Source organism: Pristiophorus japonicus, chromosome 10 (genome assembly GCF_044704955.1).
Source record: "Pristiophorus japonicus isolate sPriJap1 chromosome 10, sPriJap1.hap1, whole genome shotgun sequence".
NCBI lineage: Eukaryota > Metazoa > Chordata > Chondrichthyes > Pristiophoridae > Pristiophorus > Pristiophorus japonicus.
In genome coordinates, this window is record NC_091986.1 from 207,514,931 (window position 1) to 207,587,019 (window position 72,089).

Here is a 72,089-nt window from a genome sequence, read left to right on the forward strand (position 1 = left end):
CCTTTCTTCAGCCGCAATTGATCAGCCCTGCACTCTGTTAGAGCTTGGGGCTGGTCTTGGCAGATCGCAGTATATTTAATGCTTATGGTCTACAGGGCTGTAGTGATACCCACCCTCCTGTATGGCTCAGAGATGTGGACCATATAAGGTAGACACCTCAAATCGCTGGAGAAATACCACCAACGATGTAGCCACAAGATCCTGCAAATACCCTGGGAGGACAGAAGCAACAATGTCAGCGTTCTCGATCAGGCCAACATCCTCAGCATCGAAGCCCTGACCACACACGACCCACTCCGTTGGGCGGGCCACATTCTCCGCATGCCCGACACGAGACTCCTAAAGCAAGCGCTCTACTCGGAACTCCCACACGGCAAGCGAGCCCCAGGTGGGCAGAGGAAATGTTTCACGGACACCCTCAAAGCTTCCTTGATAAAATGCAGCATTCCCACCGGCACCTGGGAATCCCTGGCCCAAGACTGGCCGAAGTGGAGGAAGAGCATCCGGGAGGGCGCTGAGCAACTCGAGTCTCGTCGCCGAAAGCATGCAGCAAACAAGCTCAGGCAGCGGAAGGAGCGTGCGGCAAACCAGACTCCCCACCCACCCTTTCCTCCAACCACTGCCTGTCCCACCTGTGACAGAGACTGTAATTCCTGTATTGGACTGTACAGTCACCTGAGAACTCACTGTTAGAGTGGAAGCAAGTCTTCCTCGATTTCGAGGGACTGATGATATTTAATGCAGAGCCTGTAGCATTGGCCCTTCCCTTTAAGGGAAGGAAGGAGCCTCCAATCCTGGCTGCACCGCTACCGCCTCTCCTGCCTGGATTAGCGCTCCAAGGGAAGCAACAGTGCTTGATTTAGCACTCCACATCCCTCCTCGAGCATTAAACCGAACGTTTGCATCCGCTGGAATTGGGTAGCGCCCAGCGATAATTTTGCGGCAAACGGGACGCCACGCAATTTCTCCCTCTAATTACAGAGTCAGAACTTAAAAAAGTTATATATTCCAGGATTTGAAAAAAAAAGGTAATTTGGGGATTTCTTGGCGTTCTGTTCAGGAATTACTTTTTTTTTTGCAGGCGAGTTCTTCCCGGTGTCCTTAACCAATATCAGCCAAAACTCAGACTGGCCTCGCAATTCCACTCGGGCGCTGGCATAAAACGGGCGGGATCGGATTGGCCGCCTGCTTTACGCAGCGCCTGATATTCAGTTATATTCCAGTCACCTGAGATAAATTTCCAGGTCATTATCTGGTCATTATCACATTGCTGCTTGTAGGAGCTTGCTGTGCACACATTGGCTGCAGCGTTTCCTACATTGCAACAGTGACGACACTTCAAAAAGCGCTTTGCAAAAAATCTTATTGGGATGTGGTGCGAGGTAGCGTATGCTTTATTTGCATTCCTGCAAAGATGATCAATATATATATAGAGTGCAGCAGGTCACATTACAGTTAAATTTATTGTAAAGCGCTTTGAGACATCCTGAGGTCATGAAAGATAATCTAGAAATGCAAATCTTCCTTTCACAGGGTCACCTAATTGCTAATTCTGGTAGTACATGAATTATAATTCTCCATAGTCTCTTTCAAGTTTGCTTTTCAGTTAATTGGCTAGGCATGTACAACATTATTTGAAAATAGACCAATAGGCTGACTCTGGTTCCGGTGCAATCTGATCAATAACATTCTCACAGATGATCTATTTCAATGAAAATAAGCTCAGAAAGTTTAGCTAGATTATTGGATGTCTACTTGAATAGGAAAAAAACAATTGTAGGGCTCTGGGTAAAGAGTGGGACCACTAGGATAGCTCTTTTAGAGAGACAGCACAAGCACGTTTGGCCAATCTTTTTTCATTACTAGTGTGGTATATGTAGCACACAAATCACTGACTCCACACGGTCTGGTGTAAATCCTTTATTGTTCAGCTCCAGAGTGCCTCCCAGGTGTGGTGGTCAGCCTTTTATAGTCCTTGTTACAGGTGCTACCAGGGTTTCCCACCGCAGCGCCCTCTGTGGTGTGGCATAGTACTTACATTACATTTAAGGTACTGGGACGATACACACATCATTACATAACATCACCTTCCCCCCCCGGCACCTGGACGCAGGACAACGATACACACATCATTACACAACATCACACTTGTCCAACGGAAGGCAGGTAGGCATAGACAGTGCGTTAGTATGGTACATATTATCTGGTACAGTAACTGGTTATTGACTGGTAGCGGAACCTTGATTTCCTTGTTAGCCGTTATCATTAATTGTACTTCATCCATTATTTTACACAAATACAGTGGCCATTCAGCATAAAAAAGGTAATTCTTATTATAAATTCACTATCTCACATTAACATAGCTCATTTTAGACTCGCTCTGCCAAACAGAAGTCCTTTGTGGGGACCACCTCTTTGTAAGGCCCTTTTAAGACTCCCAGGTGCATCTCCTCTTTAAGGCGCCATCTTTGATGCAGGAGGATTCCACGAGGCTTCTCCTTGGGCGTCGCCATCTTTGATGCTCTGCAGCTCCGACACGATGCCGCCGCCATCTTCTTCTCCGCCGCTCCGAATGACCTCCGCCGTCGCAGCCTCCGCTGCCACCTGACTTGCCGCCTATCCAGCAGCCGTCGTGGCCTCTCCAGCGGCCGCACTTGCCGCGTCCCCCGCGGCCTCCCCTGCGGCTGTCATGGCCGCCCGACGCTAACAGCTCCTCGGCGGGGCCCGCCCAACGGCCTCTTCCTCTGCGGGGCTCTTCCGAACCGCCGGCCCCTGGATCCCTCAGCACCCCGCCCGCAGCGCCCCGCCGGCTCAACCCCCCCCCCCCAACTAGGCCCCTCTGTGCAGGGCTGCTTGCCTGTGGGGGTTGAGGCTGCAGGGTCTCTGTGTGAGGTCCGGGGCTGGGACTTGCCTGTGGGGGCTGAGGCTGCAGGATCTCTGTGACTTGAGGTCCGGGGCTGGGGCTTGCCTGTGGGGGCTGAGGCTGCAGGATCTCTGTGTGAGATCTGGGCCTGGGACTTGCCTGTGGGTGGATTGAGGCTGCAGCTCCAGCTCGGTCGGCGCTGCTCTCTGGGGACCCGGTGCACGGCAGCACCCCGGGGAGCAGCAGCCTGTGGGGGAATGAAGTCTTCCCAGCTCCCACGGACATTCCCCATCCACCTCCGGCCGAGGAGCGTTGGCCCATCGCCTGCAATGACCCACAGAGGTAAAGCGTGCGTCTCGTCCCGGTGGGATACCTGCACCATTGCTCTGCCAGGAACAGGTATCAGTTCCCTGGTGTAGGTATGCAGCTTCACCGTGACCGGGACCAGCTTGGGTCGTGCAGCTGGGTTAATCCAGAGTTTATCAAAAGTTCTCCGACTCATCAACGACGGACTCGAGCCCGTGTCCACTTCCATACTCACAGGGACTCCTTTGATTTTTACTTCCCTTATCACTGGGGGCGAATCGTCGGTGCACGTGTACAGTCCAAGCACCTCATCATCTTCTGCCTGCTCCTTGAACAGTGGATCATCCCCCATCTCCTCAACCACACGGTGAGTCCGATTTCTTTTACACATACGCTGAAGGTGGCCTTTAACGTGGCAGGTATTGCACGTATACTCCGGAAACCTGCACCGGTGAGCCCCATGGCTTCATCCACAGCGTCAGCATGGTGCTGCTTGATTGGCCCCCCTCAGCGGACTCTGAGCTCCAGGATCCCGAGGTCCGAGCTCTCTGCCCCGGGCAGAGCCACGTTCTGCAGTTTTGTCCATGGTGGGCGCTATCCTGTGGACAGTGCCTGCCGGGTTCGAGACTGTGTGGATTATTTGCTTGGTGCTGCAAGTCGAGGTCATATATGCCCGGCTGATGGCGATGGCCTTTGTCAGGGTGACTGTGGGTTCCGTGGCTAGCAGTTTGTGAAGGAGGCCCTCATGGCCAATCCCCATAACGAAAACGTCCCGCAAAGCCTCGTCAAGGTGTGCCCCAAAATCACACGGCGCCGCGAGTCTCCTGAGGTCCGCAGCATATTTGGTGATATCCTGGCCCTCAGGTCTGCAGTGATGGTAACATTTATATCTGGCCGTGAGGATGCTCTCCTTCGGTTTCAACTGGTCATGAATGAGTTCAGTCAGCTCCTCGTATGACTTGTCCCTGGCGCTCCCGGGTGCCAGCAAATCCCTGACGAGACAGTAAACCTCATCTCCACAACTGGAGAGCAATAGCACCTTACGCTTCTCTCTCAGTGTGTTCATGTCCTCCGTCAGGTTGTTTGCTGTGAAGTAGTACTCGAGCCTTTCCGTAAAGGCCTCCCAATCATTGCCCATGGTAAAATCCTTTAGCGAGCCCAGAGTAGCCATGGTTGCGTGGAGTTCATCCGCTTCCTAGTCGCCAATGTGGTGTATGTAGCACACAAATCACTGACTGCACGCGGTCTGGTGTAAATCTAACTGCTGTGACCTTCATCCTTTATTGTTCAGCTCCAGAGTGCCTCCCAGGTGTGGTGGTCAGCCTTTTATAGTGCCTGTTGCAGGTACTACCAGGTTTCCCACCGCAGCGCCCTCTGTGGTGTGGCATAGTACTTACATTACATTTAAGGTACTGGGACGATACACACATCATTACATAACAACTAGGATGTGGGCGCCGCTGGCAAGGCCAGCATTTATTGCCCGTCCCAAATTGCCCGTAATAAGGCGGCAGTGAGCCGCATTCTTGAACCACTGTTCTTTGTAGCGGTTTGGTAAAACTGAGTGGCTCGCTGTGCCATTTCCGAGGGCAGTTAGGAGTCAACCACATACATGGTTTGTGTTCTGGAGCCACATATAGGCCAGACCGGGTAAGGACAGCAGGTTTCCTTCCAGAAAGGACATTAGTGAACCGGATGGGTTTTTACAATGACCCGCTAGTTTCATAGGGGGCTGATTTTCATCAAGGCCTCCAACCGCCCGAGTGCCGCCCAAAGTGCCGCCGATGGCCGCCGAGATACCGGACGGTACTTTGGGCGGAATATTCATCGCCGAGGTCCCTCGCAGGTCGGCGGGCGGCAAATGGACGACTTAGGCTGCCAATCTGGTCGGCGGCGGAGGTGCTTGTCGCCCAAGTGCCATCAAGGATGGTCGAAGAGCTGAAAAAAAAAAATCACCAATACAAAATTTAAAAAACTATCGGAAGACCTTCAGGGGACCCCATGCAAGTAAGTCGCGGTTGAAAATTTAAAAAAAAATATTCACTTATCTTTTTTTCAGGTTGTTCACACTTACCGTCGGGGACAGACCAGCCTGCAGCCAATGGTCCATCCACGTTCTGCTGCTGACTCCCACCAACTCCAACCCACAGGAATCTGGGAGCTCGGCGGGCGGGAGCTCAGCTGCACCACTCGGCCGTCCGCTGACGTCAGCGGGTGGTTCCTGGCGACTCTCCCCTCCCGCCCGCTTCAGACCACCCCCAAAGTGGCACTGGGGGGATTAAGAAGAGCATTGTCAGCGGCAGTGTGATGAATTCCGGCCCCATAGTCACCAATACTGACACTAGCGTTTTAGTTTAGATTTATTTAATTAACTGAATTTAAATTCCCCAGCTGCCGTGGTGGGCCTTAAACTCACGTCTCTGGATCATTAGGCCAGGGCTCTGGATTACTAGTCCAGTAACATAACCACTTTGCTACCATTCCCTCTCTGGCTTCCTTTTGTGCTGTAAGATTCTATGGTTCTTGCGTTCCCCTCACCCATGGTGCAACTTGTATCCTGCGGAGCTCACCAGTCGCGGAAGGCGTCAAGCTTGCTGGTGGACCCGTCGTGGTTCTCCTCCCAGGGCAGCTGGATGCATTACAAGGCAGGCAGTTGGAGTAACCTCCCCGGCCCTGGGGTTCCCTCACATCCTAGGCCTGTAGATAGGAACACACAGGTGCGGCTCGAAGCTGTTTCCCCGTCCTTCAGCTTCTTTGCTTCTTTGCTTCAGTTGGAGCTGTGCTTGACATCTTGGGGGCCGAAATTTCCCCTTTCCAATAAGGCCTCTGGCCGCCTGGAAGCGACACCCAGGACATCGAGTCTCCGCGGAGGAGGGGGGCCGCCATTTTGTAAATTGCCCTTCCTCAGGTTTGGAGCTGTGTCCGGGATCGCTCCGCCCGTTTTCCCGTGCGGGGCGGCCAGTACACATCGAAACCGACGGGCAGACTGGGAGTTACATCTACTGCCTATATAAAAATGGAAAAATGCTGGAAATCTCAGCAACATCTGTGGAGAGAGAAGCACAGTTAACTTTTCCGGTCTGTGACCCTGCGTCAGAACTGGGAAAGTTCGAGCTGTGACAGATGCTTAAGGAAATGTAGGGGCGAGGAAAGGGGGAGGAGGGAAGGAAAGAACACGAGGGAAGGTCTGTGATAGGATGGAAGGAAGGAGAGGTTAAGATGGGAACATTTAAGATGGCAATGGCACAAGTTAAGAAACAAAAGATGAGTCTAGACGGGGTGTGAATGTCAGAATCATCACCAGCTGCCGTGGGAAAGAGAGAAAAAGGCGGGTGGGGCTGGTAAACTGCTTCCCTGACAGTTCAGTGGTGAGATGCACTACTAAGCAAACAGAGCAGCAAGTGTGGCAACAGGGGGGGAAGGGATTAACATAGAAACATAGAAAATAGGTGCATGAGTAGGCCATTCGGCCCTTCGAGCCTGCACCGCCATTCAATACGATCATGGCTGATCATGCAACTTCAGCACCCCGTTCCTGTTTTCTCTCCATACCCCTTGAACCCTTTAGCTGTAAGGGCCACATCGAACTCCCTTTTGAATATCTCTAACGAACTGGCCTCAACAACTTCCTGTGGTAGAAAAATCCACAGGTTCACAATTCTCTGAGTGAAGAAGTTTCTCCTCATCTCGGTCCTAAATGGCATACCCCTTATCCTTAGACTGTGACCCCTGGTTCTGGACTTCCCCAACATTGGGAGCAGTACAAACTGGACGGTCTGCACCTGGGCAGGGCTGGAACCAATGTCCTAGGGGGAGTGTTTGCTAGTGCTGTTGGGGAGGAGTTAAACTAATTTGGCAGGGGGATGGGAATCTATGCAGGGAGACAGAGGGAAACAAAAAGGAGGCAGAAGCAAAATATAGGAAGGAGAAGAGTAAATGTGGAAGGCAGAGAAACCCAAGGCAAAAAACAAAAAGGGCCACATTACAGCAAAATTCTAAAGGGGCAAAGTGTGTTAAAAAAACAAGCCTGAAGGCTCTGTGCCTCAATGCGAGGAATATTCGGAATAAGGTAGATGAATTAACTGCGCAGATAGCAGTTAATGGATACGATGTGATTGACATCACGGAGACATGGCTCCAGAGAGACCAAGGTTGGGAACTCAACATCCAAGGGTATTCAGCATTTAGGAAGGATAGACAGAAAGGAAAATGAGGCGGGTGGCATTGCTGGTTAAAGAGGAAATCAATGCAATTGTAAGGAAGGACATTAGCCTAAATGAGGTGGAATCGATATGGGTGGAGCTGCGGAATTCGAAAGGGCAGAAAACGCTAGTGGGTGTTGTGTATAGACCACCAAATAGTAGTAGTGAGATTGGGGACAGCATCAAACAAGAAATAAGGGATGTGTGCAATAAAGGTACAGCAGTAATCATGGGCGACTCTAATCTACTCATTGATTGGGCTAACCTAACTGGTAGCAATGCGGTGGAGGAGGATTTCCTGGAGTGTATTAGGGATGGTTTTCTGGGCCATTATGTCGAGGAACCAACCAGGGAGCTGGCCATCCTAGACTGTGTGATGTGGAATGAGAAGGGACTAATTAGCAATCTTGTTGTGCGAGGCCCCTTGGGAAAGAGTGACCATAATATGGTAGAATTCCTTATTAAGATGGAGAGTGACAAAGTTAATTCGGAAACTAGGGTCCTGAACTTAAGGAAAGGTAACTTCGACGGTATGAGGCGTGAATGGTAGAATAGACTGGCAAATGATACTCAAAGGGTTGATGGTGGATAAGCAATGGCAAACATTTAAAGATCACATGGATGAACTTCAGCAAATGTACATCCCTGTCTGGAGTAAAAATAAAACTGGGAAGGTGGCTCAACCATGGCTAACAAAGGAAATTAAGGATAGTATTAAAGCCAAGGAAGAGGCATATAAATTGGCTAAAAAAAGCAGCAAATCTGAGGACTGCGAGAAATTTAGAATTCAACAGAGGAGGACTAAGGGTTTAATTAAGAGGGGGAAAATAGAGTACGAGAGGAAGCTTGCAGGGAACATAAAAACTGACTGCAAAAGCTTCTACAAATATGTGAAGAGAAAAAGATTAGTGAAGACAAACGTAGGTCCCTTGCAGTCAGATTCAGGTGAAATTATAATGGGGAACAAAGAAATGACAGACCAATTGAACCAATACTTCGGTTCTGTCTTCACTAAGGAAGATACAAATAACCTTCCGAAGGTACGAGGGGACAGTGGGTCTAGTGAGAAGGAGGAACTGAAGGATATCCATATTAGGCTGGAAATTTTGTTAGGGAAATTAATGAGATTGAAGGCCGATAAATCCTGATGGTCTGCATCCCAGAGTGCTCAAGGAAGTCGCCCTAGAAATAGTGGATGCATCGGTGATCATTTTCCAACAGTCTATCGACTCTGGATCAGTTCCCATGGACTGGAGGGTAGCTAATGTAACACCACTTTTAAAAAAAGGAGGAAGAGAGAAGACAGGTAATTATAGACCGGTTAGCTTGACGTCAGTAGTGGGGAAAATGTTGGAATCGATCATGAAGGACGAAATAGCAGTGCATTTGGAAAGCGGTGACAGGATCGGACCAAGTCAGCATGGATTTATGAAAGGGAAATCATGCTTGACGAATCTTCTGGAATTTTTTGAGGATGTAACGAGCAGAGTGGACAAGCGAGAACCAGTGGATGTAGTGTATTTGGACTTTCAGAAGGCTTTTGACAAGGTCCCGCACAAAAGATTGGTGTGCAAAATCAAAGCACATGGTATTGGGGGTAATATACTGACGTAGGGAACTGGTTGGCAGACAGGAAGCAGAGAGTCGGGACAAACGGGTCCCTTTCAGAATGGCAGGCAGTGGCTAGTGGAGTGCCGCAGGGCTCAGTGCTGGGACCCCAGCTCTTTACAATATACATTAACGATTTGGATGAAGGAATAGAGTGTAATATCTCCAAGTTTGCAGATGACACTAAACTGGGTGGCGGTGTGAGCTGTGAGGAGGACGCTAAGAGGCTTCAGGGTGACTTGGACAGGTTAGGTGAGTGGGCAAATGCATGGCAGATGCAGTATAATGTGGATAAATGTGAGGTTATCCATTTTGGGGGCAAAAACACGAAGGCAGAATATTATCTGAATGGCGGCAGACTAGGGAAATGGGAGGTGCAACGAGACCTGGGTGTCATGGTTCATCAGTCACTGAAAGTGGGCATGCGGGTACAGCAGGCGGTAAAGAAGGCAAATGGTATGTTGGCCTTCATAGCTAGGGGATTTGAATATAGAAGCAGGGAGGTCTTACTGAAGTTGTACAGCGCCTTAGTGAGGCCTCACCTGGAATAATGTGTACAGTTTTGGTCTCCTAGTCTGAGGAAGTGCGTTCTTGCTATTGAGGGAGTGCAGCGAAGGTTCACCAGACTGATTCCAGGGATGGCTGGGCTGTCATATGAGGAGAGACTGGATCAACTGGGCCTTTTTTCACTGGAGTTTAGAAGGATGAGAGGGGATCTCATAGAAACATATAAGATTCTGACGGGACTGGACAGGTTAGATGCGGGAAGAATGTTCCCGATGTTGGGGAAGTCCAGAGCCAGGGGACATAGTCTTAGGATAAGGGGGAGGCCGTTTAGGACTGAGATGAGGAAAAACTTCTTCACTCAGAGAGTTGTTAACCTGTGAATTCCCTGCCACAGAGAGTTGTTGATGCCCGTTCACTGGATATATTCAAGAGGGAGTTAGATATGGCTTTTATAGTTTAGGGGATAAAGGGGTATGGTGAGAAAGTAGGAAAGGGGTACTGAAGGAATGATCAGCCATGATCTTATTGAATGGCGGTGCAGGCTCGAAGGGCCGAATGGCCTACTCCGGCACCTATTTTTCTATGTTTCTATGTTTCTTCCTGCATTTAACCTGTCCAATCCCATCAAAATATTCTATGTTTCTATGAGATCCCCTCTCATTCTTCTAAATTCCAGTGAATATAAGCCTAGTCGATCCCGTCTTTCTTCATATGTCAGTCCTTCCATCCCGGGAATCAGTCTGATTCTAAACAGTGCAGAACTGCTTCACACTGGCTCAACTCATTCAAATTCAAACATGTGCACTTAAGGATGCTGTAACTCAATTAGAATCTGTCCCCTTGACGCTTTTGGAGCTTTGCTATTTAAAAAGGTGTCGTATATCTTCTCAATGAATATGTGTAATTGGATATGCCCAGTAAAATTCTTTGCACTATTGACGTTTTTCTGTATATGGGAACCGAGTCAAAGTAATACGATTCAGTTGGGTTGAACAAAGACTGAAGCGAATCTCAATGAAATAATGAAATGCAGCAAGTATGTGCACGTGACGTGACTGTCTCCACAAGTGTGCTGGCTGAAGTAAGTATCATCGAAACATAGAAAGTAGGAGCAGTACATAAAAAACACAAGAAATAGGAGACGAAATAGGCCATATGGCCGTTCCAGCCTGCTCCGCCATTCAATATGATCATGGCTGATCCTCTATTCTCTATCTCAACACCATATTCCCGCTTTTTCCCCCATACCCCTTGATGCCTTTTGTGTCTAGAAATCTATCTATCTCCCTCTTAAATATATGGCCTCCACAGCCTTCTGTGGTAGAGAATTCTACAGGTTCACCACCCTCAGAGTGAAAACATTTCTCCTCATCTTGGTCCTAAATTTCCTACCCCGTTATCTTGAGACTGTGACCCCTTGTTCCAGACTTCCCAGCCATGGGAAAATCCTCCCAGCATCCAGTCTGTCCAGCCCCATCAGAATTTTATATGTTTCAATGAGATCCCCTCTTATTCTTCTAAACCATATCACAACCATGTGTCGCCTCTACTGTCATGTATTCAACTGTCATTGTAATCCATGTATAAACTGACCTAAGTTGTACACCATGAGAACACTGACCACTAGGTGGTGAATTTGTGGGAGACACTCCTAACCTGGACTTTCAGGTATAAAAGGGGAAGCTCCACCTATCTTCTCCACTTCAGTGCTGGAATAAAGGCTACTGGTCACAGAGTGACCTTCTCTCTAGTATGGGCCTCATGTGCATTTGTACTGTATAGTAAGGACATATTATTGACGACGAGAAACTGGGATTTAAACCACGCGAGCATGACCACTAGCAGCACAGAAGAGAGGTACTGTGTTGGTGATGATTGGGACGATTTTATTGAGAGACTACAGCAAAGTGTTGTCACTAAGGAATGGCTGGGACAGGATTCGGCCGACAAACGCAGGGCTCATCTCCTGACAGTTTGTGGATCCAGGACGTACTCCCTGATGAAGGACCTTTTAGCGCCAGAGAAGCCGGCGGACAAGACTTTTGAAGAGCTCAGTAAATTGATCGGGGAACACTTTAAACTGGCGAGCAGCATGCACATGGCGAGACATCGGTTTTACATGCACCGACGGCGAGAAGGGCAAAGCGTTCCAGATATCGTGGCAGACCTCTGGCGATTGGCGAGCCTATGTAAGTTCCCAGATGCATGCAGAGCGGAGATGCTGAGAGACTTTTTTATTGAGGGTATCGGGCACGCTGGGGTTTTCAGGAAACTGATTGGGACCAAAGACTTGACCCTGGAAACTGCGGCTTTGATGGCCCAGACATTTATATCAGGGAAGGAAGAGACCAGAATGATGTTGGACAAAAATCTTGGTTTAAATGCAGCAAATGGACAGGGAGTCAACATTGTTAACACAGCACACAGTTCCCCAGGAAGACAGTGGCAATCGGACATGCCCGAGCATGTAGTCGAACCCAAAGGAGGAATTCAACAGAGACAATGGCTAGCTGAATGGCGACTCATGCCATTGGAAGGGACAATGCGGCCAGTAATGGGGCCATCAACACCTGTTAATCGTGCGTTTAAGGACAGTTACAGAGACAGTCAGAGATGATCGACTGGTATTGGACCTTTTGTTTTCAACAACGGCTCATGTTGGAGGTGTGGAGGCAAACACACAGCCAGAGCTTGCAGGTATCAGCAATATACCTGCAGAAATTGCAACCTCAGCGGTCACTTGGTGTGTATGTGCAGGAAGACTGCAGCCAGGTTGATGTACAAGGAGGACGGGCCTGATGTAAGCCCTATAAGGCCAAATGGACACTGGGGGAAGTCGCTGGAAGCTGAAGTTCAGCGAGTTCATGTGGGGCACATATACAGTTCATACACCAGGACATCACTGATAATGATGAAAGTGCTCCTCAATGGCATCCCAGTATTAATGGAGCTAGACACGGGGGCCAGCCAGTCCCTGATGAGTATCAAACAGTTCGACAAGTTGTGGGCGTCCAAGTCCAGGAGGCCAAAATTATTGCCGATTGACGCACAGCTACGGACATATACAAAGGAGATCATTCCGGTACTAGGCAGCACCACGGTAGTCATGACCCACAAAGATTCGGAGAACCGGTTGCCACTCTGGATTGTCCCGGGGGACGGTCCCGCACTGCTGGGGAGGAGTTGGCTGGCTGTCATGAACTGGAAATGGGGCGATGTCAATGCAATTTCTTCTGTGGAGCGAGTATCATGCTCACAGGTCCTGGACAAATTTGACTCACTATTTCAACCCAGCATTGGCACTTTCATGGGGACCAAGGTAGTGATTCACATAAACCCGGACACCAGGCCAGTAGACCACAAGGCCAGAGCGGTGCTGTACGTGATGCGGGAAAAGATAGAAGGCGAATTGGGCCTTCTGCTTTGGGAAGGCATCATCTCGCCAGTCGAATTCAGTGACTGGGCGAGCCCGATTGTGCCGGTGCTCAAGGCGGATGGGTTGGTCAGGAATATGTGGTGATTACAAGGCCACCATCAATCGGGTGTCACTCCAAGATCAGTACGCGCTACCGAGAGCGGAGGAGCTCTTTGCGACGCTATCCGGTGGCAAACTTTTTTCAAAATTGGACCTGACCTCAGCTTACATGAATCAGGAGCTGGCGAGTGAGTCGAAGAAGCTGACCACCATCACGACACACAAGGGGTTGTTTGAGTACAACAGATGTCCTTTCGGGATTCGCTCGGCCGCCGCGATCTTTCAACGAAACATGGAAAGCCTCCTCCAGTCGATTCCAGGGACGGTGGTTTTTCAAGACGACATCCTCATCACGGGTTGTGATACTGAAGAATACCTCCGCAACCTGGAGGAGGTGCGACGCAGACTGGACTGAGTAGGTCTGTGACTCAAAAAGGCAAAGTGCGTCTTCCTAGCTCCAGAGATAGAATTCCTGGGGATGAGGGTAGCAGCAGACGGGATCAGACCTACTGCGTCCAAAACAGAAGCGATCCAGAGAGCACCCAGACCCTGTAACACGACAGAGCTGTGTTTGTTCCTGGGGCTCCTGAACTATTTTGGTAACTTTCTTCCCAAATTGAGCACGCTGCTAGAGCCGCTAAACATGCTCCTATGCAAAGGTCGCGAATGGGTCTGGGGGGACAGCCAGGAAAGGGCTTTTGATAGAGCACGAAATTTGTTATGCTCCAACAATCTGTTAACGCTATATGACCCATGTAAGAAACTCGTTTTAACGTGCGACGTGTCGTCCTATGGGGTCGGTTGTGTTTTGCAGCATGTTAATGCCAAGGGTCAGTTACAGCTGATAGCTTATGCCTCCAGAAGTCTGTCCCAGGCAGAAAGGGGCTATGGGATGGTATAAAAGGAAGCGCTAGCATGTGTATATGCTGTCAAAAAAATGCACCTGTTTGGCAGGAAATTTGAGCTGGAGACAGATCATAAAACCTTAACGTCCCTTTTGGCCAACAACAAAGCCATAAATGCAAATGCATTGGCCCGCATACAGAGGTGGGTACTCATGTTAGCTGCCTATGACTATACAATTCGGCACAGACCGGGCACTGAAAACTGCGCCGATGCACTCAGCAGGCTCCCACTCGCCACCACCGAGGGGGCACCGAGCATGCTGTTGAAATGGTCATCGCTGTTGAAGCTTTCAAAAGCGAAGGCTCACCCCGTGACAGCCCGTCAGATTAAAGTCTGGACAAATATAGACCCGCTACTGTCTTTAGTTAAGAAATGTGTCCTGAATGTGGACTGGGCAGCCACGACGGGGCATGCCCTGAGGAATTCAAACCATTTCACAGGCGCAAGGATGAACTCTCGATTCAGGCCAATTGCCTACTATGGGGAAACCGAGTAGTCATGCCCCAGATGGGCAGAGAGATGTTCATCAGAGAACTCCACAATGAGCACCCGGGCATTGTCATGATGAAGGCAATTGCCAGGTCACACGTTTGGTGGCCAGGGACAGATGCAGACCTGGAACTTTGTGTTCGCAGGTGCAACACGTGTGCCCAGCTGGGCAATGCGCCCAGGGAAGCCCCCCTTAGCCCCTGGTCCTGGCCCGCCAAGCCATGGTCACGCATTATGTGGACTGTGCAGGTCCTTTCATGGGAAAAATGTTTTTGGTTGTAGTAGATGCCTAATCCAAATGGATCGAGTGTGACATTCTCAATTCAAGCACATCCTCTGCCACGGTAGAAAGTCTATGGGCAATGTTCTCTGCCCATGGTCTACCGGACGTCTTGGTCAGCGACAATGACCCATGCTTTACAAGCATTGAATTCCAGGACCTCATGGCAGGAAATTGTATCAACCATGTCAGAACTGCACCGTTCAAGCCGGCCTCAAATGGCCAGGCGGAATGAGCAGTGCAGATAATCAAACAGGGGATGTTCAGAATCCAAGAGGGTTCCCTACAAAGCCGCTTATCATGCCTCCTATTGGCCAATAGATCTCGACCACACTCACTCACAGGGGTTCCATCCGTAGAGCTGCTAATGAAAAGGATGCTCAAAACCAGGTTATCCCTTATACACCCCACCATGAAAGAAATTGTTGAGAGCAAGTGTCAGTCACAATGTGACTACCATGACAGGAATGCGAGGGTGTGATGTATTGATGTCAATTACCCTGTTTTTGTCCTTAATTACGCTGCAGGGCCCAAATGGTTTGCAGGCACTGTGATTGCCAAAGAGGGGAATAGGGTTTTGGTAGTTAAACTAACCAATGGACAAATCTGCCGCAAATACGTGGATCAAACAAAAAGGAGGTTCAGCAACCCCATAGAAGAAGCAGAGGAAGAACACGACGTAGAGTTCACTCCACCACAGGTGACTGAACACCGGAACCAAGTGGAGGAGAGCCCAGTCACTGTGGGCAGTCCGGACAGGCCTGAGGCACCACAAACAGCAGACACTCAGGCCAGCGCCCAACAATCGGAGCCCTAACTCAGGCTCTCTACAAGGGAGCGTAAACCACCAGAGAGACTTAACCTGTGATCCCAATAAGACTTTGGGGGGAGGTAATGTCATGTATTTAACTGTCATTGTAATCCATGTATAAACTGACCTAAGTTGTACACTGTGAGAACATTGACACCTAGGTGGTGAACTTGTGGGAGACACTCCTAACCTGGACTTTCAGGTATAAAAGGGGAAGCTCCACCCACCTTCATCACTTCAGTGCTGGAATAAAGGTTACTGGTCACAGAGTGACCTTCTCTCAAGTATGGGCCTCATATACATTTATACTGTAGAGTAAGGACACATCAAATCCTAATTAATCAGCTTCCAGGTCACAACTTTTTAAAATAATACAATTCAACCTTGTGTCTCAGAACCCGCAGATTAACAAATAAACATTAAAGAGAACCTTAACAAATGAAATTAAAATGTTGTTCCCTGTTGTAATGATGCACTCCAGTCGCTCTGGTGCCCACCAGTCGTAGATAGCCACGAGCGTACTGGTAGATACCACATGTGTAAGGTTCACAAAGATATTTGGCTCATCATCATCATCATCATCATAGGCATTCTCTCAAATCGAGGATGACTTGCTTCCACGTCAAAAAGTTAACAGGTGTTTCAATGAAGGACCTGATATTCCAGGTCCCGAACTACATCCTGAAGGGTGGAAGATGCCTGTGCGTGGATTTTTTTTAACGTGTGGTGACCGTTGCACACCAGCCACCACACGGGCTTGACAGAGCTAGGTCTTGGTCCAGTGGCAAGGATTACCCAAGACGACTGGAGACCAGCTCTACTGCACGGACCTAGTATGCACACACATATCGCAGTGTGGGCTGGCCCGTGCTGCCACTGGGCCCTCGCCTCTTCTGGGCCCCAAACTCACGCCTCTCCTGGGCCCCGATCACATCCCTTTACAACCTCTCGCCGCTCCTTCACCCTGACCTCGCCGCTCCTGCAGTACCTGCCCACGCTCCAATCACCGATCTTCACGACCACTGCATGTCTCAAAGCGCTTTACAGCCAATGAAGTACTTTTGGAGTGTAGTCACTTGTTTTAATTTATAATGAAAGAAACAAAGGACATAATGAGACAAAGATTGTGTGAATAGAGAAAGGGATGGTGGATAGTCTGGTGGAAAGGGAAGCAGGCAAATTTCATGGAAATTTGGCTCAGGGCACAGGAAGATTCCAGGGTCTGGAGACTAAAACTTGAAGCACAGGAAAAGGCGACAGGCAACTATGGTTTTTGAATCGATGAATGACATTGATACTGGATATGGGAATGTTTTAAAGCTTTTCTGATTGAATATGAAAAGGAGCATTCATGGAAACATGTGGCCTGGAATCTTGAGCAAGCCTCGATTGATTTCAATGGGTGAAATTAGCATCTGGACAATGCTCTAGGTTTCACTCAAACAATGGGGTCACTTCATGGCCTGAATCAGAAAAACGTTTATCTGCGAGCCGACGACCAGGCACGCCCATCGATAGACAGTCAGAGGGAAACCACATTAAATGTGTATTTCAGGGAGCGGGAAACAAAAATGAGAAGTCATCTTCAATCTCACAGACTCTGCATATCTCCAGTGGTTGAATTACCGGTTGATGCTGTGTGAATGTCGGCCATTCAGAAGCCCAGCATCTGAAACTACAGTTGGGGGAGGGCTGTGTGACTCAAAGACTTTAAGACGGAAGGACATCGACAGGGAAACAGCCTCTCTCGCTCTGGAGGACTGCGGCATTCAGGTGAAGTTGGACGGGGACTGGTCATTCCCAGCTCCAGGGCCGACAATCGACATCGGTGATGACCAGCCAGATTGGTTGATTGTACTTTGCAACCCAAATCTCTAAGGGCTTTTGTCTGTGTTTTGTTGGTTTTAATAAACGCAAAGCTTTGGGTTGAGCCTTAACCTTTATGTCGTGTATATTTTGTCCCTGTAAATCCCAGAGTCAAAGATCTGTAGTAAGGACAAGGAAAGCAAAATCCTTACACATGCTCCATCTCCAAGACCACCCGGATGTGAACGTAGCCGCGGAAGAGAGGCAGGCAGTCGGGCTGAATGAACCCCTTGACCACCTGCTGCCTGGACTGGCTGATGGCCACCTTGGCCAGGCCCAGGAGCAGTCCTACGAGGAGGCCTTCGATCTGCCCGCTCCCCTCCGCACCGGGTGCCCAAAGATCAGGAGTGTGGGATTGAAGTGCAACCAAAAATCGAGGAGTAGCCCCTTCAAATAATGGAAGAGGGAGTCATGGTGCTATGAGCTGCCTGTCCCTGATGAGAGACTGGTCATCTGAGCAACATCTATGACAACAGGGGAAGGCGGGGAAATCCACAGCCACAACTGCGAATGGTAATATTGGTGTGAGAGGGAGACCTCAAGATTGGTACAAACTCGTTTAAAATCCTATGGGTTGGATTTTCGATTCTGTTAATTTCGGGGCAGTAATGGCGGCGGGGCGGTAAAGCTTGTGCCCGGGAACAGTTTGCACCTCAGTCAGCAAAATTCGGCAGCTGGGCCCTGAGTGTGGGGTGGAGTGCTAAGGGAGGCGTTCCATAAGTCTCTTAGGGCGCTCGGCCGGCTGAGCAACTGAAAATCCCGAGCTAAACAGCCGGCCTTGGAGCGCTGTAAGAGAGGCCCGGGGGTCGGGGAAAACAAACCTGAAAAAACCCACCAAAAACATTCCCAATAAATAACTCACGCCACCGCAACATGATTCTCACAAAAAATAATATAAAACACAATCGCACTTAGCTGAGGTGGACATTACTTAACGCACTGCAGCCGCTATAGGTCAGATTGCCCGCTTTCACAGGCGCTCCCACCAGAGGGCACTCTACGGAGCGCTATGGATTGGGCGGCAGCCAAAAATCGAGTCGGTGTTGCAACCAGGGGCGTTGCACACCGGCTCGCCTCTTCCGGGCGGTTATGCTCCGCACCCCGCCGAAACCAGCACCAAAGTCCCTCCGGGACACTAACAGGGGTCAAAAATCCAGCCCTCAGAAAGTCAGGAGAAATCACGAAGAGTATAATGCTTTGAAAAGAATGTTGCAGAGGTCAACCGGATCAATATTTTGCTCTGTGTCTTAAAGCTTTCTTGAGCACGTGTGCGAGCATTGTGTATTGCCCAAGGATAGTACAATATTATCAAATGGCTCTTGCTTGCATTTGCTGGTTTACGAGTGCGCAACATAATGATGTAAATCACAACGCACTGCGTCAGTGTCCTGTGGCACCATCGGCGTTGACAATAATTCAGGCCTCTTTCCTTTCCTCAGATTATCTGGTCACGATTGCATAATGTCAGCCGTGGCTCAGTGAGTAGCACTCTTGCCTCTGAGTCATAAGGTTGTGGGTTCAAAGTCCCACTCCAGTGACTTGAGCACCAAATAAAATCTAGGCTGACACTCTGCTGCAGTGCTGAGGGAGGGGTACTGTCTTTCAGATGAGACATTAGGCCGAGGCCCCGCCTGCTCCCTGAGGTGGAGGTAAAATATTCCATGGTACTATTTCGAAGTAGAGTAGGGGAGTTATCCCCGGTGTTCTGGCCAATATATCCCTCAACCAAACATTACTAAAAAAAAACCCAGATTATCTGGGTCATGATCATATTGCTGTTTGTGGGAGCTTGCTGTGCGCAAGTTGGCTGCCGTGTTTCCTACCTTACAACTGTGACTGCACTCCAAACGTACTTCATTGGCTGTAAAGCGCTTTGAAACATCCGGTGGTCGTGAAAGGCGCTATAGAAATCCAAGTCGTTTTTTTCTTCTGCGGTTGGTGGGACCTTGCAATGCGCAAATTAGCTAACGTGTTTGCTGAATTTCCACAGTGACTACATGTCCAAAAAAAGTGCTTAATTGGCTGTGCAGCATTTTGGGATGTACTGTGGTCATGAAAGGCGCTATATGAATGTGAGTCTTCCTTTTTTCTTTCATTTCGTTTCATTGTGAAAATGATTTTACACATAAAGAGGAGGCATGTCAGTAATGGGTTATGGAGCACTTTCCAATTCCCACATGACAACAGTGACGACGCTTCAAAAGGACTTCATTGGCTGTAAAGCGCTTTGAGACCTCTGGTGGTGGTGAAAGGCGCTGTTTAAATGCAAGTCTTTCTTTTCAATTTGGGCACCAAATGTCAACTTCAAGCACTTGCGGGCTAAATATAGTTAAAGCTCCTTTAATGTAAAAAAAAATATGCCCCAAGGCATTTTGCAAGTGGAAATAGGGAAGCAGCTGCCTGTGGATCAATCTGTCACCGTCAGATTTCTATCCGTAGATAAAAATGAAACTGGCCTTTGCCTGCCACGGAATGACGTGCGGACAATATCTGGAAGAAGAAGCTTTTGGCTTCATAGAATCATAGAATCAAAGACATTTCCAGCATAGAGGGAGACCATTCGGCCCATTGTGTCTGTGTCAGCCGACAAAGAGCTATCCAGCCTAATCCCACTTTCCAGCTCTTGGTCTATACGGCACTTCAAGTGCACATCCAAGTACTTTTCAAATGTCTCTACCGCCCTTTCAGGCAGTGAGTTCCAGACCCTCACCCTAGGTGAAAAAAGTTCTCCTCAACTCCCCTCTAAACCTCCTACCAATTAGTTTAAATCTATGCTCCCTGGTTATTGACCCCTCTGCGAAGGGAAATAGATCCTTCCTATCCACTCAATCTAGGGCCCTCATAATTTTACACACCTGACTAAGGTCCCTCCTCAGCCTCTTCTGTTCCAAAGAAAACAACGCCAGCCTATCCAATCTTTCCTCAAGTCTTGTAAAGTGGGGAGGGAATTTTTTTTTTTGAAATGTATGTGGAGACAGCTGGCTGCCCTGTCTCATTCCAAGACACGACCTTTCACCCCCCCGGACGTTAATTTAAACGGACGAAATGAAGAAAAAGGGCTGCCTTTGACTAAAAGGCCAGGAAATGGTGTGGATGTCAATGATGGCACTTCCACGCGATTTGAAGATTAATATGAAACTCTTGACTATTTCCACCTGGGAATTCCACCATCCTGACTGGACGTTTATACCAGACTCGGCATGGGCAGAGAACTGCCAGTCTGATCTCCTCCCATTTTTAACAATCTATTGAGCCTTGGCTTCCCAATTACGGGCTGTAGACTAGACTTCAATCCCTATGAGTACAGAAGGTTAAGGGGCAATTTGAGCGAGGTGTTTAAGACGATTAATGGATTTGATAGGGTAGAGAGACAGAAATGATTTCCTCTGATGGGGGTAATCCAGAACAAGAGGGAGTAAACATAAAATTAGAGCTAGTTTATGGGTGATGTGAGGAAGGACTTTACACAAAGGGCAGTAGAAATATGGAACTCTCTCCCCACAAAAGCTATTGAGGCTGGGGGGTCAATTGGAAATTTCAAAACTGAGATTGGTACATTTTTCGGTAAGGGTGCATGGAACCAAGGCGGATAAATAGAAACATAGAAACATAGAAATCAGAAGGAGGCCATTTCGGCTCATCGTGTCTGTGACGGCCGACAAAGAGCCACACGGCCCTTGGTCAGCAGCCCTGAAGATTACATATAAACCTATGAACAATGGCGGAAAGGTAAAAAGTACCCAGCCCAACCAGTCCGCCCCACACAACTGCGACACCCCTTACACCGAAACATTCTACACTCCATCCCAACCGGAGTCATGTGATCTCCTGGGAAAGGCAAAAACCAGATAAAAACCCAGGCCAATTGGGGGAAAAAAATGGAGTTAAGATGAAGATCACCCAGGAACTAATTGAATAGTGGAACAGGCTTGAGGGGCCAAATGGCATACTTCCGTTCCTATGTAATTGAGACTGAAATCAGGCCCATTGTACCCCTGTCACCTTTTTGAACATTTGAACATCAAATGTATTCCAGGCTGTTAAGAGAAGCAAAGGAGGAAATAGCAGAGGCTCTGACCATCATTTTCCAGTCCTCTCTGGCTACAGGTGTGGTGCCAGAGGACTGGAGGGCTGCTAATGTTGTACCTTTGTTTAAAAAGGGAGAAAGGGATAGACCGAGTAATTACAGGCCAGTCAGCCTAACCTCAGTGGTGGGAAAATTATTGGAAAAAGTCCTGAAAGAAAGGATAAATCTTCATTTGGAAAGACATGGATTAACCAAGGACAGTCAGCATAGATTTGTTAAGGGAAGATCGTGTCTGACTAACTTGATTGAATTCTTCGAGGAGGTAACCAGGAGGGTCGATGAGGGCAGTGCGTATGATGTAATGTTTATGGATTTTAGCAAAGCTTTCGATAAGGTCCCACATGGCAGACTGGTCATGAAAGTAAAAGCCCATGGGATCCAGGGCAAAGTGGCGAGTTGGATCTAAAATTGGCTCAGAGGCAGGAAGCAAAGGGTAATGGTTGATAGATGTTTTTGTGACTGGAAGGTTGTATTCTGTGGGGTTCAACAGGGCTCAGTACTGGGTCCATTGCTTTTTGTGGGAGATATCAATGACATGGGCTTGTATGTTGGGGGTATGGTTAAGAAATTTGCAGATGACACCAAAATAGCCGTGTGGTTGATAATGAAGAAGAAAGCTACAGACTGCAGGAATATATCAATAAACTGGTCAGGTGGGCAGAGCAGTGGCAAATGGAATTCAATCCGGATAAGTGTGAGCAAATGCATTTGGGGAGGTCTAACAAGGCAAGGGAATACACATTAAATGATACATCACTGAAAAATGTAGTTGAACAAAGAGACCTTGGAGTGCAGGTCCACAGATCCCTGATGGTAGCAGGCCAGGCAGATAAGATGGTTAAGAAGGTAGATGGAATACTTGCCTTTATTAGTCGAGGCATTGGATACAATAGCAAGGAGGTTATACTTGAACTGTATAAAACACTGGTTAGGCCGCAGCTGGAGTACTGTGTGCAGTTCTGGTCACCACATTACAGGAAAGATGTGATTGCACTGAAAAGGGTGCAAAGGAGATTTACAAGAATGTTGCCTTGCCTGGAGAATTTCGGCAATGAGGAAAGATTGGAGATGCTGGGTCTGTTTACTTTGGAACAGAGGTGGCTGAGGGGAGACCTTATTGAGGTGCAAAAATTATGAGTGGCCTGGATAGAGTGGATAGGAAGGACCTGTTTCTCTTGGCAGAGGGGTCAACAACCAGGGGACATAGATTGAAAGTGATTGGGGGGAGTTGTGGAGGGGATATGAGGGGATATTTCTTCATACAGAGGGTGGTGGGGGTCTGGAACTCACTGCCTGAAAGGGCGGTAGAGGCAGAAAGCCTCACCACATTTAAAAAATACTTGGATGTGCACTTGAAGTACCATAACCTACAGGGCTACGGACCAAGAGCTGGAAAGTGGGATTGGCTGGATAGTTGTTGGTCGGCCGGCGCGGACACGATGGGCCAAAATGTCCTCCTGCTGTGCTGTAAATTTCTGTGATTTCTATGATCTGCAGTTCACAGACAATTATATTGCTTTCAAAATCCAGATACATACAGGGGTTATTTACTTTCAGGTACAATTTGACAAACAGTGGTGTACATCTTGACATTCAATTTTACATTTACAATAACTTAGCCACTAATAAGCTGCTCTTCAAGTTATCTGCAACGACTAATTAAGTCCGGAAGTCATTGCACACACTTCCTTTTCCCTTTAAGTGCAACCCGCTGAGAGCCTGTTAATAACCTCTGATGTTGTTGAGTTAACTTGTCAGCCCTGCTTTGCATATTTCTACCATTGACCTTTATGAGAAATTCTGTTTTCAACACATTATACTAATTCTGCTCAGTCTCAGCCAGGGTTGCTGCTTTGTGCCAACCATTTGATCGTGTTTGAGTAGAGCTGTCCTGTGGAATGATACATGCCTCTTGATACTTGTAATGTATTTACTTCTTGGCTTCTTTGCTTAAGAATTCATAGCAACACATTGCTATTAAGAATTAGTTGGTTTATTAACAAAGGTTTGACAATCACACTACACATTACCAGTTCATCCACTAGGCTCACAACTGCATACCTCATCGTGGTTGACCTAGACCCAACTGACTGGGGTTTTATTGAGTCTTGTGAACATTATTATGGTCATAGGCAGTACCTCGGAATCGCGGAAGACTTGCTTCCACTCTTAAAGTGAGTTCTTTGGTAGCTGAACAGTCCAATACAAGAGTCACAGACTCCGTCACAGGTGGGACAGACAGTGGTTGAAGGAAAGGGTGGGTGGGACTGGTTTGCCGCACGCCCTTTCCACTGCCTGTGCTTGATTTCTGCATGCTCTTGGCGATGAAACTCGATGTGTTCAGCGCCCTCCACTTAGGGCGATCTTTGGCCAGGGACTCCCAGGTGTCAGTGGGAATGTTGCACTTTATCAGGGAGGCTTTGAGGGTGTCCTTGTAATGTTTCTGCTGCCCACCTTTGGCTCGTTTGCCGTGAAGGAGGTGAACATCATGTGACTGGCTTAGCCACTCACAATACAACAGCCCTACAAGCCTGTGAGCATCCTCACCAGTGCATACATTACAATGCTTAACAGGAAGAGATGGGGCTTAAGAGACATTGGGGAGTAGATTTTCAACTTACCGCTTTTGCGCAAAACTGGCGTTGCAGATTGGCCACCTGTTATCGAAACTGCCCGATTTCCATTGATTTCAAGCAGGTTTCTCACTTAGGCTGGTCTTCCAGCCTGTACCTCCAGTCGCCGGGGACTGTCCCGAGCCCAGATCAAACTGAATTTCACCTCAGCCGCAATGACCAAGTCCTCACCGCAACCATCTACATTGAAAATGGCTTTCAGGAAAGCTTGGTGCGCTTCCTCCATCTAATGATGCTGCCTGACATATTGGTTGCCTGGCAACAATATCGAGAATCCTGCCCCCTTAGTCGAACTACTTCTACCGGGCAGACCTTTCAGGGCACACCAGCTCGTGGAGATACCAATTCCGTGGCCTCTAACAGGGATCACCGCTCCTTCTTAATCTGTACATAAGTGGACTCCCTGTGATCAGATTGTGGAAATGTAGCTATTTTGATGACTGCACCTTGGTGCAATGTATGTAACTGTGAGTACGTTCACAGGTTTGTAGGGTTGTTGCATGAAGAGTGGCTTAGCCAGTCATGTGATGTTCACAAACCTCAGTAAAACCTCAGTCAGTTGGGTCTAGGTCATCCACCATGATGTAGGCAATTGTGAGCCTAGTAGATGAACTGGTAATGTGTAGCGTGATTGTTAAACGTTTGTTAATAAACCAACTAGTTCTTAATGTGTTGCTATGAATTCTTAAGCAAAGAACGCATGAAGCAAATACATTATACGTGGGAACCAAACCACATCATTACGCTGCCAATTATGGGTAGTTCAATTTTGTTGAATGGCATCATCCATTCAATGGGTTAACACAGTGCAAACTTAATCCAGTTAAGGGGGCCGATTTTCATCAAGACCTCAGCCCGCCCAAGTGCCGCCCAAAGTGCCGCCGAGGTACCAGATGGAACTTTGGTCGGGATATTCATTGCCGAGGTCCCTCAAAGGTCGCCGGGCAGCAAATGGACGTTGTATATCGCCAATCTTGGCAGTAGTGGGCGGGAGGCCTCATTCTCGGCGGCAGAGATGCTAGCCGCCCAAGTGCCGCCGAGGATGGAATCAGGCCCACGGAGTTTCGAAGAACTGAAAAATAAAAATCACCAATAAAAACAAAAGCAAAACTATTGGAAGAACTTCAGGGGACACCATGCAGGTAAATCGCTGTGGAATTAAAAAAAAATGTTCATTACCTTTTTTTCAGGTTCTTCCTACTTACCGTCGGGGACAGACTAGCCTCCCTGCAACGGTCCACCCCCGTTCTGCCACCAACTCCCGCCCGCAGCAATCTGGGAGCTCTGCGGGTGGGAGCTCAGTTGCCCCACTCGGCCGTCCACCTACGTCAGCGAGCTCTCCCGTCCCACCCGCTCCAGGCCACCTCCAAAGTGGCACTGGGCGGATCTTCCCGAGGAATGTCGGCGCCACTGGGCGGTGAGTTGATGAATTTCAGCACCAATGTCTTTTACAACCGGAAGCTGGAGGGAGGATAGAAGAAACTCTATTTCCCTATAAACCCAGGAATGAATTCACGTCCTAGGGTGCAGAGGTGAAGAGTTCTAATCCACAGCACTACTGAAAATCGTGTCCTTTTTTTTCTGAAGAGACTACAAATTTATCTCAAAATATTACTAATGGAGCTCTGGCTCATAGATCTGTGCATCCTTGGTGGTAATGAGAAGTAATTTGTTTTGTACATGGCAGTCGTTAAAACAGTTGGACTGTGCATTCACATATTTATTTTGAACACAATGCATTGGGGCCACATTGTTAATGTAACGTACAGGTACAAGCCCCATTTCCTTCAGCAGATAAAGTGCCATCCCATTAAGCCGTGACAGCTTCATCTGCTGTACCTCTCTCGATTTTGCTATCACTTAGAGAGAATTTCTCGACTAAAGATTTTTGAAGAAGTACAGGTCGCCATGCTCGTCTCTTCTAAAAGAGAGACAGCGAGTGGAATTCAAAAAGCGGATTATCAAAGGGCGAAATAATGAAAGGGAGGCTGTGCTACAAAGCTCGATAAATGAAGAACACAAGAGTGATGCACATATGCAAAGAACAAATAGAAAGCGATAGCTGTAGCACTAACGGGCCTTGGGTAACATTTTTGTAAAGATCCCTTTGTGATGTTTTCGTGATGTTGGTTAGAACGTAGGAAATCGGAGCAGGAGTAGGCCATTCGGCCCCTCAAGCCTGCTCCGCCATTCAATGAGATCATGGCCGATCTTCGACCTCAACTTCACTTTCCTGCACTATCCCCAGAAGAAACATAACATATCCATATTGACAAAAGGATATACTTGCTTTGGAGGCAGTTCAGAGAAGGTTCACTAGGGTTGATTCCGGGGATGAGGGGGTTGACTTATGAGGAAAGGTTGAGGAGGTTGGGCCTCTACTCATTGGAATTCAGAAGAATGAGAGATGATTTTATCGAAATGTATAAGATTATGAGGGGGCTTGACAAGGTGGATGCAGAGACGATGTTTCCACTGATGGGGGAGATGAAAACTAGAGGACATGATCTTAGAATAAGGGGCTGCCAATTTAAACTGATATGAGGAGAAATTTCTTCTCTCAGAGGGTTGTAAATCTGTGGAATTCGCTGCCTCAGAGAGCTGTGGAAGCTGGGACATTGAATAAATTTAAGGCGGCAATAGACAATTTCTTGACTGATAAGGGGATAAGGGGCTATGGGGAGCGGGCGGGAAGTGGAGCTGAGTCCATGATCGGATCAGCCATGATGGTATTAAATGGTGGAGCAGGTTCGAGGGGCCACACGGCCTACTCCTGTTCCTATTTCTTATGTTCTTATTTTCTTATAAGAAATAGGAGCAGGAGTAGGCCATTTGGCTCCTCAAGCCTGCTCCGCCATTCAATAAAATCATCCCTGATCTGATCATGGACTCAGCTCCACTTCCCTGCCTGCTCCCCATAATCTCCCTTATCGTTCAAAAATTTGTCTATCTCTGCCTTAAATATATTCAATGTCCCAGCTTCCACAGCTCTCTGGGGCAGAGAATTCCATAGATTTACAACCCTCTGAGAGAAGAAATTTCTCTTCATCTCAGTTTTAAATGGGTGGCCCCTTATTCCTCGAGTTTTAGTTTCCCCTATGAGTGGAAATACTTTCTCTGCAGCCACCTTGTCGAGCCGACTCATTATATTTTAAGTTTCAACAAGATCACCTCTCATTCTTCTGAATTCCAATGTGTATAGGCCCAACCTACTCAACCTATCCTCATAAGTCAACCCCCTCATCTCCAGAATCACCCTAGTGAGCCTTCTCTGAACAGCCTCCAATCAAAGTATATCCTTCCTTAAATACGGAGACCAAAATTGCACGCAGTACTCGAGGTGTGATCTCACCAATACCCTGTACAGTTGTAGCAGGGCTTCTTTGTTTTTATACTCTATCCCCCTTACAATAAACATCATATCCCTTGATTCCCTTAATATCCAAAAATCCATTGATCTCTGTCTTGAATATACTCAATGACTGAGCCTCCACAGCTCTCTGGAGTAGAGAATTCCAAAGGGTTGAAGGATTATTGGACCCAGGACTCCGGGAAGAACGCCCCCTGCTCTTCTTCAAAATAGTTGATGCCAGCCTGAGAGAGCAGATGCAGCCATGGTTTAACATCTCATTCGAAAGACACCACCTCCGACATGGCAGTCTTAAGACAGAATCCTATTTTAAAAAAATGCTTTGACCAGAGCTCCGCAATGGCGTAAATATTCGAGCAGCTTTAAGAAGGGATTGTTCATTCGAGCATTTTGCAAATAAACCTGGGGAATATTCGCTGGAGAAATACCACCAACGATGTCTCTGCAAGATCCTGTAATTCCCCTGGGAAGACAGATGCACCAACATTAGCATCCTCGATCAGGTCAACATCCCTAGTATCGAAGCACTGACCACACTCGACCAGCTCTGTTGGGCAGGCCACATTGTTCGCAAGCCTGACACAAAGCAAGCGCTCTACTCGAAACTCCTACACGGCAAGCGAGCCCAAGGTGGGCAGAGGAAATATTTCAAGGGTGCCCTCAAAGCCTCCTTGATAAAATGCAACATCCCCACCGACACCTGGGAGTCCCTGGTCAAAGACCGCCTAAGTGGAGGAAGTGCATCCGGGAGGGCGCTGAGCACCTCGAGCCTCCTCACCGAGAGCATACAGAAAACAAGCACAGGCAGCGGAAGGAGCGGGCGGCAAACCAGACTCCCCACCTCTTATATATGCAGACTATAGATATACTCTCTGTGTAGTCACTGTATAGTTGCATAAGATGGAGACTTGTTTATCAATAAGGCTTACACTGTGTATATACTATGCTGGCACCACTAGAGGGTGCAACTGGTGGAGACCGACATTTCCTGCCCTGGTGGCAGGGACTGTATAAAAGGGTAGCCTCCATGAGGCGGCTTCACTCTAGAGTTACAAATAAATGACCAAGGTCACTACAGTTTGAGTACAACACATTGCCTCATGGAGTCATTCATAAGTGCATTACAGATGTAACAACTGGCGCCGAGAATACGGACTTTCACGCGATAATGGCTACCTTTGGCACACTAAAAGACTTCACAGAGGGTGATGATTGGGATGCCTTCACGGAAAGGCTCGAGCAATATTTCATGGCAAATGACCTGGCAGGGGAGATGGACACATTGGCGGAGAAGTGCAAGGCTATACTGCTGACCAGTTGTGGGCCCCAAGGTCTATCGCCTCATCAGGGACTTGCTGGCACCCACGAAGGCCAAGGATAAGACATACGATGAGCTGACTGAACTAATTCGCGACCAACTAAATCCAAAATAGAGCATCCTCACAGCCAGGCACAGATTCTACATTCACCGCAGACCTGAGGGCCAGGAGATTGCAAAATACGCTGCCGACCTCAGGAGACTTGCGGCACCATGTGATTTCGGCACGCAGCTCAACGAAGCATTACAAGACATCTTCATTATGGGTATTGGCCAAGAGGGCCTCCTTCACAAGCTATTATCTGCTGACACCACAGTCAACCTGCAGAAGGCCATCAGCATCAGTCAGGTGTTCATGACCTCAACCTGCAGCACCAAGCAAATTATTCATCCTGTTGACTCAAACCCGGCAAGTATATAACACAGAATGGTGCCTTTCACAGATCGTGGCTCTGCCCAGGGCAGAGAGCACAGACCTCAGGGTTTCAGAACTCAGAGTCCGCCAAGGGGTGCTAATCGAATAGCACCATGCTGGCGTTGCGGAGGAAGCCATAGGATTTATAGTGTCAGTTTGCTGAGCACGTATGCAAAGCCTGTAACATGAAGGGCCACCTCTAGCTTATGTGTAAAAGAAATACGACTCACGATTCACCGCCTAGCAGAGGAGTCGGTAGATGACTTTGAATCCAGTCGGGGGTATGATGATTTGACCAGAGAGGCAGCTCAGCCCCAAGAAGAAGTGTATGGAGTGTATACCTGCACCACCAATTGTCCTCCAGTGAAGATGGAAGTCGAGATAAACAGTGTTCCAGTCTTCATGGAAGTGGAGACGGCAGCGAGCCAGTCAGTGATGAGCCAGGATGCCTTTGAGAGGCTATGGAACGAAAAACAACCTGAGCTGGTTCCAGTACAGGAAAAGTTGCACACCTACATGAAAGAGCTGATCCCAGTCCTTGGTTGTGCGGATGTAAGTATAATCCATAATGGCGTGGTGCACAAGTTACCTCTGTGGATTGTTGCAGGTGATGGTCCAAAGCTACTCGGAAGAAGGAGGATGGAGAAAATCCAGTGGAAATGGGAAGACCTCTTCACTCCAGCAATCGATGCCCCCCGTGCTCAGAGGCGGAGCAAAACCTCACCTTCGCTTGGGCCAGGCTCCAGAGAACAGACCAGCGCAGCACCTGAGGCACAGGCCGTCCATCACGACTGCGTGGCAATGATCCGACCGGAACGACCTAAAAGTACCTTCCCGGCTCCAGTGGCAGGACTCCTGGGGAGGAAGATCGAATTCACAGGCACTCTTCCAGCTTTTGTGGCAGAATCGTGGGAGAGAAGGATCAAGGCAGTCAACCTCCAGGACAGAGGCAAGATGGCATCCCTGCTGCAGCGAGGTGCAGCGTGGCTGAAAGAAAAATGGCCGCGGCCATATCACAAGGTGCAACACTGAGGGACCAATGCGTGGTGTCTAACAAAGGATTTGATTGGGGTAAAGCCAGCAGGGTTCTCTTAAAGGAGACCTGCAACCAATTGAACTTAAAGAGACATTGTATGCATGGCAATCAATGTAACAAACCGATTAAGATTGTGAACAAAATGTTGTTGCTAGATGTCGGTACTATTCCTAATGTAAAGAACAAAATGTTGTTGCGAGATGTCGGGAATAAAGTGTCCCCAAAAGTAGCAAGCGAGCGAATTCTGGAGGGTAAAGGCACTGATCCTGATACCCTGCCCCAGGTCTATCCCACGCTGCAGGCACCCGATGGCACTATTCGCCACGGACCTGGAAACGAAAACGGTGCCAATACACGCAGTTGGACACCGTTGCCCACCACCTGGGTGGAGACGGCGCAGCCCCCAGACCCAGTCACTACCTCGGCCATGTCCGGGAGCGAAAGTTCAGAACCAACGAATTCCCCAAATGGGACCTGGAACAGCCAGGTTCCCAACACCATTAGAGAGCAGGCAGAAGATTCTGTAGCCCTCAAAGGAGGACAGGGAGGCCACACACATCTGCAGCTCTGCCCACCACTAGGCAACAGCAGAAGGCCCTGAATCCTGGCTAGGTGTGCGAACCAAGTCCATCCCGCTAGCAGAGGGCGCAGCTCCGCTATCAGACAACTCGGACCCCGTTCGGTTACTCTGGAGTCTGTGTCCTCGCATACCTGTACTGCTACCTCAGTAATCGCCATGACTGAACCATGAATGCAATCTACTCAATCCTGGCAACGACCGCAAAACTTAATGAATGTAAGTCACTGAACCAAGGTGTCACAATACAAACTGTAACTGTACTTGCACTGAATCTGATCCTGTATGTTAATGTAATGGGCCAGCTGCATGATCTCACTGTGGAGAGGAGCGGGGGTAATGGATGTAGTTAGCTATGGACACGCTGCATCATTGAACCATCCAAACTGGTAACCACTACCCAACGTTGTAGTAAAAGGACTTGGGGATTAACAGGGAGCGAGCCAAGCCAAAGCACAACCATGGTGCAAAGGCTATTGGCACTTAAGTCTGGGGAGAGCTAAGCCAGAGCACATAGTGCAAAGGTAATTGGCACAAAGGACTTGAGGGAGAGTGATGTTATATATGCAGACTATAGATTATACTCTCTGTGTAATCACTGTATAGTTGCATAAGATGGAGACTTGTTTACCTGATGTACTTTCAATAAGGTTTACACTGTGTATGTACTATGCTGGCACCACTAGAGGGTGCAACTGGTGGAGACCGGGGTTTCCTGCCCTGGTGGTAGAGGCTGTGTAAAAGGGTAGCCACCATGCAGCTGCCTCACTCTGGAGATACGAATAAAGGACCAAGCTCACTACAGTTTGAGTACAACATATTGCCTTTTGGAGTCATTCATAAGTGCATTACAGACGTAACACCACCTACTCTTTCCTTCAACGACTGTCTATCCCACCTGTGACAGAAACTGTAAGTCCCGTATTGGACTGTTCAGTCATCTAAGAACTCACTTTTAGAGTGGAGACAAGTCTTCCTCGATTTTGAGGGACTGCCCATGATGTGATGATGAAATAAACCTGGGATTTTCAAACTTTTTCTCTCGATATGGGGGTTAGATTTTGAAATGCCGACTGGGAGTAAAGTGGTGTTGTGGATCGGACGCCTGTTTATAGAGACCGCCCGATTTTTCCTAGTGGACCCGGCTGATCTGCAATGCCATCTTTAAGCTCGGACATTGGATTGAAAATGTGCTCTTTGATTACAACAGCCTGGTGTTTGTGCTATTGTTTTCATTGTGCTCCTAACACTGATGAGACTGCAAACAGGGAGGTTAAAGTAACAGTGACCTCAGTCTTTATTAAGACACTCCAGAGTGAGGAACAGGCCTTAGGGGCCGACTTATATACAGTGCTCCCAAGGGATGCTGGGATCCCTTGGGACTTCAGGGGATGCGCTCCCTGGTGGCGGAACATGGGTGTGCATGCTGTAAAGTCCTTACACAATATGACAAATCCACACGAGGCACATTCTATGGACAAGGTCACTCCATGACCTGAACCTTTATTCACAGGACCAAGAAGTGATGACCCTGCGTGGGACCTCCCTTTATATACCTAGGTGACCAAGTGAGGAGTGTCTCCCACAAGTTCAACCCCTGAGGTCAAGGTGTGCATTTCTTACGTATATACAGTATTGCAGTGTTGTTACATAAAGGTTACATACATGACACATGCTTTACAGATACACAACATCACTCCCCCCCCAAAGTCAAAGTGAAAACTATTTACAAGGTGATGTGGTCGGGAGCCTTTCATCCCCTGGTGGACCGCCTCAGTACAAATGTCTGTTCTGGTGTTGGCTGTGCTCTCGTTGGGCTGGCGTGTAGTTGGCCCTGCAGGGCTGTTGGATGAGCCTGGCCTTGCTGGGCTGTTGGGCGTGATAGGTGAGATTTCCTGGTCCAGGGTGGTGTCGTTGATCCTTTGGGTGTGTGTTGTGGGCTCGAAAAAGGTAGTGTCTGCTGTGGGTTGTTCAGGGCAGTCTGTGAACCGCAGCCTCGTTTGGTCCAGGTGCTTTCTGCAAATTTGTCCATTTTCTAGTTTGACTACAAACACCCTACTCCCTTCTTTTATATTCACGAAATATATTCAAAAAGGAGTTAGATGTAGTCCTTACTACTAGGGGGATCAAGGGGTATGGCGAGAAGGCAGGAATGGGGTACTGAAGTTGCATGTTCAGCCATGAACTCATTGAATGGAGGTGCAGGCTCAAAGGGCCGAATGGCCTACTCCTGCACCTATTTTCTATGTTTCTATGTTTCTTTAGCTATCACCTTGCCTGCGATCCACTTGGGACCATGTCCATAGTTTAGCACATACACAGGGTCATTCAGATCAATTTCCCGTAACACAGTGGCGCGACCATCGTTTACATTTTGTTGCTGCCGCTTGCTCTCGACCTGATCATGCAGGTTGGGGTGAACCAGCGAGAGTCTGGTTTTAAGTGTCCTTTTCATGGGTAGCTCAGCCGGGGGCACCCCTGTGAGTGAGTGGGGTCTCGTGCGGTAGCTGAGCAGTACTCGGGACAGGCGGGTTTGGAGTGAGCCTTCTGTGACTCATTTAAGGCTCTGTTTGATTGTTTGTACTGCCCGCTCTGCCTGCCCATTGGAGGCTGGTTTAAACGGGGCCGAGGTGGCATGTTTGATCCCATTGCGGGTCATGAATTCAATTCAGCATTGGTGAAACATGGCCCGTTGTCACTGACCAGTATGTCAGGCAGGCCGTGGGTGGCAAACATGGCTCTCAGGCTTTCAATGGTGGCGGTGGCGGTGCTTCCCAACATTATTTCACATTCAATCCATTTTGAAAAAGCATCCACCACCACCAGGAACATTTTATCGAGAAACGGGCCCGCATAGTCGACATGGATCATCCACCATGGTCTGGAGGGCCAGGACCACAAACTTAGTGGTGCCTCTCTGAGTGCGTTGCCCAACTGAGCACACACGCTGCATTGCCGTACACATGATTCTAAGTCAGAGTCGATACCGGGCCACCACACATGGGATCTGGCTATCGCTTTCATCATTACTATACCCGGGTATGTGCTGTGGAGATCCGAGATGAACGTCTCCCTGCCCTTTTTGGATAACACTACGCGGTTTACCCACAACAGGCAGTCTGCCTGAATGGACAGCTCGTCCTTTCGCCACTGGAACGGCTTGATTAGCTCTTGCATTTCAACGGAGATGCTGGCCCAGCTCCCATGCAGTACACAGTTTTTTACTCGGGACAGCAGAGGATCTTGGCTGGTCCATGTCCTAATCTGGCGGGCCGTGACAGGTGATTTATCATTTTCAAACGCTTCCATGGCCATCAAAAGTCTGCGGGCTGCGCCACCATCAACAAGTTAGCAGGTTGCGCCATTTCCACCCACGTGGTGGGCAATGGTAGCCGACTGAAAACATCCGCACAGTTCCCGGTGCCTGGCCTGTGGTGGATGGTAGAGTTATACGCTGATAGCGTGAGTGCCCACCTTTGTATGTGGGCTGAGGCATTAGTATTTATCCCCTTGTTTTCAGCGAACAGGGATATGAGGGGCTTGTGATCGGTTTCCAGCTCAAATTTGAGGCCAAACAGGTACTGATGCATTTTCTTTACCCCAAACACACACGCTAATGCCTCTTTCTCAATCATGCTGTCGGCCCTCTCGGCCTTAGACAAGCTCGTGGTGGCATAGGCGACAGGTTGCAACTTCCCCGCAACGTTAGCTTGTTGTAATACACACCCGACTCAGTACGACGATGCATCACATGCTAGCACGAGTCTTTTACACGGGTTATACAATACAAGCAGCTTGTTGGAGCATAAAATGTTTCTGGCTTTCTCAAAAGCAATTACTTGTTTTTTTTTCCCATACCTAGTTCTCACCTTTACGCAAGAACACATGTAAGCGCTCTAAGAGGGTGCTTAACCCCGGTAGGAAGTTGCCAAACTAGTTGAGGAGTCCCAGGAACGACCGCAGCTCCGTGACGTTCTGTGGCCTAGGTGCGTTCCTGATAGCCTCTGTCTTGGCGTCTGTGGGCCGAATGACATCCGCCGGGATCTTTTTCCCCAAAAACTCGACTTCTGTTGCCATGAAGATGCATTTCGACCTCTTCAACCGCAGCCCTACGCGATCCAGACATGCTCCAGTTTTGTAGGTGCTCGACGGTGTCCCGAACCATGACCAATATGTCGTCCTGAAAGACCACCGTGCGTGGTACTGACTTGAGTAGGCTCTCCAGGTTTCTCTGGAAGATCGCTGCAGCTGACCAAATTCCAAACGGGCATCTGTTGTAGATGAACAGTCCCTTGTGCGTGTTGATGCAGGTGAGGGCCTTCGAACACTCCTCCAGCTCCTGCGTCATGTAGGCCGAAGTCAGGTCGAGCTTGGTGAACGTCTTGCCTCCTGCTGGCGTCGCAAATAGGTCGTCTGCCTGAGGTAGCGGGTATTGGTCCTATAGCGAGAAATGATTAATAGTTACTTTATAATCGCCACAAATCCTGACCACGCCATCACTTTTGAGTACTGGAACAATCGGGCTGGCCCACTCGCTGAATTCCACCGGGGAGATGATGCCCTCGCATTGCAGCCTGTCCAGCTCGATTTCCACTCTCACCCTCATCATGTGAGGTACCGCTCGCACCTGGTGGTGAATGGGTCGTGCCTTTGGGACCAAGTGGTTTCGCATCTTCGCCCCGGAAAAGTTTCCAATGCCTGGCTCAAAAAGGGAAGGAAATTTATTGAGAACCTGGGTACATGAGGCCTCATCGACATGTGATAGCGCTCGGATGTCATCCCAGTTCCAGCAGATTTTGCCCAGCCAGCTCCTTCCAAGCAGTGTGGGACCATCGCCCAGGACAATCCAGAGTGGCAGTTTATGACCGTGCCCTCGTCGGTGACCTTGACCATGGCGCTGGCCAGGACGGTGATGAGCTCTTTGGTGTACGTTCTCAGTTTTGTGTGGCTGGGGCTCAGGGCTGGTCTGAGTGCCTTGTTGCACCACAGTCTCTCAAACATCTTTTTACTCATGATGGATTGGCTAGCGCCAGTGTCCACTTCCATGGCTACGGGTAAGCCATTCAATTTTACATTTAGCATTATAGGTGGACATTTCGTTGAAAATGTGTGCACCCCGTGTATTTCAGCATCTGCTTCCTCTCTCTGAGGCTCGAAATTGCTTTGATCCACCTGGACCGATCTTCCTCTGCCATCTGCAAGCTCATTGGAGGTGCCCCATTTTTCCACAGCTCTTGCAAACATACCCTTTGAAGCGGCATGAATAGGCTGAATGGAAGCCTCCACAATGCCAACAGGGTGTGAATTGCCTTGCATTCATCCTTTGTTGCGGACTCTGAGTCATCTGGGTCATCTGAGGCCTGCTGGCAGTTGCAGACTCATGGTTTCTGCCCTGTACATTTCTGCTCACAAACGCAGTTCGAGTTAATTTATGAACATTGCTGGCACTTGTGTGCAAAGAGATTTGTTTGGTGTTATCACTGGTGGACATAAACGCCTGTGCTATCACAATGGCCTTACTGAGGGTCGATGTCTCCACAGTCAAAAGTTTTCGTAGAATGGTCTCGTGGCCAATGCCCAGTACAATAAAGTCTCTGAGCATTTGCTCCAGGTAGCCATCAAACTCACATTGTCCTGCAAGTCGCCTTAGCTCGGCGATGTAGCTCACCACTTCCTGACCTTCAGATCACTGGCACGTGTAGAACCGATACCTCGCCATCAGCTCGCTCTCCCTCGGGTTAAGATGCTCCTGAACCAGTGTACACAGCTCCTCATTCGACTTCTCTGTGGGTTTCACCGGAGCCAGAAGATTCTTCATGAGGCTGTAGGTCGGTGCCCCACAGACCGTGAGGACGACTGCTCTCCTATTTGCAGAGCTTCCTTCTCCGTCCACTTCGTTGGCTACAAAGTACTGATCTAGCCGTTCGACATAGGCTTCCCAGTCCTTACCCTCCGAGAACTTCTCCAGCATGCCCACAGTTTGTTGCATCTTTGCATTGGATTCGAATACTCGTCACCAGTTATTGTGTTCCTAACACAGGTGAGACTGCACACGGGGAGGTTAAAGTAACAGTGACCTCAGTCTTTATTTAGACATTCCAGAGTGAGGAATAGGCCTAAGGGGCCGGCTTATATACATTGCTCCCAAGGGATGCTGGAATCCCTTGGGATTTCAGGGGATGCGCTCCCTGGTGGCAGAACATGGGAGTGCATGCTTTACAGATACACAACAGTTTTTCCCCTTTCTCTTTGCTGGCCATCATTCAGTTTGTGATATTCAAGGCAAATATGCTTGACGGCAATGTATTTTTAAGTGCCTGATGTGAAATGTCTGGTCCCTGTGCACTTCCCAGTTAACATCTGCGCACAGCAAAAAATCCTGCCATTGAATCCATTGCCAATTGGCATGGTTTCTGTAAAACCAAAGAATAAGTCTGGGAAACGGAAATGTCACAGTCACATCGGGCGCTCGTCCTCACTCAGAGATGAGGCACATTGTTGGAACAATATCAGACCCCTGCTACTGTATAGCTGTGTCAGCTGTGGCTCAGTGGGTAGCACACTTGCCTCTGAGTCAAAAGGTTGTGGGTTCAACTCACACTTCAGGGACTTGAGCACTAAAGCGAGGCTCACGCTTGTGCAGTGCTGCTCTGTCTGAGTGTGCCTGTCTTTTGGATGGGATGTTAAACCAAGACCCCGTTGCTCTGTCAGGTGGACGTAAAAGATCCCATGCTATTATTTTGGAGAAGAGCAGGGGAATTATCCCAGGTATGCTGGTCAATATTTATCCCTTAATCAACATCATAAAAACAGATTATCTGGCCATTATCACATTGCAGTTTGTGGGAGCTTGCTGTGCGCAAGTTGATTGCTGCATTTCCAACAGTGACTACACTCCAAAAGTAATTAATTGGCTGTAAAGTGCTTTGAGATGTATGGTGGCAGTGAAAGGTGCTATATTAATGCAAATCTTTCTTATTACGGCTCACTCAATTCTTCCAGAGTAAGAAAAGGCGTGTCCGTTAAACCAATCTCTCACCGCAAACCCCCAATTGCTCTCCCTCATAATCTTTCTTGGCTCTCTTTAGTCCATCAGTGCTATGATTCTTATTGCTCTTCCTTTTCTCCTACACTCAGATCTGCTCACCCACATGCTCTTCCCCCTCACTCCATTTTCGCTGTGTTGAATTCGCTGCAATGTCGAGTTTATATTTGGTCAAGGGGAGGTGCGGAGAGCACGCAGCAGCACAGGCACAAGTCAAATGCTTAAACCATCATCATCATAGGCAGTCCCTCGGAATCGAGGAAGACTTGCTTTCACTCTAAAAAGAAGTCCTTAGATAGCTGAACAGTCCAATACGAGAACCACAGTCCCTGTCACAGGTGAGACAGATAGTCGTTGAGGGGAAGGTTGGGTGGGACTGGTTTGCCACACACTCTTTCCGCTGCCTGCATGTGATTTCTGCATGCTCTCGGCGCTGAGACTCAAGGTGCTCAGCGCCCTCCCAGATGCACTTCCTCCACTTAGATTGGTCTTTGGCCAGGGACTCCCAGGTGTCAGTGGGGATGTTATACTTTATCAGGGAGGCTTTAAGGGTGTCCTTGTAATGTTTCCTCTGCCCACCTTTGGCTCGTTTGCTGTGAAGGAGTTCCGAGTAGAGCAGTTGCTTTGGGAGTCTCGTGTCTGGCATGCGAGCAATGTGGCCTGCCCAGCTGAGCTGATCAAGTGCTTCAATGCTGGTCGAAAACTAAAAGGTCAAAATTCATGGCCCCGCCCCCGCCCCCCCCGCCTTCCCTGTTTTTAGACTCATTGGAAAGGAAATTTAATTTGGGACTATCTACCGGAAAATTTGAAATCCTAAAGTGCTTATGGAACAAACTACGAACTTTAATCGAACTTTGGACTTTTACAAAACAAATTCAAGTCTGTGGGTGGGCCTAAGGAACTAAAGGAGCCAACTAGATTATTGGAACTGTCTGGGCGTTGGGACTAAGGTAAATTGTCTGGAGAAATGGATACTTGAAAACCCTTCTCCACAAGAGACATTAAGATTATAACAATAACTCAGAGATGGCCAGCCATTAAATTAAACTGAGAAAAGCCATCTTCAACATGAATAAGAACAAAGGGCCCACTACAGCCTGTATGCAAAAACCAAGCACAAAAGGACATTGCGATTACCAAGCTAATATTTCCATCAGGAAACAGATTTAGAAGAGCAACCCACCCAAGACATATTAACTGTTAACGAGGCCGCCAAAATATTATAAAGAAATGTCAAGCACGCCAAATGTAAACAAAGAATTCTGGACTGATTTGGCGCTAAGATTAGGACAACTCAAACTGTATAACTGGACCCCTGTTTTAACAAAGGGTATGCCATACTACACCAGGTGCCATACTGCAATGAGGCCATAAAGAAGGGAGAGAAACCAACGCGACAGTTGAAAACTAACTTCTCCAGCCTTGTTGTCCTGAAGTCCAAAAAGGAAAGAAGAACATCGCCATCGCGGCAGTAACCGACCACAGCCAATGTGGTGCCACCGAAAAATCACCGCGATTGATAAATTTTGAAATGAAACTCCAACAGGAAGAAACCGAAGAATCGAAAGTTTCCACTCTACAATCTAAGGCCTGACTACTAACAGGTGAAAACATCACCTAAAGAGACTTTGAACCTATTTCTAATGAAGGAAATAGGGTACTTACCCCATAGATCCAAAGCGCACCTTACCGCATCAGCGGACTCAACCCAACTGAAGATTGTGCAGTAAGAAGTCTTCTCCCACGTTCATTGTACGGCAAGCAGAACCTACAGAATTCAACGAACCCCGAAATCGCGAACTACCGCTAACTGACCAGAAAGGATTGGTAAGCACAGTCCCTGCCTGCCCTGGAATCTAACCTAACTAGGATTAGGTATTGGGAGGTGGGAGGTGTAATTTTTACTGTAATCCCCTTTGAAAGTGTAATGTATTGTTCTTTATTGGAGCGATTATCAGTTTGACATTGTATTTTCTTTTCTGTAATAAAATCAAAGTTCTTTTGCATCAAACCAGTTGTCCTTTGCACTTTATCATACCCCCCAAATAAATCCAGAGTCTAGAACCCAAGGGAGTGGGAGCGATTCGAACCGCTCAAGTAGGTCAGAGGTGAATGTGACCCCCGGGACCACCCTTACAAAATGGCGACCGCGGCAGGACTCTGGTACAAAGGGTGTGATGTGGAGAGCGCTGGTTTGGGGCAAAGAACACAGATGGAAGAGAGAATTTCCTCCTATGTGTATAAGAAGGTCAATGTCACTAAAGAATGGGTGCTTGGTCTATTGCGCGCTGAGCATCCAGCGGATGCTGCAGCCCAGTGGACAGTAAGCAAGGATCACAAGGAAGCAGTAGAGAAGGCAATTTGTTAGGTCTGTCTGCAGCAACAGGTCAAATTCCTAGATAAGACCAATGAGTCACTACAGGCAGAGTTATGGGAATGCACAGAGGCCCACCAAGAAAGGGCTATGACAGAAGAAAGGTTATGGGGAGAACTCTGTAAGCTAAAACAGGGCAAGACCCAGATAATGGAAAGGTTTAAAAACAGTCAGGATTATTTTCAATGTCAGGTTACCGAGGCCAAAAATAATGAAAAGTTACTGTGGGAGGAAAGCACTCGGCTCACACTGCAAGTAAAAGAGCTCCAGGAACAATTGAAAGATGTGCAGGCAGCGTATAAAATAACTAGCACTAATGGGTTTGAATCGGGAGACCACAGTCCCTGCCAGTAACAAATCAAAAGTTTAAACCTTGCTCTGTCCAAGGCAAAAGGCATGGTATGCCTAATAAGTCCAGGTATGCCCCAGGTAAACCTGGAAGAGAAGGAGGAAACTGTTTGACCACCACCTGTGACACCGGTGGCTACACTGATGCAGCAGCAGGACGGGGCGAACGAGTCGCGAGGCAGACAGGGATAGCGAGTGGCACCTGTGGTACCGAGTTTCAACTCGGTCTGGCAGCAGGGAGGAGGGGTAGGCGAGCCAGAACAGGGAGAGCCAGAACCAGGGCCAATGTGCCCGGTCCGGCAGCAGAAGTTTCACCCGCCCACCAGTGCCGGGGTGTCAAGGGCCCCTGGAAAGTCAGTTTGTGGTCTCCCACACTCTCCACCAGCTTAGGGCTATGATAAGCCATCTGGAAAAGCTAACTCCAAAGGGAGACCCCTCGATCCACTTTATGGAGGTGGAACAGGCAGGGGATATTAATGGGTGCGACGATGCAGAAATGGCAAAGATGCTCCTCCTATCCCTGGACAGCAAGCTGTACCAGTCCCTCTCTACTGAGAGCAAAAGGGGATGGAGAACATTTGCCGCCGTCCAAAACGACATTTTAGAAGCTATGGGCTGCAATGACGGGAGTCCCTTCTCCAGAGTAGAGAAAATGGTGCAGCTCACGGGGGAAACCCCACAGGCTTTCGCAGACCGACTGTGGCCTGTGTACCAGAGCGCCTGTGTTAGGGACCTCGACCGAAATCACTTAAGCCCGGACGAGTTAGGCCACTGGCTCCGAAGCCTAGTGGCTAACAGTTTACCCTGAATAAGAGCCAAGGCTGAGGCCTGGTTCGACCCAAGAGATCCCCAAGCCACCGAACAGGGAGTGCTTAGGCAACTGACCCTAGCTTACCGGAACGGCAGAGGGACGGAAGAGCACCCACAAAAGGGAAGGGTCCACGAAATCCGACCTAGCCAGGATCAGAGGGAATGGTGACACGAGGGGGGCAGCCCCTCCGATACAAAACGTACCTGCTTCGGGTGCGGAAAAAGTGGGCACTGGAGAAAGGATTATAGAAATCCTTGGAAGAATAGCGCGAGAAAAAGAGTTCTCCAGCCCCGGCCAAAAGGGCCAAGAACGATAAGCCAGTCCCTCCCCACTCGTTCGATATCTTCCTAACCGCACTCCGAACCATGTTAGATGGCCCTGGGAGGGTAGCCACCGCCACCGGTACCGAAATCCAATCTGCCCCCTCCCAACCAAAACTGTGACTAGGACAGGCGCAGACTGTCCACCTGTGTTCCCTCAAGTATGATGCGTGGGGGAGACCGACCATTTAGATGGAAGTGGAAAAGGTGAAAGGGACTTACCTGCTGGACACCGGTGCCTCAAGCACCCTTGACTATGCAGCTAACCCCGCCGCCTAACCTCTGTCTGGCGGGGTCCCCGACAGCTTGGTGGGTTCCACAGGCACTGAACAGACTGGCTCATTCTCCGTTCCTCTCTCCATTATTTAGGCACACTCCACACTAAGTGGACTTGTGTCCTGATGAAGTGGGAACAGGAAGGGAGAGGGATCCTGGGGGCTAACTTCATCCTAGGCCACGGGATCCTAGTGGATTTAAGAAACCACTGTCTTTGGGGATCAGTCTGTATGGGACAGGAGAATGAGATGATGGTTATCCCAGAAAAACAGGGTAAAGGGATGGTGTGCACCATGAAATCAAAGCGGGTTACGACCTTGAATCACTGGTCAGTAACACTCCGATAGAGTACTTAGAATATGTGAGGAAAACCTTGCAGCTTTTGCCACTCAAACATGACTGTGGGAGAATAAACGGGGTCGAGGTTAGCATAGATGGGGACCCCATGACCCGACCACAGAAACAATACAACTTCCCCAGGGAGGCGGAGGCAGACATGGAAACAGCCTTGGGTTCTCTGGTTAAACAGGGGGTATTGAGACCAATAGCTACCCATGTGAACTTTCCATTGTGGTCGGTTAAGAAATCGGACAACTCCTGGAGAGCCACGGTGGACTATCGAGTACTCAACCATAACATTCCCGCCTGTGCACCCACTGTTGCTGCTGTCGCTGACCTCATTGGAAGTATCCCAGCCTCCGCGACCACCTTCACGGTGCTGGATATTTCCAACGGGTTCTGGTCCATACCTTTAAGAAGGGAAGATCAGTCCAAGTTTGCTTTTACCTTTAAAGGACAGCAATACACTTGGAACTGTCTCCCTCAGGGCTTCCACAACAGTCCCAGTATTTTCCATCAGTGTATGGCCGACTGTTTAAAGGCCCCAGCAGCTAATACAGTATGTGGTTAACATGCTCCTGTTCACCGATGAGGGGGAGGAGCATGGTCCACTGCTGGCTGAACTGCTGGAGCTGCTGAAAGAAGAAGGATTTAAAGCAAACCACAAGAAGACACAGATTGGCGTGAAGGAAGTAAAATTCCTGGGACTGGCTGTGCGCGCTGGGGAACAAGCTATTGACAAAGCTAGAAGGGAAGCAGTGCAGAAGTTACCTGCCCCCAACACAGTGACAGGAGTAAGATCTTTTCTAGGGCTAACCGGGTACTGCAGAGATTTCATTGAGGAATATGCAGCCACCACAGCCCCTCTGCTCCGACTCCTACACAAGGGAGTGGAGTGGGAATGGGACAAAGGTTGCGAGGCAGCATTTATCCAACTCAAGAAGGACCTGCAGACCGCGCCAGCTCTAGGGGCCATCGATGGGGGGTAAAGAGTTTTTCCTGGAGGTAGCAGCCAGCGGGGACAGCCTGAGTGCAGTACTGCTCCAAGAGCGGCACGGCCGGCTGAGACCAGTGGTCTACACCTTCAGGATACTCACGAATGTGGAGAAGGGATACTCCAACTGTGAGCGGCACCTCCTAGCCATTCACTGGAGTGTGAAAAGATCACTAATCTTCACAGGGGGGTCCCCATCACACTCCTTACCCAACATACGCCCACCCAAATGCTCCTGGACGGGAGAATCAAGGACGGGACAGTGAGTAGTGCCCGCATTGCTCGCTGGACCCTGCTCCTCTCTCAAATGGACCTAAAGAGCAAAGTTAAAGCACATGGGATTGGGGGTAGTGTGCTGACGTGGATTGAGAACTGGTTGTCAGACAGGAAGCAAAGAGTAGGAGTAAATGGGTACTTTTCAGAATGGCAGGCAGTGACTAGTGGGGTACCGCAAGGTTCTGTGCTGGGGCCCCAGCTGTTTACATTGTACATTAATGATTTAGACGAGGGGATTAAATGTAGTATCTCCAAATTTACGGATGACACTAAGTTGGGTGGCAGTGTGAGCTGCGAGGAGGATGCTATGAGGCTGCAGAGTGACTTGGATAGGTTAGGTGAGTGGGCAAATGAATGGCAGATGAAGTATAATGTGGATATATGTGAGGTTATCCACTTTGGTGGTAAAAACAGAGAGACAGACTATTATCTGAATGGTGACAGATTAGGAAAAGGGAAGGTGCAACGAGACCTGGGTGTCATGGTACATCAGTCATTGAAGGTTGGCATGCAGGTACAGCAGGCGGTTAAGAAAGCAAATGGCATGTTGGCCTTCATAGCGAGGGGATTTGAGTACAGGGGCAGTTGCTACAGTTGTACAGGGCCTTGGTGAGGCCACACCTGGAGTATTGTGTACAGTTTTGGTCTCCTAACTTGAGGAAGGACATTCTTGCTATTGAGGGAGTGCAGCGAAGATTCACCAGACTGATTCCCGGGATGGTGGGACTGACCTATCAAGAAAGACTGGATCAACTGGGCTTGTATTCACTGGAGTTCAGAAGAATGAGAGGGGACCTCATAGAAACATTTAAAATTCTGACGGGTTTAGACAGGTTAGATGCAGGAAGAATGTTCCCAATGTTGGGGAAGTCCAGAACCAGGGGTCACAGTCTAAGGATAAGGGGTAAGCCATTTAGGACCGAGATGAGGAGAAACTTCTTCACCCAGAGAGTGGTGAACCTGTGGAATTCTCTACCACAGAAAGTAGTTGAGGCCAATTCACTAAATATATTCAAAAGGGAGTTAGATGAAGTCCTTACTACTCGGGGGATCAAGGGGTATGGCGAGAAAGCAGGAAAGGGGTACTGAAGTTTCATGTTCAGCCATGAACTCATTGAATGGCGGTGCAGGCTAGAAGGGCTGAATGGCTTGCTCCTGCACCTATGTTTCTATGTTTCTATGTTTCTATGTCTCTGCGAGCCAAGACTCACAGCCAACATGATTTATGCAGGGACAGCCCATCGGTGTTCTGTAGAAGGGGTATGGGAAATTAACATTGGCTTTTGGGTTGGGTTACACCCCACAGGCCGAGAGATCTATGTGGACAGTTCAAGCACGGTATCTGCGGGTGAACGACTCACATGCTGCAGAGTTTATGACCCCGAGGCAGGCATTGCCCTGGCGATTAAACTCCCCAGCACTATGAGTGCCCAGCAAGCTGAACTGTCTGTGATAGTGTATGTAGTCACACACCCCGAAGAATTCCTTACCCCATACATGATTTGCTCGGACGGTATGTTCACATGCAATTCATGTGCGGAGTACCTGGCTATTTGGTCCCGCCGCGGATACACATCCGCAGACGGGAGACCCCTGGCAATTAAGCCCTTACTGAAAAAGATCATGAAAGCCATAGGGGAGGAAGGGACCATCTATATACATAAGGTGAAGGCACATTCCTCCACTGAACCCCGTAGTGAGGGAAACCAGCAGGCTGACATGTTGGCCAAGCAGGGGGCCCACATGGGCAAGGTCTGGGATCCGTACAACCCAGGACCCATCGCAGCAGTCAGGGGCAGGATGGGAACGGCAGGGAAGGCAAGGATAGCTTTGCCCCCGGACCTAAAAATGGTTCAGACCCAAGAGCCTGTCTCAAAACTGTCCTGAACACACTAGCTAAAGGGGAAAGGATAGACGGTCCGTACGGCACCGCAGCAATTGCCATTAAAGAAGGCATGATGTTCCGTGGGGAGCAATGGGTAGTACCACAACAACACCGGAGAGAATTCCTCCAGCTGGCCCACGAGGGTCCAGGGGCAGGACACCCCGGACCTGAGACCACTTGGCAATGAGTGGAACAGGCAGGGTGGTGGCCAGGACTCAGGGAAGTGTCCGCGAGTTCTGTGCTAGCTGTCTTGTGTGCGCGGCCAACAACCCCGACCCCCAGAAAAGAAAGGTGTCTATGGGGCATATCAGGAGGGTAGAGGGACCCTGGCAGTCGATCCAAATCGATTACATCGGGCCCTATACCCACTGCCCAGGGAGGCTACAAGTACTGCCTCGTATTGGTGGATGTATTCACCAAATGGGTGGAAGCCTTCCCATGCCGAACAGCCACTGCCCTGGGAGCAGCCAGGATCCTGGTCAGAGAAGTGTTCTCCCGATGGGGACTACCACAATAAGTGGAGTCCGACCAAGGGAGTCACTTCACCGGGCAGGTGATGTAGGAGACCCTTAAGGTGCTCGGCATCAAAGGAAAATGGCATGTCGCCCACAACCCGCAGTCATCCGGGCCTGTGGAGCGTTTAAACCGCACCATCAAAGAAAGGCTACGCAAAGAGACAGGGGACTCACCCAAAGGGTGGGTAGAGGTCCTACCACTGGTCCTCATGGGGATCTGGGCCAGCCAGTCAAAGAGCACGGGGTACTCCCCGTACGAGCTCATGACCGGCAGAGCCATGAGAACCCCCACCCATGTGTTAGCCCCGGTACTCACGGAAGGTCAGCTCAGGGAAGCGAGCCGGGACAGCTTTGTCAGGAATCTGTTTGAACACCTTAAACAGATTCACTGGCAGGCTGCTAACAACATGGGAAAACAGCATCGGAGCAACCGACTGCTGCTAGAGCCCCGCAAACACCACGAGTAGGAGATAGGGGACCAGGTTATGGTGAGGAACTACGCTAGAGTAGGGGTCTTTGAGGCACTGTACATGGGACCGTATCACATTGTTGACAAGGCAAGCCCCATGGTCTATGCCATAAAATTGCCCCGCCGTACAAAGTGGTTCCACATAAATCAATGCAAACTTTTCAACCCAGGGGCAGCAGCTAAACGTAAGGGACAGCCAAAACCTGTAAACCGTATTAAAGACAGGGACCCCCAGCCATCAGCCCACGACTGTAGAAATCCCACAGGGGACATTGCAGACCCACAGACTGCATCTAGAGGGGCAGTGGACTGTGTTACTGGAGGAGCTTCCGCCCACTCATTTGGGATTCGGACGCACCCCCAGTAGCCAGAGCCTTAAGAAGGACTCCCCGCACACCAAAGACACCGTGGTCACCAGCGCCCCAATTTGAATGGTTTAGCCGCGAGAAAGGGACCAGCCGCAAAATGTTACCTAAGGTCAGAGACCAGCCCACGAGCAGGGACACCCAGCCTGTAGCCTCGGGCAATGAGGGACCCCCAGAAGATATAGCGCATGGACCAGCCACCAAGTGAGAGTCCCCAGCACATAGCCCTCGACCAGGCAGAACCCCCAGGGGAAGAAATGAGCCAGGCAGCCCCAAAGTAGCGGTGTGCTGCAGCACTGGAGGGGGCGTTCCCCCGATAGTGTGGGACTCATACCCATGTCCGGTCAGGACACTCTGGATCCTGTGGTACAAGCCGACTTACTACTGGCCCCGCTGGACACCTAGAGGCAAAAGAAGAAAGAAAGAAAGCAGGATTTAACCTGGCCACCCAGAGTAGGGTGGCAGACGTACATATGCACAATATGAATTTAAGTATGTCTAGTGAGTAATTTAGAGTAGTGTAAGGTTATCTGTGTAATGATAAGTACATAGGTATTAGTTACTGGGGTAAGGAAAAGAATCTACCTGTGCAGCTATTAAAAGAGGCACAGACTGGGTAATACCCGGGAGTAAGAAGAATTTACCGGAATAAATATTAAGGGAAGCACCGGTAAGATCAGAGTAAAATGGCTGTGAGATAAAAGTTAGAAGCAGACATCAGTTCACAAGGAACTGAATAAGACAGCCAGTCGATTGAAGACTATACTATGTCTGAAAGGAAGAAAGCCCAAATTGGAACCCGGCCACATTTGTCAAGCCAGAGAGCTTTCTCAGGGCTAGACAATCTGTTTTTGTGCCCCTACAGGAAAGAGAACAACATGAGAAGGATCCTGTTCCTGCTTGCCCTGATAGGGATGAGCAGCGGTGACCGAGGAGACGTGGAAGAATCCCTCATTTATGGGTGCTCAGGAGAGGGAACACCGATCATGACAGCAGGGGGTGGCACCCCAAGTGTGGAAGAACTCGCCCTTTACGCCCACGAGGGAAGGTGGCCAGGGTGGCTGGGATCTAATTCTACCCGCTACTCCAGCCAGGAAGGTTTCACCTACGGGGAGGCCTCAGTTCCAGGCCCCCGGATACGGATCGTCGCGAACCGAGTCAGTGTTACAGAGGGAAAACGTGTGTGTTTGACTTGCAAAGGGAACATTCCCCTGGGAAGATGGTGGTGGCTCAGAAAACTCAGCAAGGTCGCATGGGACCAGGAATCGGACTGGGAAAGACTCAGTAATGATACGTACCGCACCATCACGGGGACACGGGGAGGAGTAAAAGTGTGTTGGGACAAATGGTGGGAATCCGAACAAAGAATTTACGTTTGCATGTGGGGATCAGAGAATATTTGTCCCGCAGGCATATCAATCACCTTCGCCAGGCAATGACAAGATGAAGGGGAAGGGATGGGATGGGATTCTAGCCTACACTGGTACGCGGTCCCACACTCCTCACTCCCAATTAACGTCACCGAACTAAGAGCACACATTAAGAAACCCCTCCCCACAACCCCGCCAATACGCACAGTAATAGAAAGGTGTCCTACCACCACCAAGGGACCTGGGAATGGATTAGTATTGGTACCGACCGAAAAGGTGTTATACCAGGGGGTACATTATGCAGTAGCTTCAGTAATATTAAACCTTACCGAGGTACACCTGCCTGCATGGTGCCTGAAGGAAACAGAGCTGCTATACCAGGCCCTACTTTGAGACATGTTCAAGAAATTTTACAAGTTAGACTTTGGAAATGTAGATAAAGCAGACCTATACACCCTAAACGCTAGGGATACCATGGGCTCGAGGAGACCTAGAAGGGGAATCATAAATTACGTCTTCACTGCCTACAATACAGGATCCTCTGTAATAAATAGCCGAGATGACATAGCACTGCAAACACAGATAAACGGTTTAAAGAACCAATTGAGGAAAATCCTGAAACAAGAGATCACCGTAGTAGGCTCAGAACTACACGAGGACCAGGCTATGACTGTCCATTTAAAAGAAGTAGTGGCTGAGCTGGAAAAACATGCACAGATAGTGAATGCACTCATACAGGAGGATAGAAACGCTTCGGACCAGGCTGTATAGAACGAGGTGTGCATACTGTATGGGGCATGGTTGTTGGGCGAGGGCCGCAATAACCTGGAGGATTTAAAACAAGGTTGAGTCCCCTCTTGGATCAGGAACAAGCACCTCGCAGCCCTCCACCTGTACAGCAATTCACTAAGCCCGTGCCAGCTCTGCCTAGCCTCTGAAGCCTACCCTGTCCCAGTAGACTGTGGGAAATCTAACCACACCATTATGGGAATAGTACTAAGGATGCTGGTCATGGGTGGGTCATCCCGACCCGCACCGGTATACCGGGTGGAGAACATTGGAGTTATTCAGGAGGGTGCACACATTCGTTTCACAGCGGTCCCAGCCTATGTCATAAAGTGGGAGCACGCTGTAACGGGTACTGACCTCTCCGGGTGCCGGAGTCAGGGTGCACACGTAATACTGTGTCCCCAGTACTTGAGTGCCCATTCAAAGTCACAGTGTGGGTTTAAAGCTGCTGGTACACAGCCTATTAACTGCACCATGGAAGTAACAGCACAAGACCATGTCCCTCCACAGGTAACATACACAGAGGGTGGGACATATTGGGTCACCACCAGTGCCCCCTAACTACCAACATGGACACTTCTAGTGTCCGGTAAGTGACAGCAGTTTTTGCTTCAAACCTGAGGCATCAGTTCAAATGGCCCAGGAACGGATTGTCCCCATTCCTGAACCCTCCACTGACCACCTCACTGTGAAGGAAAACATTACAAACCTGCAGGATTATGTTGTACATTTTGGCTATGCAATTCCCCCTCTACCTGAACATCTTACCGCTCTGCTAAAAGCTGTAATTATCTCACAAAAATACTTCTATACTCTAGAACAGAAAACAATTGAGATAGGGAAAAAGATTCTCGAGATCACAATTCTGCCTTGGTGGGACCTTTTCAGAAATATTAAAGTCCCAGTCTGGATCAGAATCGCTTCCCACACTTTAGTTATCTGTCAACTCGCAATTAATCTTTACTTGTAGTGTCTCACTTGCCAAGTGAAATGCAGAGGTCGTCAGGTCAGGCACCAAAGGGTGCTATACGCTCCTTGGCCCAACTTTGGAATCGCGCAGGGAGGGGTGACACCATACTACCATGTTTAATTTGTGTTTGATTTTACCTGCTGTAAACCGCAATATATCGAGTGCTATAAGAGTGTTACTTAAATGTGTTTGACTATGTAGCTTTATTTTTACGGAACTTAAAGTTGTGTTTGACTGTATACTGTTATTTTACTGTGAAAACAGAGTAAAGGAGGGACACCGTACCCCCTCTATGTTATAACCGAATTGTAGTGATTGTATTCGCCTGTAAATTGCATTGCATTTCAAAGGGGGATGCACGTTAATGTTTAGCTGGTACAAATGCGGGGAAGGCTTACTCTCGGGATCAGCAATTTTGCTTACCTTGCTTGACACTCAAGGACGTAGAGTGTCACAGGTGTGACTGAAAGGTCAAAATTCATGGGACCGCCCCCGCCCCCCCCCGTGTTTAGACTCATTGGAAAGGAAATTTAATTTGGGAATATCTACCAGAAAATTTGAAATCCTAAAGTACTTATGGAACAAACTACGAACTTTAATCGAATTTTGGACTTTTACAAAACAAATTCAAGTCTGTGGGTGGGCCTAAGGAACTAAAGAAGCCAACTTGATTATTGGAACTGTCTGGGTGTTGGGACTAAGGTAAAGTGTCTGGAGAAATGGATACTCGAAAACCCTTCTCCACAAGAGACATTAACATTACAACAATAACTCAGAGATGGCCAGCCATTAAATTAAACCGAGAAAAGCCATCTTCAACATGAATAAGAACAAAGGGCCCACTACAGCCTGTATGCGAAAACCAAGCACAAAAGGACATTGCGATTACCAAGCTAATATTTCCATCAGGAAACAGATTTAGAAGAGCAACCCACCCACGACATATTAACTGTTAACGAGACCGCCAAAATATTACAAAGAAATGTCAAGCCCGCCAAATTTAAACAAAGAATTCTGGACTGATTTGGCGCTAAGATTAGGACAACTCAAACTGTATAACTGGCCCCCTGTTTTAACAAAGGGTATGCCATACTACACCAGGGGCCATACTGCAACTAGGCTATCAAGAAGGGAGAGAAACCAATGCGACAGTTGAAAACTAACTTCTCCAGCCTTGAAGTCCTGAAGTCCAAAAAGGAAGGAAGAACATCGCCATCGCGGCAGCAACCGACCACAGCCAACGTGCTACCACCAAAAAATCACCGCGATCGACAAATTTCGAAATGAAACTCCATAAGGAAGAAACCAAAGAATCAAACAGTTTCCACTCTAGAATCTAAGGCCTGACTACCAACAGGTGAAAACATTACCTAATGAGACTTTGAACCTATTTCTAACGAAGCAAACAGCGTACTTACCCCATAGATCCATCAGCGGACTCAACCCAACTGAAGATTGTGCAGTAAGAAGTCTTCTCCGACATTCGGGGTACGGGAAGCAGAACCAACAGAATTCAACGAAACCCAAAATCGCGAACTACCGCTAACTGACCAGAAAGGATTGGTAAGCATAGCCCCTGCCTGCCCTGGAGTCTAACCTAGCTAGGATTAGGTATTGGGAGGTGGGATGTGTAATTTTTACTGTAACCCCCTTTGACTGTGTAATGTATTGTTCTTTATTAGAGTGATTATAAGTTTGACATTGTATTTTCTTGTCTGTAATAAAATCAAAGTTCTTTTGCATCAAACCAGTTGTCCTTTGCACTTTAGCACATCCCCCAAATAAACTCAGAGTCTAGAACCCAAGGGTGTGGGAGCGATTCGAACCACTCAAGTAGGTCAGAGGTGAACCTGACCCCCGGGACCACCCCTTACAGGACACTAACATTGGTGTATCTGTCCTCCCAGGAGATTTGTAGGATCTTGTGGAGACATTGTTGGTGGTATTTCTCCAGCGACTTGAGGTGTCTACTGTACATGGTCCATGTATCTGAGCCATACAGGAAGGCGGGTATTGCTACAACCCTGTTGACCATGAGCTTGGTGGCAAATTTGGGGGCCAGGTCTTCAAACACTCTTTTCCTCAAGCGGCCGAAGGCCGCACTGGCGCACTGGAGGCAGTGTTGACTCTAGTCGTCAATGTCTGCTCTTGTTGATAAGAGCTTCCCGCAATATGGAAAATGGTCCACGTTGACCAGGACTGCACTGTGGATCTTGATGACTTGGGGGGGCAGTGCTGTGCGGCAAGGACAGGCTGGTGGAGGACCTTTGTTTTGCGGATGTTTAGCCTAAGGCCCATGCTTTCGTACGCCTCAGTGAAGATGTTGACTATGACTTGGAGTTCAGCCTCTGTATGTGCGCAGACGCAGGCATTGTCCACATACTGCTGCTCGACGACAGAGGTTGGGGTGGTCTTGGAACTGGCCAGGAGATGATAAATGTTGAACAGGTTCCCACTAGTTCTGTAGTTTAGTTCCACTCCATGATGTACTCAAGTCTACGAAATCCACCCAGGGTTAGATGAAGTGCCTCCACAAAATGATTTCTTATTGGTTTATAAAGCAGAATATCATACAGTGTCATTGCAGAAATGTACAGACTGAGCTTATTGCCTGACAGATGGACCTTCTCTCACCATTCAATCTATTGCTCTATTTGCTGGATGTTGCTTCTCTCTATCTTCCTCTCTTCTTCCTACATATTGGTCCACAATTTGCTGCAGTAGTAATGGTGAGGCTCTTAGCGTTATTACTGAGCAAAACTGACAGCAGCTCTGGCATCTGCACATGTGCATTTAACTGCGGAAATCCGGAAGTAGCTGACAGAGATACCCTCCTGATACCCTGTTGCAGTATTCACAGAATGGAATCTGTACCGAAATCACAGTTAATGTGTGAACTTAAACTAACCTACTATTATTGCACTAAAGACCGATGAAAAACTTAACTCTTGTTCAATCAGGAGTAACTGAGATTTTAATGGCATCGTAAGTCATAATTACTGCTGAACATCCTCTCTAGCCCATAAAAATTAATTTTACAAGTGTGAAATCTCATTCCTCAGCAGAAAGTTAATACTTTGCAGATCTTTAAAAAATAGATATTTTTTAAAAGCTTGTCTTTTTCTGCTAAAGTTTCTCCCTTAATCCCATGTGTAGGTCTCAAACTTTATTCTGCTTTCCGCACAATTATATAAATGTAATTTAAATTTCCTGCTTTTTACTTCCGGCCTTACTGTCTGTGAGGATTCTTCACTCTGATTGGTTGATCAGCCTGCCTGCTGCCTGATCTGCCCCTGCCCGCCATAGATACCCTGCAGAAGGTGGCAAATTCAAACTGATGTCGGAAAAGAGGAAGTCTATATTCTAGAGCCCACTAAAACTTTGTGGCCAGCTTTTTTTTTTCAAGGTGTACCTTCACCGCTGACTGCAAAATCTGGGCCATTCTAACTCCTCGCTGCATTGCCACTGTGTTGATATCAAGACTCATCACACTGTCTTCTACTCCAACTCATTCGGGACCTCAAAGCTATGGTTCTGCTTAACTCACTCAATTTTCCTTCCTGCTGCAAACTGAAGACTTTTGTAAGCAAAGTCTTGGTGTTCCCTCACCATTTTTACCCGATCTATCCCATCTTCTCTTCTACTCTCTTTTTTTAACATCAGTGATGTTTCACAATGTATCTCTTGGCTTAGATTTCTCAATCACATAATATCTGAATCACTAGAAACAAAGCACATACATTAAAATAGCACCTTATCATGACCTCATGAAAATGCTTCAAAGCCAAAAGATAATTGTTATTATTAACATTAATATCATCATCATAGGCAGTCCCTCGGAATCGAGGAAGACTTGCTTCCACTCTTAACATGAGTTCTTAGGTGGCTGAATAGTCCAATACGAGAACCATCATCTCTGTCACAGGTGGGGCAGATAGTTGTTGAGGGAAGGGATGGGTGGGACTGGTTAGCTGCATGCTCTTTCCGCTGCCTGCGCTTGATTTTTGCATGCTCTTGGCAATGAGAGTCAAGGTGCTCAGCGCCCTTCCACTTAAGGTGGTCTTTGTCCAGGGACTCCCAGATGTCGGTGGGGATGTTGCACTTTATCAGGGAGGTTTTGAGGGTGTCTTTGTAATGTTTCCGCTGCCCGCCTTTGGCTCATTTGCCGTGAAGCAGTTCTGAGTAGAGCGCTTGCTTTGGGAGTCTCGTGTCTGGCATGTGATCTATGTGCGGAGCTGGTTGATTGTGGTCAGTGCTTCAATGCTGGGGATGTTGGCCTGGACGAGGACGCTAACGTTGGTGCGTCTGTCCTGTGAGGGGGTGGTCTCTATGAGGGGGTCAGATTTCCTTCTGACCAACTTGAGCGGTTCGAATCGCTCCCACTCCCTTGGGTTCTAGACTCTGGATTTATCTGGGGGGTGTGACAAAGTGCAAAGGATGCTGGCTTTATGCTAAAGAACCTTGATTTTACTACAGTCAAGGAAATACAAGCTTATTAATCTAGTAAGAAAATACAAGGCCAAACTTACAATCGTTCTGATAAGAGACAATGCAAGGAAAGATACAAGGTCAAACTTATAATCACTCCAATAAAGAACCATACACTGCACATTCAAAGGGGGTTACAGTAAAATTATATCTCCCTCCTCCCAATACCTAATTCTAGCTAGGTTGGACTCCAGGGCAGGCAGGAACTATGCTTACCAATCCTTTTGACAGTTTATGGTAGATCGTGGTTTTGGGGTTCGCTGGATGTGGTAGGGTCTGCTTGCCGTACCCTGAACGTCGGAGAAGACTTCTTGCTGCGCAATCTTCAGTTGGGTTGAGTCCGCTGATGCGGAAAGGTGCATTTTGGATCTGTGGGGTAAGTACCCATTTTCTTTGGCTAGAAATAGGTTTCTACAGTCTGTTAGGTAATGTTTTACCCATTGGTAGGTCAGGATTAGATTGTAGAGCGGAAACTTTTCGATTCTTCGGTTTTTTCCTGTTGGAGTTTTGTTCGAGTTTGGTCGATTATGGTGGTTTTCTGTTGACACCACGATGTTCTTCTTTCCTTCAGGACTTCAGGACTTCGAGGCTGGAGATGTTAGTTTACAACTGTCGCGTCGGTTTCTCTCCTTGTCTTGATGACATAAGCGTGGTCTCGGTTGTATAGCCAAGTATGTTATACCCTCTGTTGAAAGCAGGGACCAGTTATACGATTTCAGTGGTTCTAATCTTGGCACCAAATCTGTTCAGAATTCTATGTTTAAATTTGGCGGGCTTGGTTCTTCTTTGTAATATTTTGGCGGGCTCGTTAAAAGTTAATATGTCACGGGTGGGTTGATGTTCGAAAACTGTTTCCTGATGGAAATATTAGTTTGGTAATTGCAATGTCCTTTTGTGCTTAGTTTTTCGCATACAGGCTGGATTGGGCCTCTTTGTGATGTATATACTGAACTGGTTTTCCAGACCCATATTGATGGGTAGCTATCTCTGGGTGATTTTGTGATGTTACTGTCTCTTGTGGCGAAGGATTCTTGAATACCCATTTCTCCAGACAGGTTACATTAGTCCTCACGCCAGTTGGCCTCACTTAATCAGACTGTCTCCTGTTAGTCCTTTTAAGCCTGCCCACAGCCTTGAATTTGTCTTTTAAAAGTTCAAAATTCTATTTAAGTTCGTAGTTTCTTCCATAAGCATTTTAGGGTTCCAAACTTTTCAGTAGATAGTCCGAAATTAAATTTCCTTTCGAATGAGCCCAAACACAGTGGAGGTTTCTTGTGAATTTTGCATCCTTTAGTCCTCCCAGGGGGTTTGTAGGATCTTGCGGAGACATCGTAGGAGGTATTTCTACAGCGACTTGAGGTGTCTACTGTACATGGACCATGTCTCTGAGCCATAGTGGAGGGCGGCTATCACTACAGCCCTGTAGACCATGAGCTTGGTGTCAGTTTTGAGGGCCTGGTCTCATTAATAATAGCATTAATAACAGCATTCACTGTTACATAGACAAATGCTGCAATCGATTTGTGCACATCAACATCCCATAAACTGCAAATGAAATGAATGGCAATTAATCTGATTTTGATTATTTAAGTTGAGGGAAGAACAGTGGACAGATTCCATTGGGGATTCCAGGAGAAACTTCTTTACTCAGAGAGTGGTTAGAATGTGGAACTCACTGCCACGTTTTTTGATTAGTTCTTGGGATGTGTGCATCGCTGGCAATCCCGAATTGCCCTTGATAAGTTGGTGGTGAGCCACCTTCTTGAACCATGGCAGTCTGCGGGGTGCAGGTCCTTCCACAGTGCTGTTAGGGAGGGAGTTTCAGGATTGTAACCAGCCACGATGAAGGAACAGCGATGTATTTCCAAGTGAGGTTGGTGTATAACTTGGAGGGGAACTTGCGGGTGGCGGTGTTACCCATGCGCCTGCTGCCCTTGTCCTTCTAGGTGGTAGAGGTCGCGGGAGGTGCTGCCGAAGACGCCTTGGCAAGTTGCTGCAGTACAGCTTCCACATGGGACACACTGCAGCCACGTTGCGCTGGTGGTGGAGGGAGTGAATGTTTAAGGTATCAATCGAGCGATACGCAAAGTAGTTGAGGCAAATAGCATTGATGCATTTAAGGAGAAGCTAGATAAGCATCTGCATCTGCCGGGAGCATGCAGAAATCAAGTGCAGGCAGCGGAAAGAGCGTGCGGCAAACCAGTCCCACCCACCCCTTCCCTCAATGACTATCTGTCCCACCTGTGACAGAGTCTGTGGCCCTCGAATTGGACTGTTCAGCCACCACAGAACACACTTCAGGAGTGGAAGCAAGTCTTCCTCGATTCCAAGGGACTGCCTATGATGATGAGATAAGCACATGTGTGAGAAAGGAATTGAAGCATGTGGGGAAAATTGCAGTCGGAGGCTTCCTTCGTACGAACGCCTCCGACTTGAAAAAAATCTACGAATGCACCTAGTGGTCCCGGAGGAACGTGGCGATCCTGCTCGGAGATTTAGATTCACTGCGCAGCACACGGGGAGATGCCTTCGAGGTACGTACCCCTTGGAGTCACGTGGGCCTGGACCACCAATCACTATGCAGTATTCTCATTGATAAAAATGGAAGTTCTGTTTGTATGGACTCCCATTACTGTCAATGAGAAAAGCTCTTAAATACCAAAACACAGCTAATAAATAAATAAAACGCCTCACATATTTAGAGTTAATTGAAATTAAATGTAATTAAATGTTTTAGAAAAAATATATATTTTTTGGAATATTTTTAATGTGATTTAATAGTGTTAAAAATAAATTTACCTTAATGGACAGGTTTTTTAATATAAAAATGAGTGTTTAAGTTTAATTTTTATATGTTCTAAACTCTTCCACTGATAAGAGTAAGCAATGTGCCTGCCTTCATCAGGCATAAGAATTTGACGGACATTCGCTGGGCATGGGTTGGGCAAATAGCCCAATCTCTCCCGCGCGGGTGTCCTTCTCCCGGAGATGTATGGAGAAATCTCGGCATCGCGCCCCGAAAACCGGCTTTTGCGAGGCCTCGCTGAGTCTGTGCGCACCCCGTATGGACCCAGCAAGGCCGGTATTTTCGGCCCCATATGTTGATGGAGTGAGATGTAGTAGGGTGGGAGGAGGCTCGTGTGGAGCATAAACACCGGCACAAACCCGTTGGGCCGAATAGTCTGTTTCTGTGCTGCGAATTCCTGGGAGAAGGTCCTGCTCCACCTTGAACCATGCCCTGGCATCTTTTAGTCCACCTGAGCAGACAGATAGGTTCAATCTCATCCAAAGGATAACAGCTCAAAAAATGCATCCCTCCCACAGTACGGAACTGAAGTGTCAGCCTAGATTATGAGCTCGGGGCTTGGAGTGCGACTTGAATCCATAATCAAAAGAAAATATGATCATGGAATCAAATTCCCCCACAGAAGAAGATAATTTGCCCACTATAGCTGGAGCGAGCCCAACATCTGAGCTCACTACTGTAATCCCATTTCGCTGCTCCTTCTCCACAACCTTTAATACTTTTCTTTTTCGAGTCTTTATCTAATTTTTCATATATTATCGTGGTGCAGGGGTTGTCGTCAAAGAGCTTCAGCATGCTGATTGCTTCATTTATTTCAACTATTTTTCATTTTACAAAATAAATGTGAATAGATTTTGATTTAGACCGAAATCAAGTGAAGGTAACAGACAGATGGCAGGGAATGACATACAAATATCATGCGCAAGTTTTTGGCCAAAAACATTTGGAGGTTTAATTGCTGTTTTGGTTTGTCACCGCTGATGGGCTTTGGGAACTAATGAAGAAGTTAATGGAATGAGACAGCAGCATTCTGCAAGAAAGAATGGGTGTTTTAGGAGAAAAAAGGGGTCATTTGTTGTAACCTATTATGTGCTGGAAGATATAACACTCTGGCGTCAATTCGCATACTCGGTCCAACGGTTAATTTTTCTGTTTTGTTCTTGTTACCTCTAGGCTTGACCATTCCAACGCACTCCCGGCTGGCCTCCCACGTTCTACCCCACGTAAACTTGAGCTCATCCAAAACTCGGTTGTCCGTGTCCTAACTCGCACGCAGTCCCATTCACCCATTCATCATCGTCGTCATTATCATCATAGGCGAAATCGAAATCGAGGAAGATTTGCTTCCACTCTAAAAGTGAGTTCTCAGGTGGCTGTACAGTCCAATGCGGGAATTACAGTCTCTGTCACAGGTGGGACAGATAGTTGTTGAAGGAAAGAGTGGGTGGGGAGTCTGGTTTGCCGTATGAAGTGGTTTTGCCCCTGGTGGTTTCGAAACATCCCTCTTACAATAGTTCTAGACACCAGAATTATAGTCATGAACAGTAATATACAGTCATTCACAGATCTTTTCGGTCTCCACTGTCATAATGCTTTTATTCAAGTTAAAGCACACACCTGTACCCAGTAAAAACACACCCTGGTAGTGTAATACAAACAAACACAGTACAACACTAAGTTTGGCCTGCCTAAACAGGCCCCTAACGTGAAGTACCCACGTCTAAGACACCCCTGATCAGAATCAAAATTGCACCACTGAAATCTGTCCAACAGAATGTGCGTACGCTTATGATCCTTGCAAAAACCTCCCCACTAAAACTCCTAAGGCTTGGTTTGGACACACGACACCCTTTCACACTATGCAGTGGTCTTAAAGATGCGAGGGCTGGGATAAATTCTCACCAATTACCCCTCTGGCTTACTTTCTGCTTCGCCTGATGAGGCGTATCTTCTGGGTCCATACCAGTCTGTGGTATTCAAGTCCAGTCCCAAGATCAGCCTCCCAGTTGAAGTAGTGAGGCTCTCTGATGTTTCTTCTCTCCGTCCCAGAATGCCCTTGTGCTTAGAGATGGAGTGCTTAGCCCTTGTGTGATGAAAGCAGATGTAGAAGAGGGGAGAGAGAGAGCGAGATGGCAACCAAGACTGCCTCTTATACTTGCAAGACTGCTTCTTTTTACGCCAAAAGTCCAACAGTCCTTCCCCCTGAGGCTGTCAACTGAAAAGCAAATGCAAGTCTTTAGCCTTTCCTTTGTCAACTGAGCTGTACCTCGATGTGTGGCTCTAATGAGTCTGTGATCAAATAACTTTCCTTTGTCTTTCGATGGCCTGAAACACCGGCCACTTTACTTAATGTCTCACTGATGCATTCCCATTCAAAAATCAATAAGGGCCACATTACAACATAAAACTAAAAGGACAAAGTGCGTTAAAAAAACAAGCCAGAAGGCTCTGTGTCTCAATGTGAGGAGCATTCGTAACAGGGTGGATGAATTAACTGCGCAGATAGCTGTTAACGGATATGATGTCATTGGGATTACGGAAACATGGCTCCAGGGCGACCATGGCTGGGAACTCAACGTTCAGTGGTATTCAATAATCAGGAAGGAAAGACAGAAAGGAAAAGGAGGTGGGGTATCATTGCTGGTTAAAGAGGAAATTAACGCAATAGTAAGGAAGGACATTAGCTTCAATGATGTGGAATCTGTATGTGTAGAGCTACGGAACACCAAAGGGCAGAAAACGCTACTGGGAGTTGTGTACATACCACCAAAAGTAGTGGTGAGGTTGGGGATGGCATCAAACAGTAAATTAGGGATGCATGCAATAAAGGTACAGCAGTTATCATGGGTGACTTTAATCTACATATAGGTTGGGCTAACCAAACTAGTCGCAATACGGTGGAGGAGGATTTCCTGGAGAGTAAAAGGGATGATTTTCTGGACCAATATGTCGGGGAACCAACTAGAGAGCTGGCCATCCTAGACTGGGTGTTGTGTAATGAGAGAGTATTCATTAGTAATCTTGTTGTGCGAGGTCCCTTGGGGAAGAGTGACCATAATATGGTAGAATTCTTCATTAAGATGGAGAGTGACACAGTTAATTCAGAGATTAAGGTCCTGGACATAAAGAAAGGTAACTTCGATCGTATGAGACGTGAATTGGCTAGGATAGATTGGCAAATGATATTAAAGGGTTGACGGTCGATAGGCAATGACAGACATTTAAGGATCACATGGATGAGCTTCAACAATTGTACATCCCTGTCTGGCATAAAAATAAAATGGGAAGGTGGCTCAACTGTGGCTAACAAGGGAAATTAGGGATAGTGTTAATTCCAAAGAAGAGGCATATAAATTGGCCAGAAAAAGCAGCAAACCTGAGGACTGGGAGAAATTTAGAATTCAGCAGAGGAGGACACAGGGTTTAACTAGGAGGAGGGAAATAGAGTATGAGAGTAAGCTTGCAGGGAACATAAAAACTGACTGCAAAAGCTTCTCTAGATATGTGAAGAGAAAAAGATTAGTGAAGACAAATGTAGGTCCCTTGCAGTCAGAATCAGATGAATTTATAATGGGGAACAAGGAAATGGCAGACCAATTGAACAAATACTTTGGTTCTCTCTTCACGAAGGAAGACACAAATAACCTTCCAGAAATACTAGGAGACAGAGCGTCTAACGAGAAGGAGGAACTGAAGGAAATCCTTATTAGTCAGGAAATTGTGTTAGGGAATTGATGGGATTGAAGGCCAATAAATCACCAGGGCCTGATAGTCTGCATCCCAGAGTACTTAAGGAAGTGGCCCTAGAAATAGTGGATGCATTGGTGGTCATTTTCCAACATTCTATAGACTCTGCATCAGTTCCAATGGATTGGAGGGTAGCTAATGTAACCCCATTTTTTAAAAAAGGAGGGAGAGAGAAAACAAGGAATTATAGACCAGTTAGCCTGACATCAGTAGTAGTGAAAATGTTGGAACCAATTATTAAAGATATAATAGTAGCGCATTTGGAAAGCAGTGACAGGATCGGTCCAAGTCAACATTGATTTATGAAAGAGAAATCATGCTTGACAAGTCTTCTAGAATTTTTTGAGAATGTAACTAGTAGAGTGGATAAGGGAGAACCAATGGATGTGGTGTATTTGGACTTTCAAAAGGCTTTTGACAAGGTCCCACACAAAAGATTAGTGTACAAAATTAAAGCATATGGTATTGGGAGTAATGTATTGATGTGGATAGAGAACTGGTTGGCAGATATGTAAGGTTTGAAAATCCACGGCCGCATTTTATTGGAACACCCTAAGGGCAAGAAAACTACCATGGAATCGTCCAATACATTTTAAATGAACATTTTTTGGCCAAGTAAAATCCTCAGACCAGGCAGGCTGGGAAACGTGTGCGTGGATACAGACATTGTGGAGTCTGGCTCACAAGCGAGACAGAGGCACTGGCCAATGGGAGAAAAGTGCCTTCTGGCAGGCCAGTCAGGGGTCGAGTCAGGCCTGAAGGGGGAAATCCTCAACCAATGGGGACTACCCGGCCCAGTTTGAAAATATGACTCACCCCTAATGAATGTGGACCATGATCTACCTAATTAATATAGACAGTGGACAATGGACCAGCAGACATTGAGGCACCAATGTGCACTGAAACAATACCCCTGTCCTCACATCTACCTGTACCTGTGACATCTTCTGATTAAATATTCAAAGCTATCTCCCCGCCCAAACTTACACAATGGACCACGAACTGAGTTTGAGCGCGAAAAGGCCAGGACTAAATTGGTTACAGGACCCACAGAACCATCGGGGGTGCAGAAGCAGCAAGGTGTGGAAGCAGCTGGAGAGGTTGGAGGTTTTGGAAGGTGGGGGAGGTTTTGGAGAGGGGGGAGGTTTTGGAAGTTGGAGAGGTTGGAGCTTGCAGCTTGCAGCTTGTATCTAGAGCTCTCTCTCTCTCCCTCTCGCTCTCGCTCCACCAGAGGAAGAAGCAGCAGTTCCGCAGACGAAGCCACCGAGACTGAAAACCAGCAGGCAGTGGCAGTGACTTCCCACAGCTGAGCTGAGCAAGGAAAGCAACCAGAGGTTGGAGGTTGGAGTCAGCTTTTGGGAGTTGAGTCAGTTTTTCACAGGGCCCTCGCTCTGGGGAAGGTGTGCTTAACTCCAGCAGCTTTTTGCTTAGGAGCCAAGCGAAAGGCAAAGAGAAGAAACCGACGCAACATCGAGGAGGAAAACCGAACCGACCAACAATGTAAAACCCACCCCAGAGGGACCCCGAGCTGAAATAAGTGCCCCCAGAACCCCGGAGTTGATAGGATTGTGAGTGTAGCCCAAATCCCCTCACAGACTCAATTTAGGATAGGAATTGGTAAGAAGGGTGGAAGTGGGAGGTGGGGTTGCGTGTGAGTGGAATGTTTCAACCTCTTATTTTCCCCTTCCTGTTGCGAGATTTTTTGTGTTGTTGAGTGAGATTGTGCCATTACTGCTATTTATGACCTCTTCCTATGCCCTCTATCTTGGTGTTTACTAATCTAAATAAACAACATTAGCCATTTGGCACTCTTACCCACTGTGTCTGGTGTCTCATTACTCACCCATCCTCATAAATCGCACGTACAGAACCCCAGGGGAGTGTGGATTCAAACCCACACCCCAAGCTCCCCTTACAGATAGGAAGCAAAGAGTAGGAATAAATGGGTCCTTTTCAGAATGGCAGGTAGTGACTAGTGGAGTGCTACAAGGTTCAGTGCTTGGACCCCAGCTATTTACAATATATATTAATGATTTAGACAAAGGAATTTAATATAATATTTCCAAGTTTGCAGATGACACTAAGCTGGGTGGCAGTGTGAGCTGTGAGGAGGATGCTAAGTGGCTGCAGCGTGACTTGGACAGGTTAGGTGAGTGGGCAAATGCATGGCAGATGCAGTACAATGTAGATAAATGTGAGGTTATCCACTTTGGTGGCAAAAACAGGAATGCAGAATATTATCTGAATGGTGACAGATTTGGAAAAGGGGAGGTGCATCGAGACCTGGGTGTCATGGTACATCAGTCATTGAAAGTTGGCATACAGGTACAGCAGGCGATGAAGAAGGCAAATGGCATGTTGGCCTTCATAGCGAGGGGATTTGAGTATAGGAGCATGGCGATCTTACTGCAGTTGTACAGGGCCTTGGTGAGACCACACCTTGAATATTGTGTGCAGTTTTGGTCTCCTAATCTGAGGAAGGACATTCTTGCTATTGAGGGAATGCAGCGAAGGTTCACCAGACTGATTCCCGGGATGGCGGGACTGACATATGAAGAAAGACTGGATTGACTAGGCTTATGTTCACTGGAATTTAGAAGAATGAGAGGGGATCTCATAGAAGCATATAAAATTCTGATGGGATTGGACAGGTTAGATACAGGAAGAATGTTCCCAATGTTGGGGAAGTCCAGAACCAGGGGTCACAGCCTAAGGATAAGGTGTAAGCCATTTAGGACTGAGATGAGGAGAAATTTCTTCACTCAGAGAATTGTGAACCTGTGGAATTCCCTACCACAGAAAGTTGTTGAGGCCAGTTCATTGGATATATTCAAAAGTGAATTAGATGTGACCCTTACAGTTAAAGGGATCAAGGGGTAGGGAGAGAAAGCAGGAATGGGGTACTAAAGTTGCATAATCAGCCATGATCATATTGAATGGTGGTGCAGGCTCGACGTGCCGAATGGCCTACTCCTGCACCTATTTTCTATGTTTCTATGACAAGAGGCACTCATCAACCATGATGTTCCTGCTTTCAGCCATTCTCATTCCTGCCCAGCTGATGTGTATTCAAGTTAAACATGTTTGAACCTGCCCCAGCCAGCTCTTCTGTTGTACAGTGAATATAGTAGCAATGTCCAAAAAGTCCAAAAAGTGTTTTCTCTGAATTCTTATACACACGCTCCTTCTGCTGTCTGTGCTTGTTTTCTGCACGCTCTCGGTGACGAGGCTCGAGGTGCTCAGCGCCCTCCTGGATTGCACTTCCTCTACTTTGGGCTGTCTTGGGCCAGGGATTCCCAAGTGTCAGTGGGGCTGTTACACTTTATCATGGAAGTTTTGAGGGTGTCCTTGAAGCATTCCGTCTGCCCACCTGGGGCTCGCTTGCCATGTAGGAGTTCCGAGTAGAGCGCTTGCTTAGGATAGTCTCGTGTCGGGCATGCAGACGATGTGGCCCACCCAATGGAGCTGGTCGAGTGTGGTCAGTGCTTCGATGCCGGGGATATTGGCCTAGCGAAGACCTTCACCCATCACCCCATGCTCGCTGACCCATGGCGATTCCCGGTCCGGCAATGCCCCAATTTCAAAATTCGCATCTTTCTTTCCAAATCCCTCCATGGCCTTGCCCCTCCCTATCTCTGCAATCTCTTCCAGCCCCACAACCCTCCGAGTTATCTGTGCTCCTCTAATTCTGGTCTTTTGAACACCCCCAATTTTAACGCATGACCATCAGTGGTCGTGCCTTCAGCTGCCTGGGCCCTAAGCGCTGAAATTCTCTCCATAAACCTCTCTGCTTCGTTACCTCTCTTTTCTCCTTTAAAGCAATTTTTAAAACCTACCTGTCCTTGAAGCGAATATTATAGATGCAGTTCAGGGAAGGCTAGACAAGCAAATGAAGGAGAAGGGAATAGAGAGCTGTGCTGATAGATTTAGATGAGGAAAAATGGGAGGTGTCTCAAGTGGAGCATAAACGCCGACGAGGGCTGGTTGGGCTGAATGGCCTGTTTCTGTGCCGTATATCCTATGTAAATGTTATCCATGAACCTCCTTGAGCAAGCATTTGGCCATCTGCCCTAATATCTCCTTATGTGGCTCAGTGTCAAATTTTGTTTTATAACGCTCCTGTGAAGCGCCTTGGGACATTTTACTACGTTAAAAGTGCTATATAAATACAAGATGTTGTTCATTTTCTTCATGTTTTCTCTCTTCCCCTCTTCTCCTGTGAAAGTGCTGCACTCTCAGAGGTGAGACGTTAAACTGAGGCCCCGTCTGCTCTCTCAGATCCCGGAGCACTATTCGTAGAACACCAGGGAAGTAAGTTCTCCTCATGCTCTGTCCAACATTTATCCCACAACCAACATCACTAAAACAGATGATCTGGCTATTTATTTCATTGCTGTTGGTGGAATCTTGCTGTGCTCAAATTGGCGGCTGCGTTTCCTATACTACAACAGTGACTACACTTCAAAAGTACTTCATTGGCTGTGATGTGCTTTGGGAGATTGTGGGGTTGTGAAAGGCACTATATAAATGCACGTTCTTTCATATTTTCCTGCATAATAACAGTGACTGCAGTTCAAAAGTGATCCAACCGATTATAAAGCACTTGTATATATATGGCACCTTGTATATGTAAGGTGCCATATATATACAAATTCTTTGCTACTCACAGCTATTCCCTACAGCAGAATGTGCGAGGGGCCACTCAAGATAGTGGCCCTGAAATCCCAACCTTGCCTGGTCCATATTGAATACGTACAGACCTGGTGAGGTCTCGCAAAAGCCGGTTCTCGGGGCGGGATGCGCACGCTCCAAAAACCGACTTTTCCGATGACAGATCCTCCGCATCTCGGGTGATGGACATCCGCGCGGGAGAGATTAGGCTATTTGCCCATCTCTTGCCCAGCAAATCTCCTTCAAACTCTTACGCCTGGTAAAAGCAGGTGCAATGCCTACTTTTACCAGCAGAAGAGTTTTAAAACATATAAAAATAAAATTTAAATACGCATTTTTATCGTAAACATCCTGTCCACTAATGCAAGTTTATTTTAAACCCTATTAAAACACATTAAAAAAAATCCCCAAAATATATTTTTTTCTAAAACATTTAATTTCAATTAATTTTAAATATGTGTGGTGTTTATTTGCATTTATTATCTTGTATAATTGGGTGTTTTAGGGGGTTATTCTCATTGATAGTAATCAGAGTTCCCATGACGATCACTGAGAATACTGGACCGTGATTGGTTGTTCAGGCCCATGTGACTCCAGCTTCACCGTCCGTATCTAGAAGACATGGACACGCTATGAAGCGTGGGGCGAAAAGGCCTCCGACCAGAATCCAAGGTGTCTCCGGGACCACTAGGTACTTCCGTAGAGAAATTTTGGGTCGGAGGCGTTCGTCCGAAGGAAGCCTCCGAGCGGAATTTCAGGGCCATTACATTTGTCACCGACAGCTACTGTGGGATACAGTTCCCATTTTGGAAGCACACATCACAGGCATGCATCATCTGTGGGAGATATACCAGTCAGAATAGATAATACACTGGAATAAACTTTCAACTTAACACCTGCCTGCAAAACCATGGGAATGAAAATCGAACAGTTTCTATAACGAGTGGCCGATCCACAAAGTCAGTTTCACGCCTGGGATTCAAGTTGAAATTCTACCCCTGTATAAAGTCTGCCAGGAACGCGATAGGTGCCAGGCAGCTTTCCCGCAGGCCCATAAAACCCAATTTGCACATACCCAGTTTGTGTCAGCCGTGGCTCAGTTGGCAGTATCCTCGTCTCTGAGTCACAAGGTGGTGGTTTCAGGTTCCACTCCAGAGACTTGAGCACAAAAATCTCGGCTGACACCCCAGTGCAGTGCCATACTGAGGGAGTGCTGCACTGTTTGAGGTGCTGTCTTTTGGATGAGGTGTTGCACCGAGGCCCTGTCTGCTTTCTCTCAACTGGACGTAAAAGATCCCATGGCACTATTTCGAAGAAGGGCAGGAGAGTTATCCCCAGTGACCTTGGCCAATATTTATCCTCAACCAACATCACTAAAAAACAGATTATCTGGTCATTATCACATTGCTGTTTGTTGGAACTTGTTGCGCTTAAATTGGCTGCTGCGTTTCCCACAACAGTGACGACACTTCAAAAAGTACTTTACTGGCTGTAAAGCGCTTTGGGCTGTCCAGTGGTCATGAAAGACGCTATATAAATGCAAGTCTTTCTTTTGCACCTAACGGGGCTCCCCAGGTAAGTCTATCGGCCAAGGAGCCAAGAACAACTCCATCTTGCTGCCGCACAATGCATGGCGATCAAAGCCAACAAGGCCCCTCAATAATAAGGCAACACCCTTGATATCCTTTGAGCAAGCAAAACCGAAGGGAAAGTTCTCAAAGTCATCATCATAGGCAGTCCCTCGGAATCGAGGAAGACTTGCTTCCACTCTTAAAAATGAGTCCTTAGGTGGCTGGCTGAACAGTCCAATACGAGAACCACAGTCCTTGTCACAGGTGGGACAGATAGTCATTGAGGGAAAGGGTGAGTGGGACTGGTTTGCTGCACTGCCTACGCTTGTTTTCTGCATCCTCTCGGCAATGAGGCTCGAGGTGCTCAGCGCCTTCCCGGATGCACTTCCTCCACTTAATGCAGTCTTTGACCAGGGACTCCCAGGTGTCGGTGGGGATGTTGCACTTTATCAGGGAGGCTTTCAGGGTGTCCTTGTAGTCATGTTTGTAACTACAATGTAAACCACTGTATTACTGTATACACTCAACTCAGATGCACACCTTGATCACAGGGGATGAACTTGTGGGAGACACTCCTTACCTGATCACACAGGTATATAAAGGGATGTCCCACACAGGGTCATGACTTCTGGAGTCCTGTAATAAAGAGTCAAGGTCACAGAGTGGCCTTGTCCCTGGAATGTGCCTTGTGTGGTTTCATGCTGTAGAGTAAGGACTTTACATTGGCGACGAGAAGCGGGAATTCACGACCCACGAGAATGGCCACCCGTAGCACAGAGGAAAGGTACTGTGTTGGGGAAGACTGGGACGATTTTGTCGAGACACTTCAGCAAAGCTTCGTTACTAAAGACTGGCTGGGGGATGCAGCGGCCGACAAGCGACGGGCTCATGTCCTGACCAGCTGCCGGCCAAAAACTTATGCGCTCATGAAGGACTTACTGGCACCTGAAAAGCTGTCGGACAAAACCTTTGAAGAGCTTAGCAAATTAATCGGGGAGCACCTCAAGCCAGCGAGCAGCATACACATGGCGCGACACAGATTCTACACCCACCGACGTTGTGAAGGACAGAGCATACCGGACTTTGTAGCGGACCTCCGCCGTTTGGCCAGCCTCTGTAAGTTCACAGAGGGGAGATGCTAAGGGACTTCTTTATCGAGGGTATCGGTCATGCGGGAATTTTTCGCACGTTAATTGAGACCAAGGACATGACCTTGGAAGCGGCAGCGTTGTTAGCTCAAACTTTCATGGCGGGCGATGGATCTGGGAGTCAACATCATCAATGCTACTCAGAGCCCCGCAGGCAGCCAGGGACAGTCCGACATTTACCAGGCAGCAATAGACCCCAGAGCAGGACCTCAACAGAGACAATGGCAGGCTGAACGGACGTTCATGCCATTACAGTGGACAATGCGGCCCGGGTTGGGGCCATTGACATCCACTAATAGGGTACTGAGGCCAGCCAGTCACTTATGGGCGTTCAGCAATTTGAGAAGCTATGGCCACTCAAAGCCAGTAGACCCAAATTAGAACGTATTGAGACACAATTACGGACTTACACCAAAGAAATAATTCCGGTGCTAGGAAGTGCAATGATGACTGTCACACACAATGGGTCAGTGAACCGGCTGCCACTCTGGATTGTCCCGGGCAATGGTCCTGCACTGTTGGGGAGGAGCTGGTTAGCCGAGATGAACTGGAAATGGGGGGATGTTCACGCAATGTCCTCCGTGGAGCAAAGTTGATGCTCACAAGTCCTACAACAATTCAAGTCACTATTGCAACCGGGCGTCGGGACTTTCAAAGGCACGAAAGTAGTGATACACATCACCCCGGATGCCAGGCCAGTGCACCACAAAGCCAAAGTGGTGCCGTGTGTAATGCGGGAAAAAATCGAGAGCGAATTGGATCGGCTGTTGTGAGAGAGCATCATCTCGCCTGTTGAATTCAGCGACTGGGCGAGCCCCATCGTTCCCGTTCTAAAAGCGGATGGCTCTGTCAGGATTTGTGGCAACTACAAGGCCACCATCAATCGGGTGTCCCGACAAGACCAATACCCGTTCCCAAGAGCGGAGGACCTCTCCGTCACGCTGGCAGGTGGCAAGCTGTTCACCAAGTTGCACCTCACTTCAGTCTATATGACCCAGGAACTGGCTGATGAATCCAAACTACTGACCACCATCACCATGCACAAGGGACTGTTTGCGTATAACAGGTGCCCGTTTTGCATTCGATCAGCGTCCGCGATTTTTCAACGTAACATAGAAAGCCTGCTTAAATCCACTCAGGGAATGATCGTATTCCAGGACGCCATCCTCATCATGGGTCGAGACACCGAGGAACACCTCCACAACCTGGAGGAGGTGCTACATCGACTGGACAGGGTAGGCCTGCGACTCAAGAAGGATAAATGCATGTTCTTAGCTCCTGACGTTGAGTTTCTGGGCAGGAGGGTTGCTGCAGGTGGGATTCGGCCCACCGAATCCAAAACAGAGGCGATTTGATGAGCGCCCAGGCCCTGCAACACATTGGAGCTGCGTTCATTCCTGGGACTGTTGAACTATTTCGGGAACTTTCTGCCGAACTTGAGCACATTGTTGGAGCTGCTACACGTGCTCCTGCGTAAGGGTTGCGATTGGTTTTGGGGGAACTGTCAGGAACGGGCTTTTGATCGGGTGCAAAACCTACTTTGTTCAAACAAGTCGTTGATCCTGTACGACCCCTATAAACGTTTAATTCTGACATGTGATGCATCGTCCTATGGGGTTGGATGCGTGTTTCAGCAGGGTAATGCTGAGGGTCAGCTACAACCTGTGACTTATGCCTCCAGGTCGCTCTCTCAAGCAGAACGGGGATATGGGATGGTCGAGAAGGAAGCGCTTGCATGTGTCTATGGTGTAAAAAAAATTCATCAGTACCTCTTCGATAGGAATTTTGAATTAGAGACGGACCACAAGCCACCCATATCCCTGGTGTCAGACAGCAAGGCTGTCAATGCCAACGCATCAGCTCGCATACAGCGATGGGCTCTCACGCTAGCTGCTTATGACTACTCCATCCGGCACCGGCCCGGCACTGAAAACTGCACTGACGCGCTCAGCAGGCTCCCACTGGCCACCACTGAGGGGTCAGCGGAGCAAAGCGCTGAGGTGGTCATGGCTGTCGATGCCTTTGACAGTGCAGGCTCCCCCATCACAGCCCACCAGATCAAAATCTGGACAAACAGAGATCCCCTCCTATCCTTGATTAAGAAATGTGTCCTGACTGGGGATTGGGCGCCCGAACATGGGGCATGCCCTCATGAGATCAGACAATTCCACAGGCGGATGGATGAGCTCTCCATCCAAGCCGACTGCCAACTATGGGGCAGCCGGGTAGTTATGCCCCAGAAGGGCAGGGAGGCATTCATCAGGGAACTCCACAGCGAGCCCCCAGGCATTGTGATGATGACGGCCATTGCCCGGTCACATGTTTGGTGGCCTGGAATTGATTCAGACCTGGAACACTATATTCGCAGGTGCACGACCTGTGCCCAGCTAGGTAATGCCCCCAGGGAGGCCCTGCTAAGCCCGTGGCCCTGGCCCACCAAGCCATGGTCACGCATTCACGTTGACTACGTGGGCCCGTTCATGGGGAAGATGTTCCTCATTGTAGTAGATGCGGTCTCGAAATGGATCGAGTGCATCATCCTGAATTCATGCATGTCATCCACCACCGTGGAAAGCCTACGTGCGATCTTTGCAACCCATGGCTTGCCGGACATCCTGGTTAGTGATAATGGCCCATGTTTCATGAGCTATGAATTCCGGGAGTTTATGTCGGACAATGGCTTCAACCACATCAGGACTGCGCCATTCAAGCCGGCCTCCAACGGCCAGGCGGAATGGGCAGTCCAAATCATTAAGCAAGGTATGCTCAGGATTCAAGGACCGTCCACACAATGCCGCCTATCGCGCCTCCTGCTGGCCTTTAGATCCCGCCCGCACTCGCTCACGGGGGTCCCGTCCGCAGAGCTACTCATGAAACGGACACTCAAAATTCGGTTGTCCCTCATCCACCCAGTCCTGACTGACAGAGTTAAGGGCAAGCGCAAGTCACAAAACGAGTACCATGACCGTAATTTAAGGGGGAGTTGTATAGAAATAAATGATCCTGCATTCGTCCTCAGTCACGCCATGAGGACCAAATGGCTTGAGGGTACTGTAATTGGCAAAGAGAGGAATAGGGTCATCTTGGTAATACTTAACAATGGCCAGATATGCCGTAAGCATCTGGACCAAGTCAAAAAAAGGTTCAGCGTGGACACGGAGGAACCTCACGAAGACCATGTGATGGAGCTCACACAACCACCAGCGAACGTGCAACAAGAGCAATCAGAAGAATGCACAGTCCCTACGGTCAGCCCGGACAGGCCGGAATCACCACAGGTGACAGACAGGTCAGTGTTCAACAAACAGAGCCCCAACTGCGGCGCTCCACGAGGGAGCATAGACCACCTGAAAGACTAAACCTATGATCCCAGTAAGACTTTGCGTGGGGGAAGGTGATGTCATGTATATAACTTGTGTGGTTTCATGCTGTAGAGTAAGGACTATACACCTGTAACGTTTCCTCTGCCCACGTTTGGCTCATTTTCTGTGAAGGAGTTCCAAGTAGAGCGCTTGCTTTGGGAGCCTCGTGTCTGACATGCGAATGATGTGGCCCGCCCAGTGGAGCTGATCAAGTGTGGTCAGAGCTTCAATGCTGGGATGTTGGCCTGGTCGAGGACGCTAATGTTGGTGTGTCTGTCCTCCCAGGGGATTTATAGGATCTTGCGGAGACATCATTGGTGGTATTTCTCCAGCGACTTGAAGTGTCTACTGTACATGGTCCATGTCTCTGAGCGATACAGGACGGTGGGTATTACTATAGC